This window comes from Papaver somniferum, chromosome 1 (assembly GCF_003573695.1).
Source record: "Papaver somniferum cultivar HN1 chromosome 1, ASM357369v1, whole genome shotgun sequence".
Taxonomy (NCBI): Eukaryota; Viridiplantae; Streptophyta; class Magnoliopsida; order Ranunculales; family Papaveraceae; genus Papaver; species Papaver somniferum.
In genome coordinates, this window is record NC_039358.1 from 110,343,528 (window position 1) to 110,415,616 (window position 72,089).

At 37.7% G+C, this 72,089-nt stretch overlaps 3 protein-coding genes and 1 long non-coding RNA gene across 5 annotated transcripts; all 4 read right to left on the bottom strand.

Moving 5' to 3' along the window:
• Positions 1–22,666: 22,666 nt before the first annotated feature.
• LOC113349031 (probable ubiquitin conjugation factor E4) lies at positions 22,667–23,909 on the bottom strand. Its single transcript, XM_026592950.1, has 5 exons — positions 23,778–23,909; positions 23,457–23,657; positions 23,280–23,364; positions 23,059–23,132; positions 22,667–22,732 (listed from the first exon to the last, which is right to left on the bottom strand). The coding sequence occupies exons 1-5, from the start codon at positions 23,874–23,876 to the stop codon at positions 22,667–22,669; spliced, it is 525 nt and encodes a 174-aa protein (XP_026448735.1). The 5' UTR covers positions 23,877–23,909.
• Positions 23,910–26,433: 2,524 nt separating this feature from the next.
• LOC113331869 lies at positions 26,434–26,996 on the bottom strand. Of its 2 annotated transcripts, none has more exons than XR_003351228.1 (4): positions 26,941–26,996; positions 26,804–26,834; positions 26,640–26,710; positions 26,434–26,527 (listed from the first exon to the last, which is right to left on the bottom strand). It is a non-coding gene; the product is annotated as an uncharacterized LOC113331869 (long non-coding RNA). The 2 variants fall into 2 exon arrangements; XR_003351229.1 differs by having other exon boundaries at positions 26,804–26,850; positions 26,941–26,993.
• Positions 26,997–59,694: 32,698 nt separating this feature from the next.
• LOC113296365 (putative metabolite transport protein YyaJ) lies at positions 59,695–62,470 on the bottom strand. The gene is made up of 4 exons (XM_026544676.1): positions 62,300–62,470; positions 60,805–61,431; positions 60,477–60,652; positions 59,695–60,358 (listed from the first exon to the last, which is right to left on the bottom strand). The coding sequence occupies exons 1-4, from the start codon at positions 62,302–62,304 to the stop codon at positions 59,778–59,780; spliced, it is 1,389 nt and encodes a 462-aa protein (XP_026400461.1). The 5' UTR covers positions 62,305–62,470; the 3' UTR covers positions 59,695–59,777.
• A 698-nt stretch (positions 62,471–63,168) lies between these two features.
• LOC113296372 (DNA-3-methyladenine glycosylase 1-like) lies at positions 63,169–66,918 on the bottom strand. The gene is made up of 5 exons (XM_026544681.1): positions 66,682–66,918; positions 66,133–66,576; positions 64,217–64,358; positions 63,983–64,124; positions 63,169–63,767 (listed from the first exon to the last, which is right to left on the bottom strand). Exons 2-5 carry the CDS (start codon positions 66,563–66,565, stop codon positions 63,432–63,434), a joined length of 1,053 nt encoding a protein of 350 aa, XP_026400466.1. The 5' UTR covers positions 66,566–66,576; positions 66,682–66,918; the 3' UTR covers positions 63,169–63,431.
• Between the last annotated feature and the right edge of the window lie 5,171 nt (positions 66,919–72,089).

Sequence of the window (72,089 nt, forward strand, 5' to 3'; positions counted from 1 at the left end):
CAACTTCATCACACGTGAAGACCTTGAACGATTTCTCTAAAACCGAGGAAAAGGAAGCATGATGGAGGTGCACCAACATCAGCCGCCGTACCCTCAAGATGTACAACGAATTCCTCTCCCAAGAGGATACACCTCTCCCCAGTTCTCTCTCTATGATGGTACTGGTAACGCTCATGAACACATATCTCAATTTTTGGAATCATTAGGAGAACATGAATACAATCGTGTTCTCCGCCTGAAAGAATTCTCGAAGTCACTTACGGGAAGGGCGTACACCTGGTACAAAAACATCGCGCCTAACATCATATCCAATTGGGACGGGATGGTCAGTGCTTTCTATAAAAAAGTACTTCTTCGTGTCCAAGCAGATCACCTTTTCAGACCTGGGGAGAATCTTTCAGCGGAACAACGAACATCCAAACGATTTCGTTAAAAGGTTCAGAACTCAAGCACTAGATTTTCATTATATGAATATCACTGAACGACAGTTGGTGGAGCTGTGCATCAACAGTATGATACCTATATACCACGCCCTACTGGAGAATCTGGGCTTTCAGACGTTCTCCGAACTCCACAACTTCCCCAGCGTTACTAGAGAGAACCAGGGTTGTTCGAAACGAAGACCTACGTGAGAGTCGAGGAAGCAGGCGCCTCACCAACAAACAATACAATACTGGTCCTTCTGTGAGTGTGGTAGGCAAAGGAGGAAAAAGGAAAGCTTCAGCAACCGAACGACAACCCAAGCGTGCGGCTCCGGCACAGACGACCTCTTCTCAAAAAGGAGTAGGCAAGGCTCCTGCACAAGACACCGAAGATGCAGGCTTCCCATTCCCCATGAGTGAAGTGATGGAACTCTTGGAGGAATGGATTCAAGATGACGCTATCAAGCTGCCTCCTATCAGATGCCCTCCAACCGAGAAAGATATGGCGGATCCCAAGTACTGCCGCTACCATAGGTTTGTCCATCATCCGACTGAAGACTGCAACCGACTGAAGCAAATCTTCAAAGAAAAGATAGAGGCAGGAGAACTCCAGCTTGGAAACGAAGGTGTTCATAGAGATCCTCTCCCTGTCAGGAACTGCATGATTTCCGGGGATTCTGTTCGCAAGACTGTACAATCTATGATGGAACATTTGTGCGAGATCTTGTACTTCTCCAAAGCACAGCGTCAGGACATATTTGCAGCCCTCAACCGCGTTGTCTCAGGAAGGCGCTTGTATCTGGAAAAGGAAGCGGTCTGGAAACCTCAATCTTTACTGGAAGATGCAAGCCAGGGAAACTGGGGACTCTTAACCGTTGCTCGTTTGAGGGATGAGTTCGATAACACATTGATCGATACATCCTCTGAATTCAACATCATTACTCTCTACACCTTGAAAACAACAAAGATTTCAAAGCAGGAAGCTACTCACAACCCAACTGTGACTAGGACTCCAGAAGGAGAACTTGGAGACGCATATGGATATATTGATCTTGAAGTTAAATTGGGTGACGTCCTAACGCAAGCAAAGTTCTACATAGTCAAGGAGCATCCTAATTACGACATGATCCTAGGATACTCTTGGATACACGACAACAAGGCAACCCTGGAAGTTTGTCCTCTACCGGCTTCGGTACCCGAAAGGATATCCAACAAGCCGTCTGGACCTGGGGACTGTCTGTTGCCGCACCACCTACAGCTTGCCAACGTGATACAACTTCCTGGAGAGAGCCCGTCAGCGTACGTTAAAAGGTTCCGAGCCCAAGTAAGTCTCATCACACAATCCTTTTTGCAACCAATCACTCCTCACTCTAACAAGCACTGGGGACTGGTTCCGACAAACAAACCAACCCCGGGTAAGAGATGTGAATGGGAGGCCGACCCCTTCAAGCGTTTTATCGAGAACTTAGAGGTTGTCTCGGTCAAAGACGATGAAGGCACACCATTGCGCCTGAAAAGGTTCAGATGTAATCTTAACAAGGGATTATAACATAAAAACCTTTATTTAAGCAAGCAAAACAAAAGATCCTGGACTCAGCCGCCACTAAGTACAAGGAAGATGTTTATGAATTACGGGAATGTATTTAAAGAGAAAGAAAAGCAAAATCCTAGCCGTCAACAAGTCTACTGTGTCAGCACCACTACTAGGTCCTCCTTCAATGCCATCACCATCGTGAGCCGTTACTGCTTCTTCTTTCGGATCTACCTCAGCTTCCGCTTCAGATGTTTCTACAACAGCACTCTCCACCCCAACATCGTTAGCAGGAACAACTTCCATGTCTTCATCAAAGGCCACAACAACGTTAGGGATTGTATTGACTGCTTTCAGACGCTCAGGTTCATCTGTGTCAGAATCAAGGATTACCACACCGTCGTGGATTGGATAATCACATTTATCTTCACCAAGAGGTCGTTTGTGTTCAACCTTCTGCCTCTTTAACCGTGCTGCAAACCTCTATGCCCTTGCGCTCACTGAGGCTTGCAACGATTCATCACGCCTCCATTGCTCCTCCATGTCGATTGCAGCTGAAAGGGCACAGATACGCCCCCTGACAATATGCAGGTGCAGAATGGACATCCCATGTATAGCACGACCAACTTCGCGAAGTGGGAGATCGATTTTAGCCATTAATTCTTCGTGCGCATCAGCTCCGGGATTGTCGATTTCGAAACTTTTTTTTGGAGATGTTACAGAATGGTCATCGTCCACCGCTTCCATGATAAGATGCAAAGAACAAGAAGTTATGAGCACATAAAAAAAATGTGTGTATATCATCATCAATCAAATCAAATCATAAGATCACATAAGTGTGGAGAAATACCTGGATATACAACTATGAATGAGAAGAATCCTTGGAATATATATCTTGCAAGTCAACAGAATCTCAGGAGAATAAAAGTCTTTACTGGCCTCCTATGAAGGCTACTGATTCGGGATAATGATCAACGAAGCTTATCGGATATATCTGGGAAAAGTTGTCGTGCAATGGAGGAGAGTACACCCAGTTCAAGAAGTGGGCCAAGCTCTGTCCAGATGTACATGGAGGAAACCAAAAGTGACTTGCCTGACCAAGTCCTGCCTCCTTCATGACCCTAATCAAGACTTCCAAGACATCACCTGACGATCTATGCGGTAAATACGTATTTACTTTACTTTAGCTTAATAGTTTCAGCATACAAAACCGTCACCATCTCATGCCTACCCCACAATAGTGTAACCATTACGTGCTAGGCAGGGGACTTAATGTTGATGGTGGATTTTCGTTTAAAGCTAAAATTGTAAAAGCCGAAATTATGCGCTAACATCCTGCAAAGGATAAATCCCCTGATAAAATAGAGAATACTTCTCCATTGAAAACTAATAGCATTATCAATTAATGCATGACCAGCCTTGTATTTCCTGTACTGCTTCACTCTTATCATTATGTTTCTCTCAGCAGAGAAACACGAATCTCCAAGCATTAAATAAGGAGGCATGTACGAAATACCCGTACAGGCTATAACTCTCGGAGTGTTATACTAGCACGATCGAGCATCTGGACTGTCTGTATTCGTCTCAGAAACGATCACGACCATCCAACTTCACCAGCATGATTGGATGGCTTAGATCGAATCCATAACCCTCAAGCAGGTATTGGAATGTTCAACACCGGACCAATGCGGACCCCGCATGGTCGGCCTCCCCAAAAGGGTAGCATGGCTTGCCAATTCGTCCAGCCAAAGCAGCGTGGACGAGAAACCCTAAATTAGTGTTTGCAGCACATTACATATGTCGCAAATCAGTCTCAACCGTCCATCTTCGCAGGAATAGATGGAGGGTGTAGATGTATATTCAAAGGGCCCAGAGCATGTCAACACAAACACCGTAAGTATCAACACGATCATTGTGGGCCCACATATCTCCACACCCGATCGGCCAATGCATATCATGCCTGGTCGTCTCGATTCGCACGCCCAAACTAGACGTGGTCACACCTCCCAATTGCAAACTAATATCGACCACTCAACTTTGCCGGACAAATTGAGTGGATCAGATCATGTTTCTATGGGGTATTAAGGTATGGACCTGTACACAGCCCGCCGTCTGTATACCAGACTAATCGGCCAAGACCGACCAAGCTTGGTCGTCTCGAAACGCGCGCCCGAAGTTGGCATGACGCACGGCTTTTGCGGCACCGTATTTCTGTCGCAAATCGATCTCAACCACTCAACTTCACCGGAAAAATTGAGTGGATTAGATCACACTTTCACGAGACAATGAGGTATGGGTGCCTACACCGGCATGCCGTCTACATGCATACACGATCGTCCCGGCCAAAATTGCGTCCCAAGCTTGGTTTCGACCAAGCTGAAGAGTGATGCTTGCGCACCTCTTCATAAACCCTAATTCCGCTAAGGTCGCAGATGAGTGTCAAAGATCATCTCGTCCGTTCAACTTCACCTGCTTGGTTATACAACCCTGGTCAGGAGTTAACTGGTCAATGAGGTGTCGTGGTGATTATCATCCGCCACTCCACCACACCATGTGGTCGGCCAAGTCAGGACTTGCTTGCGCAGCCTCCAAACCATCACATGAAGTAGGCTGGACATGAAGCTATTTTAAGACGCTCAAAAAGCGATGCTTCATACATGCTGAGTATATTCGATGCATTACTTGTATAGAATACACACGATACTTCACAAGCATCGACTTTCTAAATAACTTAGTTATTTAACCTAGCATTACATGCTACCTTCTGTGGGTCCCACGATCCACACACTCGAGACATCAATCATGTCACAAACTGGGGGATACATACGGGGGTATTGGTCTGGTGGTTTACAGCGTGCAGCGCACAACGCGCCATCACAAGAACGTGTCAGGAAGTCATGGACGGTTAGTGTGATGATGAGAGAAGTGGGCAAGACCGATCGTGTAACACTAACACCCGCAACTCCACTACTCCACTTTCTCCACTTCCCACGAGATACGTGAGTAAGGCTCAATGACTTGTATAAATAGGTTCTCCTTCCTATTTCGATAAGACAAGACAACAGAAACCAAGTGTTGATACAATCGTATTCCAATACCAGAACTGATAGCTTTCATTCTGCAATCCAGTTCAGCTTCCTGATACAAGTCATACGTAGCCAACACCTTTACAATCTCAACACCTTCTTTTCTTCCCTACCTAAGATCAACCCCATCTCCTTCACTTTGTGACCGAAGCAAGTCTGGAACGGCCATTTCTTGGTTTAGGCCAGAATTGTACAGATTGATTTCTCGAATCACAAAGCACTCCTGTGCAGTGCATTTGTTTAGGGTTTAGATTCATTCCTCATCCACACACCCCAAATTACCAAATTCGACAGGAATAGTTTTCACCCATAAACAATTCTCTTTAGCCGAGTTGGCCAAGATAGAGAGATATTCTCTGATTTGTGAGAATGACTAGGATGAGTCACGTGAAAAGGCATGGAATGCCTCAGGAGTCGTGTGCAGAGTGTGATATGAGCTGAGGTTGAGCTCCCTCTCTCCATGGCCGGTCACATATGTCATGGGGAGACCATATTATTGCTTGTGGGTCCCTTTGTTGATCATCCAGATCTCAATAGAGCTTATCCAGGTTTTTGGATAGACATGTATAGTTCGGGCTCAATTTACTAGCTGTGAGTGTATTTGAGAGGCTGAGAAATAGGATTGATCCTTAGGTAAGGCGTGTGCCTATCATGGGGAATATTCGGCCCTGTCTAAGATTTTCTGAGAGATGTGAATCTTTCCGGGATTTTGAGAAGTGATGTGAATCTCTCCAAGATTTTTCAGAGAGATGTGAATCTCTCTGAGATTTTACGGAGAGATGTGAATCTCTCTAAGATTTTGAGAAGAGATGTGAATCTCTCCGAGATTTTATTGACGGATCTGAATCTCTTTGTGGTCAGCTGGGACTCGTTCTGAAGATAAAAAAGGGCCTTGTGCGCCGAATGATGTCACTGCGAGACTTTGGCTCACTTGTCTTTGACCAGTGTATCTTGCAGAGATGTGCTAGGAATCAACTGTGTCCATATGATGGGGCCGACAAGACCAGTGTATCTCGAAAGGATGTTCTAGGAGTCTGTCAAAAGGGTCCGGAGGCATAATAACCAGTGTATCTCGCGGGGATGTACTAGGAATTATTCGGAAGCCTCGGTAAGTCGAGTCAGATCCTAGAGTATACATGACCAATGTGTCTCGCGATGATGTACTAGGAATCAGTCCTTGATCTCGAATAGGGTGAGTCGTTCTTACAAGAGACATGCATGTCTCCGCTCTGGGTCATAAGTCCGTCGGGGACGTTTTTACGCATCTGATTAAAGTTTTTTCGTGGGGTTGTAGTAGTGAAGTTCAAACTCTCGGACTTGTGAAGGATAATTTTTTTAAACTTAATAAAAAAGATAAATATATACAATAAAAATATTAACACTGGTGCGAGAAACTGGGACTAAAGACAAGATAGATTTTATAAAATATTACTTGTATTTCTTCAAATGGTTCAGAAATTAATTCTAGCAATTATAGTTCAAAAACAAAACAAATATTAACTCTAGTTTATTGCCAAGATAGATTTTATAAAATATTACTTGTATTTCTTAAGCATCGCATATCAAAAATCCCTAGGACTAAGCATACTCCATCAAATGAAATCACAAGTAATTAATTTAAAATCTTAATTCAATTAAAATTAGTGCAAAAAGTAAATAAAAGAATTAATGAAATTACCACATGGATGAAATTCGACCTCCTCCGTCGTCCCAGTGTTGGGTTTAGCTCATCATGATAAAAACATGCTCAAAATATTTATTTATTGCTCAAAGGGTGTTTACAAGGATGAAAATGGAGATGAAATAATAAAACAGTGAATGTGCGACCCACAGAAAGCGTCCAAAATGAACGACACAGAAGAAGTGCTATTGTTACTGTAGCTATAAGACCCACACCTACGACCCACGATAAACGACTGCTGGTGCAGGTCCGTGTTCTTGGTGTTCTTCATCAGCAGCAACAGCAGAAAAATGGCAGCTCTGCAACTCGTGAGTTCTTCATTCTGTAGCCTCCAAAACTTCCCCAAACTCTCGACACCGCTTCTACATCACCCTAAGAGACTATTTATACCCATATCACGCATTGAATCTCGTCATAACTCCAAATAATCTTCATTGAACACAAATATTTTCCACGGGCAATAATTTCTATATTTTCTTTCTCCACGCGTTTCTGAGATGTTTCGATCATTCCAATATCTTCTAAATATGTATATGAATCCTCAGAATTATTTTTCTTGCCTTTAGTCTCCTTTAATTTCCATAAATCAACCTGAAACCCTATTTTCCTTTTTTAATTGTTGTGAAAAATATCCGGCGATTGGGCCCAACTCAGGCCATTCCAACACTCAAAATATATTCATATACCCATAAGGAGTCTATCCCTTGAATTTCAGCTCTTTAGTCTACTCATAACCCTTTCAAATCATGCCCGTAAAATCTGCCAGTGTATGAAATAATTTTCCCGCCAAAAATATTTTCAAATTCTGGGAAGAAAGTGACCTCCCCCTAATCCATTCCTGGGGTCCCTTTAGCAATTTTGGCGGAAATAATAATTTTTGGGGCTGAAACAATAATTTTTCTGGGGTTCCTCCAGGACATTTCTGGGGTTCTTCCGGTGCATTTCTGGAGTGTCTTTAGTACTTTATCCTAGGGTGTAAAACACCACTTTTTGAGCCAATTTTTGCCGCAAGAGCTTATTTCTCTAAAAATACCTATAAAGACATAAAATAACAAAATAAATAGAAAATTGAGTACTAACAATACATACAATTGAGACATATTAGACACATAAATGTGTCTATCAACACCCCCAAACTTATTATTTTCTAGTCCTCGAGCAAAACTAATATTGAAAATAAAATCCTAACTCACTAGGTGTCCCTAGTGACCGAGTTAATCTCGGGAGGGTTTACCAGAGGTGTACCCACAAAACCAGTACTCCAGACCCTAGCTATCTACAACGAACCTTGGAAGGCACTAAAGAATCTCCTTGGTTGGCATACTTATTGACTACAAGAGGAAGTACTCTGATGCGAAATTCCAATTGATGTACACGAGTTTGCACTCAAGCATACTAAAATTCATATATAAGTGACAGAGCTCTACTCAGATAGTTGCACTATGGATATCATATTCGGAGTCAAACTAATCACATGGAAAGATTAAGAGATGGATATAGAAAAACATAGATGGTTTTGATGTTTACTAAGTGAACGGCGTTTCCCATATCTGTCTGAAGGCCTCCGCCAAAATGAACCTATCCTAATGGATTGAGATACTAGTCTGACTAATATCAACACACTGGCATATACAAGGGTACCAGTGGTCGATAACCTAACTCTAGGTCAACACAACTGGCATATACAAGGGTACCAGTGGTCGACTTTATTGAATTTTCCTTTTGGTCGAATGGTCTGGTCTCAATTATTTTTTTGTTTTTTTTTCAACTTTTTTTTTTGTAACTCAATCACTCTAATTCATCCTAGCACTGGTAACAACTTGACTCGTGGGCCCCACCTATCACTTAGAGAAACATGGTTTAAAAACAAAATAAAATAAAAATAGAAGTGAAAAGGACTCAACGAGATATGGTGAAACTATCATGTTATTTCTAACACCTGAGCTTTGTGCTTTTATGAATAGACTCTTTAGATGTTTCCATCTATTCAGATTGGTTCCTCAACTCCTACAACCAAAATGCTTCCATCCACTTAGATTGGTTAGTGCCATCCTAAATACGCATAAATTTCTAGGCTCTGGAGTTTATTTATTCATACTGCAACTAAAAAGTTTCTCCCATACCCCAAAACTTAAATCTAACATTGTCCTCAATGTTCTAAAGATGAAATTAAAAGCATGAACAAGGAGAAACTGTTACCATTTGAAGCAAAAGAGATAAGGAAAGATATTACCGTGTTGCATGAGATTGGGTTACCTCCAAAGAAGTGCTAAGTTTAAAGTCTTCAGCCAGACATCGGAAGGAATTAGTCACCTCATAGAATCAAAAAGTAACAGCCGAAATAACTGTGGGTCTTCAAAACCAAAAAGATATGACCAAAGGAAACTACAATAACCCAAGAAAGTGAACAAGGATAACATGCCCTTATCTAGTTTCCTGATTAAGATATTTATATCTAATTGTGGTTCAGGTTCTAAGAAAGGGTCTAAATAAAATATTTTCATAGGTTGCGTTTCTTCATAGGTGGGATCCGAATCATTAGGTCCTAGAGTCTGTAAAAACTCAGATATGATCTTAGAAGCGCATAATAATAACCTAAATAACTGAGGATCCTCTAAGTCAATAAGATTTGACTTAAAATATTGACCAAAATGAGAGTAGTGGTCATTCTTAAGCAAATGTGTCGATTCTAATTTCCTAAAGCATTTAGGTTTAGTCTCACAACTTAATATTCGACACATTTGAAATATAAACGTTCCCATATTTGGAAGAAAACTATTTGGTGGGAAAACAAAGTCAATCTGGGTATCATAGCCTGGGAAAACCACATCAACCAGAGGATGGGTTTCTAACGACTGAACTTCTTCCTGGACATCATTAGGTTCGGGAAAACGAGTATGAAGGTAATCTTGCAAAATGGTCGAAGCAGAGATATCAAGTCCTAAGTGTGGGGACTTTCTGAGAGTTAAAGGTAAGGCACTAGGAAAGTGATAATCACCCCCAAACTTAGACTTTTCAGTGCCTTTAGATAGACCTCTAATTATTTCTTGAATTTTCGTATCTTCAGAGTCCTTAAAATATTCAAGAGATTCTTCTAAGTTATTATCAGGTAGTGCATCTTTACTCATCTCTACGGGTCTATTTTCTTCTTCCAAGACTATTGTTTCTAAGTCGCTAGACTCTAGAACAATATTTTCGAAATGAACCCGTTCCTCTAAACCACTATCGGCTTCGTAATCAAAAGGAAAAACTACATCGTCTAAAACGGTGGTATCCCTAATAAAATCCTCGTCCTTTTGAATAGGTGAATAATCATAAAAATTATTTGTATTTGAACTAGAAATAATATAATCACTATACAGCTCAATTGGATTACTAGACTCCTGATCACTATGCCTACATATTTCAGATTCTTCATTACTTCTATCCTTATCATCATAGTACGAAGATGATTGAACCTTATCTAAATAAGTAGTGTCTTTTATTCTAACCTCGTCCTCTAGATTAGGCAAATATTCACTATTTACATCAAGGGTAAAATTGGAAACACTATTTTGGAAATTTAGATCTTTTAGAGAAGTTCTATTCTGGGTCTCTAACAAAAGCTTTTGGGCCGACTCACATGAATTCCTGACGTAATCTAGGAAATCAGGTAAAGAAAGTTCACTCATTGCATTATTTTCGTCCATAACTAAGTTATTCATTTCAGCGAACTTACGTGCTGTCTCAGCTAACTTATGTGTCGACTCAAGTAAAGAGGAATTAGCAGAATTTTTCTCGTATGACTGATGGTTGTGAGGATAGTGATTGGGCTCACCATGGTATGAACCATAACCTTGAAAAGTTTGGCGTTCCCAACCACTATTCCCACCATGGTAATAAAACTGATGATGTCCATATTCAAATTCAGGTCGATATTCATTGTATTGGCTTCTATCATACCAGCTCGACATTCTTAATTGCAAGGGAATTCTACACAATCACAAACAAGGCTGACTCGACCAAATCAAACCTATAAAATCTAGCAAAAAAAAATCATGATGGCTCCACTTAGATTGTTTCTAGACCAGCTTCTATCTTTCTAAAGGGAATTCGTTACAATTTAAGCAAACCCCTCTGGAATCAATCCGAGTCAAAGTAAGTTGAATTGAGGCGAGGGAAGCTCAGTGGAGCTTTGATACCCAAGGCCTCACCGCATTAGAAGTCGGCGCAGTCACGCATTCAACTCACAGAAACCATCATGAACTTTGAAGTGTGCTTAAAGAGCAACCAATATTTTTCGAACGAGTTTCCTATTAAGCTCGTTACCCTATCGGTCTCGTTCTATTCCAAATTTTAAAGCTTGGGTTCGCGTTAGGTTTTGTTTTCCTAAGGCGGGAAAGAAGGGAGTGGTGATGAAATCCGAACCCTTATCTTGTATTGGCCAGGCCTTGCCCTTTACTAGAAATTTAAAAACAGTCCAAATTCGTCCTCAATCAATGAATCACCTTAAGGAATACAGTAACTCGCTTACATGAGATTCGCGAGTGTTTCGATGGACTTACCTCCCATACCAGACAGGGGATGAAACGTTGAAGTCGACTCGGGCCACGACTCCTATGTCATGTACGAACCCGAGGGGCCGAGACGATATAGTAATCGTTGTCCTTCCCTGCAAACAATTTATATTTAATTTTTTTTTTATATATAAAACCCTTCCGTAGGGTTTAAAATAAATAAAAATAATGTCCAAAGTCCAGAATAAAGTCCAAATAAAAAAACAAAAGTCCAAAAATTACAAAAATTATGACAAATAAAGCCTATTTACAAATTCTAAAATAAATAAATAAAAGCTATATACAAAAAAAAATAATAATAATAAAAATTAAATCCTAAAAAAAAATATGTCTTTTTTTTTCTTCTCTTTTAGCTTTTAGCTTTAAGCTTTTTGTTCCCAAGTCCTTAGTATTCCACTTCGAACCTGTAAATCAAAGACACAAAAAGAAACGTAAAAAGGAACAAATAATAGTAAAAACATAAAAATTCTACCTAAACACAAATCCGCGTCGGCGGCGCCAAAATGATTAAAGTTTTTTCGTGGGGTTGTAGCAGTGAAGTTCAAACTCTCGGACTTGTGAAGGATAATTTTTTTAAACTTAATAAAAAAGATAAATATATACAATAAAAATATTAACACTGGTGCGAGAAACTGGGACTAAAGATTCGGCCGTTTTTTTTTTCTTCAAATGGTTCAGAAATTAATTCTAGCAATTATAGTTCAAAAACAAAACAAATATTAACTCTAGTTTATTGCCAAGATAGATTTTATAAAATATTACTTGTATTTCTTAAGCATCGCATATCAAAAATCCCTAGGACTAAGCATACTCCATCAAATGAAATCACAAGTAATTAATTTAAAATCTTAATTCAATTAAAATTAGTGCAAAAATTAAAAAAAAAGAATTAATGGAATTACCACATGGATGAAATTCGACCTCCTCCGTCGTCCCAGTGTTGGGTTTAGCTCATCATGATAAAAACATGCTCAAAATATTTATTTATTGCTCAAAGGGTGTTTACAAGGATGAAAATGGAGATGAAATAATAAAACAGTGAATGTGCGACCCACAGAAAGCGTCCAAAATGAACGACACGGAAGAAGTGCTATTGTTACTGTAGCTATAAGACCCACACCTACGACCCACGATAAACGACTGCTGGTGCAGGTCCGTTCTTCGTGTTCTTGGTGTTCTTCATCAGCAGCAGCAGCAGAAAAATGGCAGCTCTGCAACTCGTGAATTTTTCATTCTGTAGCCTCCTAAACTTCCCCAAACTCTCGACACCGCTTCTACATCACCCTAAGAGACTATTTATACCCATATCACACATTGAATCTCGTCATAACTCCAAATAATCTTCATTGAACACAAATATTTTCCACGGGCAATAATTTCTATATTTTCTTTCTCCACGCGTTTCTGAGATGTTTCGATCATTCCAATATCTTCTAAATATGTATATGAATCCTCAGAATTATTTTTCTTGCCTTTAGTCTCCTTTAATTTCCATAAATCAACCTGAAACCCTATTTTCCTTTTTTAATTGTTGTGAAAAATATCCGGCGATTGGGCCAAACTCAGGCCATTCCAACACTCAAAATATATTCATATACCCATAAGGAGTCTATCCCTTGAATTTCAGCTCTTTAGTCTACTCATAACCCTTTCAAATCATGCCCGTAAAATCTGCCAGTGTATGAAATAATTTTCCCGCCAAAAATATTTTCAAATTCTGGGAAGAAAGTGACCTCCCCCTAATTCATTCCTGGGGTCCCTTTAGCAATTGGGGCGGAAATAGTAATTTTTGGGGCTGAAACAATAATTTTTCTGGGGTTCCTCCGGGACATTTCTGGGGTTCTTCCGGTGCATTTCTGGAATGTCTTTAGTACTTTATCCTAGGGTGTAAAACACCACTTTTTGAGCCAATTTTTGCCGCAAGAGCTTATTTCTCTAAAAATACCTATAAAGACATAAAATAACAAAATAAATAGAAAATCGAGTACTAACAATACATACAATTGAGACATATTAGACACATAAATGTGTCTATCAGCATCTACAAAGCCTACATTACCACAAGTATCTTGAAATGACACTTTTGCCACTTATCCAAATTTCACCATCTACATTAATTCCCCTACTCAGAGTAGAACCTTGTTTGTTCTATGATGAGTATATAGATGGTGACGAATTGGTCAGTTGCGAAATTACAATCTACTCGTTCTTTTAGACTTGCGGAGTCCGATGTTTAGCCTTCGGTTGTTATGATTCTGATCTTGGAATCAACTCTGGCCTTGGGAACCTCCTGGGATTCTGTGTTGGGAGGCGTTAAGAGCATGATAGTGGAGTCTTGATAAGACAAACTTCACGTCTTTATAAAATGGAATTGTTAATTAGGGTTTACTTGGACAAAACCCTAATTTTCTCTCTTTGTGCATCCTTGAGCTTTCGAGTTTGTACAGGCGGGTATATGGGAAAGAGAGAGTTTCTGAACGACTTCCTGAATGGCCTTGATGTTGGTGAAGAGCCTTGATAAAATACATGTACTTACTTTTGAAGCTACGGAGTCCCTATCCCATGTAAATATTGAATTCAGGCTTGTATTGTACCTAAACCCTAATTTCTCTTTTGTTCTCGTCTGACTCCTTCAGACACTCTGGAGAGGCTTGGACTGTGTGCATATATCTTGTGGAGTCATCACCTTTTGTGATGAGAGCATGTTTAATTTCTTGTACCAATCAAACACCTTTTTTTCATAGAAAATACCCATTTTTGAAACTTAAGGGTATTTTCATCAAAAAACATTATGAGCTTGATTTTATTTGGCATGAGAGAGACCATTTGATTTCCTAGGAACGGTCACGGCTTGAGAGAGGGAGAGAGGCACGCGTCTGGTCTTGCTTTTGGAAATTATGAACTCGAACTTCTCTGTCTAAGCTAAATTCCGTTTATTTTCTCTGAAATTCTGCTTTTTAGGATTCCGTTTCAATCCCATTCTTCTCCAAACACTTAGAGAGCTCAATATTCACGTGTATGAAGCCTTTTGGAATGAGTAGATGAGAGTTTTGTCAGTCTCTGGATGTATTAGAGCATTCTTCTTTGAACAAACTCAAAATTGAGATAAGGGTATTTTGGTCAAAATCCCTTATGAGCTCGTTTTTGTTAAAGATTGATGAGATAAAAAATGGTTGAGAGAGGTGTATAGAACCGTCCAATAGAATGGTAAGAGGCCCGGCTCCCTCTCTTTTAGGAGAAATCACTCTTTTCGTCAAACTCTTGAATTATGGCTATTATCGTGAAACCCCTAGTTCTCTTCGACTTTGGCCCCTCCAAAAGAAATTCTGAGAGTATAAGTGACGTCCCACACATGCGTAGGAGAGAACTCTCAAGCATGGGAAGGGCTTGGCCACGGCTTGGTGGAATTTTAGAAGAAACAAAAACCGCAGTTTCCTTATTTGATCCAAATTCCTCTAATTTCCTCTTTTAGCTCTAATTCTTTTTTTCCTTTTGCTTCAAGGCTTCCTTTTTTGCGCTAGGCTTGAAAGGATAAATATTTTTCAACTCTTTTAGGCGTGAAATAGGTATGGAGATCGGTCCATCCTTCTTCCACACGTTCTGTTTGTATTAGGAATCTTCGTTTGGGTGTTTGGCAGAAAATTTCAGTTTTGAGAGACTTGCGTAGAATGGATGTAAACTCTTCATACGGACTCCGATTTGAGTTTCCGACACCAAATTTGAATGAAAATATGATAGTATTTCTAATGCAAAAATAATACTCATTCCTATTTTGTTTGGCCAATCAAATCCGTGTATACTTTTGACTTCAGAAATCCTGTACAAAATTTCAGGAGTTTTTCAGATTGCACTTACTTTGGCGTCGGGGCCACATCTCCTAGATCGTTTATCCGTTTGAGGCGCCCTTTTGATATGTTTTTTGGAGTACATAGTAGAACATATTTTCTTCAGTAAGTAACCCAAAGTTCCTCACAGATTGTCATCAGTTTTTAAGTCTTCACGGTGAAATGTGAGGATGTATGTTTTCGAAAGGAGTCCTTGTTGCGTTTAAACTCTTCATGCATTGAGACTCTTAGGAAAAGACCCCTTGGAGTGTTATGACCTAATTAATCTTCCTTATCTTTTCATAGGTCGTGACTTGAATCTCTTTGGGCCAAAACTCGTCCATGACATGCTTGTACGTTTTTTACCCTTAGTTACGAAAAAAATTAATGAGTCTTCTCTTGATTCTCCATGAAAATATAAACCCATGCAAACCCGCAAATATTCTTGAGGACGTGGATTATCTTTAATGAAATAAGGGTAAGGATCTAATCCTGAAGACATGCTTCTTTTTCGTGAGACTTGGCACATTCTTGTCGCGCAAAACCCTAGTTGTGCTTTACTCTTGTATTTTTGATATACTTTGTCTAACTCCTTCCTTGTTTGTAAGCTCAATTTATGAATACTATTCAAGAAAAACATGTTGATGATAGAGTGAAGACCTTATAATTTTCGGTGAATCAAGTGTATAATGGTGTGGTTGGAAAACACACAAAAACTCTTGCAAGTATACAAGGCCAAGTTTTAGTATAGAAAGTAAGCAAGGGATCATTCCACAGGGACTTGGGGTGTATTGAAGTTTCCTAGATAGTCTGAGCTAGTGACAGGCAGTGAAGTTAAGAGACAAAGAAACAAAGAAAATTCAGTGGCAGTGAGATAGTGACAGTTACAATGGAAATGAGCCAAAGGCAGTGAAGTAAAGAATGAAAGAAACTAAGAACAACTTAACCAAAACAGAACATGGAAAAGAAATTGTGGATGGGAAGTGTAAGGAGATGGATGAGAATTCCCTTCACCTAGCTAGTTCATCTAGGTTAAGTTTTTGTCATATGTCTAGTTAACTAACCTTACAGCCTTAGCTAACCCCTAGTATTGGCTGTCTGTTTAAGGCACAACCAATCACAGACTAACTAGGCAGTGGCTTACTAACTAATGTAGCTGATTAACTCCTTAGAGCCACCACTGACCCCTAGCATTAGTGGTCTTCTTACAGCACCACTAATCACAAATCAGTTGGGCTTTTAGGAATCTAACTAGCCTAAGCTATTTTGAGTTCAACAAAAACCATCCTAATAGCTAACCATCATGGTTCAAAGGTCTTCTCTGAGGTTTAAACAGGGAAAATACATGATCATGTGAAGAGACATTACAAACATGCTAATTAACACAAACATAACATGACAGATGGATACAAAACATCACAGGAACAAACATCACACACAGAACACAACAGGATATACACTAAACATGAACACAACATTAACAGCACAAAAATGATCATTAACAGAACTTGGTTCTGGACACACTGGCTAATCCAAGCATAACTTTTACAACAACACCACAGTCTATTTATACCCAAATCCCTAAATTATACAATTAGGGTTTATAGAAAAATACCCAAATTCAAATAGTGAAATTACTCACCTAATCTTCAAATTGACGTCGACCCATCCTTCTTTGCCTTCTCTCAGTCCTTCTCCTGCTCCAATTCAGTCTTATAGCCTCACCTATTTTACTAATTTCCCACCTAGGGTTTCAAGGGAAAATTAGAGGGGAAATGGGTAAAATAGGTGGCTAGAGATGTATGTAGGGTATGGGGGTGATGTGGGTAGATACGGTTTGGTGGAGAGAGTTGTTGGCGGCGTTTGGTGGAGATGACAGGGGAGAAGGTGGTGGTGATGGTGGTTGCAGAGTATGGTGGTTGCAGAGGGTGAGGGAGAAAGAAGTCGATGGAAAGAAGGAGGGGAGTGTTTGGCGAGGGGTATAGGGTTAGGTTGCTCGGGTGTGAGGCGGGCTCATCAGATTTCGATGTTAGGCGAGTGATAGGCGTTTGATCGATACATCTGAAATGCATCCAACGATAAGATGGAACATAGCCTTCAGCGACCGTCGGATGAAGAGATACAACGAAACTAACGGCGTGAGATGGAGTTAGGTGTTGTAGTGTTGGTCAGGAAATTCAGACTTTGATGCACGAAGAGGAGGCGACCGTTGGATGATGATATGGATCCAATCTGACGGCTACATGAGAAGTGGGTTATGGATTTGGGTTTTGGTTTGGGAGATAAGTTGGGCTTGGGATAATTCTGAGCCCATTTCTTCTTTAAGAACAATTTCTTCCTCTTCAAGCCCACTTCTAGCCTTTTGGTCTTGTGCACAACATTCTTCGCGGCTTCCTTGTGTAATTCCTCCCGGCTTTTCACCACTCTTCAGCTCTTTTCCGCTCCGCAAGTTATCCAGACTTTATTTATTACCTAAAAATGCAAAATTAAGTAAGAAAAATATTTATTCTTGAAAACAATGAAAATACAGAATATGGGATAAAATGTAGAATTAATGCACAAAATATGAGTTAAATGCCAAGAAAAATATATAGAAATATGCACTTTTTAGGACTCATCATATAACAGTCCCCAATTATCAGCAACTCCGGTGTTGGATAATCCGAAAGAGGTGAGGCAGAGCGTATTGCCAGTTATCCTACTGTTGGTGTTGACCTTGTTAGCCATATTGCACTTCTGACTTCGGATGAGATACTCGTGGAAGATTTGGTAACATGGGGAGAATAACTCTGAGCGGTCTTGCTTCTGCTGACCTTGTAAATTTTATGACCACCCGTGATGATCTTTTGCTTTCAATGTAATCGAGAGAGTCGCTGGATTCTGTCGGAGCTGACAGGAACAAGCTAAAATCCAGTCATCGTTTCTCAGAGAAGGCCCTTATGTAAGAGAGACTGGTAGCTAAGGATATGTAGAGGAAAGGATATGGAGGCCTTAGGAAAGAAGAGAGAGTTTTCTTCCCGAGAGGTAGAGGCCACTGCTGCCAGATGATTTTCTTAAGTGTTGGTAATTTCCTTCTTCGGTTCTTGCTTGTACTCATCTAGTCAAGTAAAGGCTCCCTCATGAGCTTGAACTTGATGCAAACCTTCGCTTGCTTCATTGCTTATACGACTAGGTGAAAACCATATGTTAAATTCGTAAGAGGAGGTCCTCCCTTGCGCGGCTTTCACTCCGGATGCTGTAGAAACTCCGTTTGACGTCCGATTTTAGTGATTGACTCCAACTATCGAACACAAGAGACTCAACTTTCATACAATAATAAAAAATCTAAACTTAGAGCTTCCTTTGTCAGTAGTAAGCACATGTGAAATCAAACTCGAAAATCTAGGGATTTTTCAGCAACAATGCATTTCAGTGTTTTGATCATATATCTTGAAACATCATTCCCTTTTAACACGTGGTAAGAGAGACACAACCGGATATTTTTATCAAGGGCGAGTTGTCGAATTTTCTACAAATTTTCCCCAGTTCTTCGAGTCATGTGACGAAAGTATGAGCCGCGTCTGAGTAGAGTGGAAACTATAGACTCCTCTTCAAACCGATTGTGAACCCTAGTTTGTCTCCTGCATGCGTTTATTATTGAGGGATAATTTTAATGCTTCCTCCACTTGATATAGTCCTGGTGCACACGTATAAAACCATAAAACATCTTATCTTCATTCAGGATCCGGAACATGGTTGCAATTGCTAAGTAAAGAGAATATGCTGACGGAGGAGAATTCGACGAGACCAGAGAGAGATGCGAGATTTCACGAGATAAGTCCTCTTCACGATTTTGAAGGCCGATCTCTAGTCTCCTAGTCACAATCAATAACATGTTGTGATGTGGATTTGAGGAGTTGAATGGTTTTGATGTGTCCCAATCTTTAGAGACTCTTGCATTGATTGTTTCTAAATCTTTATCTGAAAACTGGATGTCTGGGTCACCTCTTGTTGGTCATGTATGTGTGTTGTGCACGGTTCTTCATTAGTCCCCAGTTTAATATAGGAGTAAGGATTCTCATTGACTCGGGACGCTTGGAAAATGAAATAAGACCCTTGTAGCGTATGAGATTGAGTCTTCAAGTTGGACAAGCGACAATTTATGGGTTGAAGACGTCTGTGGAGAGTCATGTTGAGATACTGGCCGCATATATCTTTGTAGACAAGATGAAAGTGTTGTTCTGCCTCTATTAAGTGTATTGACAGGGATTCATGTGAACTTATTCATCCAAGTCATCTATCGATATCTATCTTTCTTTTGGGAGATGGTAAACCAAAATTAAGAGAAGCAGGCGCTCTTAGAACTAGTAGAATAGTGAACGCATTATAGGGCTAGTGATGCCAAGGACGTGATTTTAGGATAATAGACAGTTGGTTTGCATTAAGGTTGTTGATGATGGTGTTCTTCGAAAATCCCCGTGGTTCACCCCAACTTGAGGAAGTGGTATTTTTTATTTGGGCAGTCGTAAGTGGTCTTCGGTCGTCACATCCGACTCTGACACATGGGATCTTTTATTGAGCTGGTGTTTAGGAGAGAAGAGGCTTTGACTGCAGGAACTGTCAGCAACCATCTGGATGAGTATCCTGAATAGTTGACCTCACGAGTACCACTACAGATTTCTTTTCCCTTGATATATTCGGCTGCAAATATATTCTCCTTCTCTGTATTGGGTGAACTGAGGTTCTATCAGAAAATGAAATATGATAGTTTTTGGTAAAGCTGAACTGGAGGCTCATCGAGGCTTGGCCATAACTCCAAGGTCTAGTTCCTCTTCTTTCTGACAGAACGGGTATTGAGGTAGCATATCAACTAGCATCTTTGCGTCTTAGGATAAGGCTGAGTTTCAGTTGAGCTTCGTCTTGGATCTAGTTTCGCTTCATACTTTGTCGCGTTCTTGTCATGATCCTCTGAAGTAGGAAGGGCGAAAAGATTTATCTTTGTTGGCGGTTTATGACCTTATGTGGCTCTGCAACGCTTTTGACTAGGTCATGAATTTTTTTGGAGCCTTTCCAAGTTTCCGCTAAGTTTATCGTATAGATGATGAAAATAAAAATCCGACGGAAAAGAACTAGGTCAATCGGATACAAAATGAAAGAGATATAAGTAAAAATAGTAAAGTGAAGTAAACTTCCCGAGTGTCCTGTGACCAGGTTGAGGGCCCTTGACCTAAACGAATTTTGGAGCAAATATTCGTCGGAATCTCCAAGTTTAGAGCGTCATCTGGTCCTTGAGAGTGATAAGGTCGACTGGATGGTTGCTCTTTGCTCTGTCGCGTTCATAACGAGCTGCATCTTCTTCGGTGAGGTCGATTGCAGGCAGACTGGATCCCGTCCGTGCTATTCTTATCAGGTTTATTACTCCTTTAGGAAACGTGTACTCGATCTGACTTGTTGGATCTATCCCTACTGGTAACTCTAAAGGCGTTTTCAGATAAGTCTTGATGTCGATATGAGATTTTGCAAGATTCTGTTGAGTCCCCCATGAGCTCTCCATTGTCCTTACCCAACGTCTTCAAGGATTAACATTAGATTTTCATGAAAATAGGTTATTGGGGCGTTTTTTTATACAAGAAGAGATTCAGGCGATATAGAAAGTCATTAGCCTATTCACTAAAGTCGAAAATTAGTCTGAGAGGGAAAAAAATACTAGTATGGATAACTCTCTCGACTAAATTTGGATTTACTGAGACTGAATTAATGGAACGTTTTCATGTTTGGATTGGTGGAATCGGCTTCCTTCATAACAGTGACCATGATTGAGATCTGTAGCTTTCTGAACAACCTACCACTGTGGTCGCCAAAATGTAGTTACCTAAAATCGGTGAGAGGCTAAAGTGGGATTCTATGGTTTCTGAAACTGAGTTCCGGGAGGTTGAGCACGAACAGTCTTCGCCTAAACCACGCACAGTGGACGTTCAAAGGCTGCGTCAGTCACAGGCAAGAGGTTATGGCTGGTCATAGGGAGGGAAGCAGATAAAGAGAGAGATCAGAGAATTATAGGATTTGAAGAAGAATTGCTCTGAGAGTTTATGAGAAAGTTGTCTGTTAGCTTGGAAAAATAGAGGACCTATTTATATTTGAATTCTCTAATCTCAGGTCGGTAAAGATAGGGATTGTTTGTCGTGTCGTGCGCAGCACTTCTCCCATATCTTCAAGAATAGATAAATATAAACTAGGTTGAGTTTATCTCATTATTCCACCGCCTTTACTCTCTTCTGCAGATAGAAATAGGTCGGGTATTTCTCACACGTGTTGTAGACCGCCAGACCAAAACCTTAATTGATATCCCCCCATTTATGTAAAGCTGAGTCAGTGCCGATACGTCCTCAGGTCTTCGTTAATAACCACAGAAAGTATCAACATTTCTATGTTCCTCATCTAACCTAACAAACACTATACCAAATCCAAGTTTTTTTCACATGGCATATCTGTTACTAAAAACATTTGTAACACATATAAGCCGTTGGAGAAACGCTGTGATAACTAATTGTTGTAAACTTTTGCAACAGTTTTTTGTGTGACAGTAATTAATTAAACTCACACTTACTAACAGTTACATAATGAAACATCAAGGATTGACCTAATTTTAAGGTGGCGACATGTGTCCAATTTGTCACAATAATTCCAACAGTTTTAGGTGTGAGTGAATTTTGTAACGATTTTGTCGAGGACACGTGTCTGTTTTTGTGACGGTTACAGTAACACCTATAAGTGTTACCTATTCTTGTAAAGAATCTTTGAATGACACGTGTCATCCTCTTACATCAACACTGAGATGACGACACGTATTCTTTTTAACTCACACTTTTTGTTACAATTATTTCTGTGACAGTTCTTTGAATTACAATTAAAAAAAATTGATAGTCCAGGTCCATTATCACGGGCCTGGACTTCCAGATTACAGGCCTGAAACACAATTTATCCAGAAACACAGGCCTGCAATACAATGAAACCTGAAATACAGGCCTTACGCCTTCTCAATCCGCAAACTATCCATATTTTAACACTCATGTCATACACTAGTTAAAATTAGTAAAGGCATTGAACTTGTAAGTTCTATTGATATGTCTTTACTCTGCAAAATAATCACCAATAACACAAGAAATTTATTTATTTTACAAAAATTCCATGAAACTGACCCAATAGATTTTTGGGAGTTGTTTGACTTGTTGCCTCTACTTGGTCTTTCCTGTCATGGGTTAAGTCACTTGATGCTCACCACCACCTTTCTTACCAACAGCACCTGCAAACAAGTTTACATTTTCATCACTAGAATAATGCTCAATCTGAATAATGCTCAACAAAAAAAGAATAATGCTCAATCTGAAAGAAAAAAGTTCAAAATTATTCATACAGTCTAGAATTTTACCTGCCACACTTCACCATTCATATCTTCAACCGCTAACTAACTCGCTCAATTGAGAAGAAAGGTTCTGCCACCACTTCCTTGTTGAGAATCTTCCTTAGACAATCTAAATGACCAAACTCACTTTGAAGCTTTAAACCACTAACAGGATACATACATTTTCAGTAGACATAACACAAACTCCTATGAGGTAGTACAACTGCATCACTAGGATCAATTTTGAGGTCCTGTAAAACAAACCACTTAAACAATCAACACATCATTTGGGAAAGAGACTGTTTGAATGGAAAGAAACCAAAAAATATTCAAAACATCAGTTTCTCCATTAGAGAATTATGGCATTCGTCAGCGACAAGCAGATGCCAATCAATCCATATATAGTTATTGCTGGACATTTTCATGCCAAACACATATAATCAGGAAAAATAGGCAATATATCAGTAAATTATAATGCATACATGAGAGAAAAAGGAGAGCAAAATCACTAAAAGCCAGCTTTATAGGAAAGCTTAAAACAATGCATCAAGAAGTGAAACACGATGTAGTTACTAACCCGCTTAAGCAGTATCTTTGGATGGAACTCGTACTTCTTAGGGCCCTTTAGAGTAGGAGATTTCCGTTGAGGGCCTGCAAGTTTTAGCAAAAAGTAATTAAGCATACTTGCCACTCTTTCAACCTAGAATGCAGAGAGACGAGGAATGAGGCTTGACATTTGACAGCTTATATATCCTAATTGCCAAAGAGGAAATATGCTTTACTGAAAAGACACCTTACTATCTCTGGAAGAAGAAAAGGCATTGTAATCTGTTCTGAAGTAAGTGCTAGCATGCCTACATCTTCCATCGCCAATTAGGATGATCTACAAAAATTAAATTATCTCAGACTGAGAATTGACAGTACTGGTGGATGTTGAAAATGAAATTTTCACATGGAAAAATAAATTAAACTCACATTCTCTTGAGAATGGAACTGTCGGGTTGTTTTTTGCCTCTCTTGAGCTGATCTTCTTTCCCATTCCACGGTATTAGCCATCTCTTTTTCTATCTCTTTCAGTTCCAGAATTCTGTTTAGACTTTCGGCTAGAAGAAATATACTTTCGCTGACCAGGAAGTTCAGAAAGTTCAAATACACTCCCTTCTCTTTTTTGGCAATCTGAAATAACAATAACAAGAAAAAGTGAGAAAGCAAAAATATGTGCAACAGCAGAAGGTAAAACTCCTCAATCCAATATATATAGCATAAAAAGAGAATTCATATATGATTTTAAACAACCTGCCACAAGTACTCCAAAAGTTCAGCAATATTATGACGTATGTTGAACTTGTCATAAAACTGCACAAGAATGGTACAACAATCAGAACAAGAAAACATTTAATCTCTAGATACCAGATGGGTAACATAATAATTAAGAAATTCTTCCAACGAGGTGGATAGCATAACATAATAGATTTGGGAGATAAGGACGAGAATCTAATGAAGATGAATCTTTGTTTTTCATTTGAAGTTAACGGAGACTACTTTCGATAAGTTGTACTGAGAATCCCTTCCACGCTCTCAAAATAAGATATATATAACACTTACCCTGAGTATGTGATCCAGTAAACTCAATGTCAACGTAAATCTTCAAAAGATTCCTGACAAGATACTCCACGGCAAATTAATGACCCTCAAAAAGGAAAGTTGTTGAAGATGAACCACTACACACCAAACCAACATCCAATAAACTTATATGACGGACACAAGATTGTGTATTGTAGCCAAAGCAAAACTGTTCAAGTGATACCTTCTTTCTGTTATGCTATCCACCCCCCTTCTCCTCTTTTTTGGCAATCTGAAATAATAATAACAAGAAAAAGTGAGAAAGCAAAAATATGTGCAACAACAGAAGGTAAAACTCCTCAATCCAATATATATAGCATAAAAAGAGAATACATATATGATTTTAAACAACCTGCCACAAGTACCCCAGAAGTTCAGTAATATTATGACGTATGTTGAACTTGTCATAAAACTGCACAAGAATGGTACAACAATCAGAACAAGAAACATTTAATCTCTAGATACCATATGGGTAACATAATAATTAAGAAATTCTTCCAACGAGGTGGATAACATAACATAATAGATTTGGGAGATAAGGACGAGAAGCTAATGAAGATGAATCTTTGTTTTTCATTTGAAGTTAACAGAGATTACTCTCGGTAAGTTGTACCGAGAATCCCTTCCACGCTCTCACATTTCCATCTCCTCCATTTCCACCATTGACCATTATCTCTTCTGCTCCTTCTCCATAGATCATCACCAGTTCTTTTATAAGTCAATAATAAATAAATAAACAAAGTTACTGAAATATGCATCACCGTGGAGATATTACGGCGAATACAATTTTTGTGGATTTTAAGACAGCAAACTATGAGTGCCTCATCTCTCCACAAGACTCCTCTGATACCTGCACATTTGTGTTCGTTGGCCGCACCATCAGTAATGATTGTAACATGTTGGCTTTAAGTTAGTAATCTATGCTTTTTACTAAGAGGATTAACACAATAGAACATATATAGGTTAGAGATTCATGTTGGGGATCCAAATTAGTTTTTCACGATCGAAAAATGCATAATAATTTGGTTGATCATTCATTTATAACAGGAGGGTTGTGGGATAGTTTGGAAATTTAATGATTAATTAAATTGATTAATAACCACTGAACCTTATTCAACAGATGAATATAATTAACGTAATCTTCATAGATATTCGATTCATCTAGGGTTGAGATATTTTATCCTAAATTTTCAATAACAGAGTCTTCCGGGATTTATATCTCGGTAGTTTTCGTTGTCTTTTTTTAGTAACAAAGAGAGATTAATGAAGAAGAAGACAAATATAATAGTCATAATCAATTTGACTTTTATAGATAGTACATAGGAAAAACTAGGATTGAAAAATAAATTGACTTTCAAAATTGTGAAAGGGATGGGAAATAGGAAAAGTGGGGATAGGAAATAGGGAAAATCATGAAGAATTACATGAGCAAAAGAGAATTGCAGAACATAAGCAATAATAATGGTTAACTGCAGACACATGTTAATGCTCTACTCCTCTTACATACTCTCTTACAGACACACAACAGCAGATCCATTGCACTAAGCCACAGCATGCCACTGCAAGAGTGCGCTATTAGCATATCATTGCACTAAACCACTCTAGGCATTTTGGTCACCTTGTAAGCACACAAATACGAAGTGAAATAAAACAAACTTACTTAGTAACATCTATGGTGCAACATCATGTCCTGTTTCATTCACACCTGATTCAAATTACAGAAGCACGAGACGTTAGTTAACATATGCATATTTACAATCCAGCTGGACAATAATGATTGGTGTTATCTTTCAAAGGAGACCCGGTAATCATAAACCAAATAAGTGCTCCATCTGTTCTTTCTTTCTTCAACTTACCGTCCAGATATTCCCCAAAGTTATGTTCTAACAGTGCAAACTACTCCTTCAGAGTTCATCTACAGTCAATTTCTTGGACAATGCCAGAAAAGCAAGGGTAGTGGACAAACCAAATTATGAGACATGATCAATAATAAAGCAAATTTTGAGAATATTAAAGTACTCACTCTTAATGTAACTTTATATAGATATGATGAGCGCATACAGGATTTCATGAGCCTAATATTAGAATATCAGTAGGTACTGTTATATCATTGTAGTTCTGAAATCCAAGGATGACCTGCCAAAAAAAATATAATTAGCAATGCAACTTCTTTCTTAAAACAAATAACCTAATCAAGTTAAAACCAACAACTCCCAAGACTAAACCACAGCCTGCAAGATTATCATGCAACACCAACATCACAGCCCTACCATTACTGAAGTAAATAAAGAATGCAATAAGAATTTTACCATTTTTTCTGTACTTTCAGGCTTTTTCTCTACTTAATGTGCAATTATGTTGGTCTTCTGTTCAAGATTGTCTTTTGTTTCCACACCTCAATTTCCTTAAAGTACGAGGCCAAACTGCAGAAGAGAAAACTAACACACAATTAAACCAATCAACAAAAAAAAACCAAATTTTCAATTGAAAACTAAAACCCAGAAAAATAAAACCCACTTATTAAACTAACCTCACCTCAGATCTTTCAACTAAAACAGATTACTCTTTTTTCTCATCAGCACCACCACACCATCATCACCAGAACCCTGAATGGAATTCAATCACAGTTATCTTAACATGATCTGGTAGCATAGATTTTGAGAAAATAAAACGCTAATTAGTCAAATGTACCATATCACCTCAAAACCCAAGAGTCATTAGCAGCATTTACTGCCGATTCCAAGAGCTGGATCACCCAAAAAAAAAACAAAAAACAAACATTTCAGAGACCAAATACAAATAAATTAGACAGACTTATGCAATCAAAGAAATAAACCTCTAATTGTTCCTGCTTCTCAGCTTTCGACTAATCTACTCAATATCTGAAAAATCACAAACCAAAATCATTATAAATCCCACAAATTTCAGATCTGAATGATGAAATACTGTTAAGACAAACACAAATATCATAACCTAACTCAAAACTGAGATCATAAAACTTAAATTAAAACCAAACCCATGATTTAAACTCCATGAAATCAAATGAAGAAACATAAAAATTGCGAATCCTTGATTTGTTTTCTCAACAAATATGAGAAGATCCATCAAACCTCAGAAGAGATCCTCAGAAGAGATATATAGAGAAGAAATTTATTTTGATGGGAGAATCGAACGGAAAATCGAGATACTCTCTGATGACAAAACCAATTACCAGATCCACTCATAAACGCACCGAAGTCACTAAATAAAACCTCATCAATAAAGTGATCAGGGACGAAGAAACGAGAGGAAAGGGAGGTGAGAGGGTGAGATGCAGAGGAGAGGATAATGAAAAAAAGATAAGGTTGATTGATATTCTCTTTCTTCTAGAGATATGTGGAATATAATAAAACCTACCGCGAGTAACTAATCAAGGAGATGTAGGCACGTGATTTCTTATTTGTGCATTTCGCACAAGTACCTTAACTCAGTTATTGTGTGGTATAGCCACACGATAATTCCCTATAACACCGATGTAATTGGTCCAAGAATATCTGATGGTTAGCTTCTGGCCATGTGTCAAAAGCAAAATTTATGAACAGTTCTCTGGTTTCAATAATAAGTGGAGCACCATGTGAGATCGTTTAAAGCTTTGGGAAGTATAAGAAATGAGTAGTAAGAATGAAAAATATATTTGGAAATCATTAAGACAAACACGAGTTCCGAAATATACAAAAATATATTTAGAAATCATTAGACCTGAGTTTCTCGTTCGGATGAACTGAAGACGAAATATATCAGATTGGAAAATCACAGGTTCTAAGATTGCTAGAGTTAGACCTGAGTTTCTCGTTCGGATGAACTGGAGATGAAATATATCATATTCGAACATCACAGGTTCAAATATTGCTAGAGTTAGACCTGAGTTTCCCGTTCGGATGAATTGAAGATGAATACATCAGATTCAAACATCACAGGTTCAAAAATTGTTAGAGTTAGACCTTAGTTTCTCATTCGGATGAACTGAAGACGAAATATATCAGATTGGAAAATCACAGATTCAAAGATTGCTACAGTTAGACTTGAGTTTATCGTTCGGATGAACTGAAGACGAAATATATCGGATTACTAGTGTTAGACCTGAGTTTCTCGTTCAGATGAACTGAAGACGAAATATATCAGATTGGAAAATCATAGGTTCAAAGATTGCTAGAGTTAGACCTAAGTTTCTCGTTCGGATGAACTGAAGACGAAATATATCAGATTACTAGAGTTAGACCTGAGTTTCTCGTTCAAATGAACTGAAAACGAAATATATCAGATTGGAAAATCACAGGTTCAAAGATTGCTAGAGTTAGACTTGAGTTTCTCGTTCGGATGAACTGAAGACGAAATATATCATATTACTAGAGTTAGACCTGAGTTTCTCGTTCGGATGAACTAGAGACGTAATACATCAGAATGGAACATCACAGGTTCAAAGATTACTAGAGTCAGACCAGAGTTTCTCGTTCGGATGAACTGGAGACGAAATATATCAGATTCGAACATCACAGGTTCAAAGATTGCTAGAGTCAGACATGAGCTTCTCGTTCGGATGAACTGGAGACGAAATATATCAGATTCGAACATCACAGGTTCAAATATTGCTAGAGTTAGACTTGATTTTCTCGTTCGGATGAACTGGAGACGAAATATATCAGATTCGAACATCACATGTTCAAAGATTGCTAGAGTTAGAATTGAGTTTCCCGTTCGGATGAATTGAAGACGAATATATCAGATTCAAACATCACAAGTTCAAAGATTGCTAGAGTTAGACCTTAGTTTCTCGTTCGGATGAACTGAAGACGAAATATATCAGATTGGAAAATCACAGGTTCAAAGATTGCTAGAGTTAGACCTGAGTTTCTCGTTCGGATGAACCGAAGACGAAATATATCGGATTACTAGAGTTAGACCTGAGTTTCTCGTTTAGATGAACTGAAGACGAAATATATCAGATTGGAAAATCACATGTTCAAATATTGCTAGAGTTAGACCTGAGTTTCTCGTTCGGATGAACTGAAGACGAAAAATATCAGATTACTAGAGTTAGATCTGAGTTTCTCGTTGGGATGAACTGGAGACGGAATATATCAGAATTGAACATCACAGGTTCAAAGATTAATAGAGTTAGACCTATGTTTCTCGTTCGGATAAACTGGAGACGAAATATATCAGAATTGAACATCACCGGTTCAAAGATTACTAGACTTAGACCTAAGTTTCTCGTTCGGATGAACTGGAAACGAAATATATCAGAATTGAACATCACAAGTTCAAAGATTGCTAGAGTTAGACCTGAGTTTCTCGTTCGGATGAACTGAAGACGAAATATATCAGATTACTAGAGTTAGACCTGAGTTTCTCGTTCGGATGAACTAGAGACGAAATATATCAGAATTGAACATCACAGGTTCAAAGATTACTAGAGTTACACCTAAGTTTCTCGTTCCGATGAACTGAAGACGAAATATATCAGATTGGAAGATCACAGGTTCAAAGATTGCTAGAGTTAGATCTGAGTTTCTCGTTCGGATGAACTGAAGAAAAAATATATCAGATTACTAGAGTTAGACCTGAGTTTCTCGTTCTGATGAACTGAAGACGAAATATATCAGATTCGAACATCACAAGTTCAAAGATTACTAGAGTTAGACTTGAGTTTCCCGTTCGGATGAACTGAAGACGAAATATATCAGATTACTAGAGTTAGACCTGAGTTTCTCGTTCGGATGAACTGAAGACGAAATGACCATATTACCCTTATCGGAAATAAGTAAAGTAAATAGTACGAACAATGAAAATGACCATATTACCCTTACTAGAAATTAGTGTAATAAATATCATTGAGATAGTGACAATAACCATACTACCCTTATTGGAAATAAGTGCAATAAATATCGCACAGACGGTGAAAATGACTATACTACCCTTACTGGAAATTAGTGAAATAAATATTATGGAGACTGTGAAAATGACCAGACTACCCTTATAAAAAAATAAGTAAAGTAAATATTATAGACTGTGAAAATGACTATTTTACCCTTACTAGAAATAAGTACAATAAATATTATGGAGACTGTCAAAATGACCAGACTATCCTTATCGGAAATAAGTAAAGTGAATATTACAGACAGAGAAAATGACCATACCACCCTTACTGGAAATAAGTGCAACAAATATTATGGAGACTGTGAAAATGACCAGACCACCGTTATCGGATATGAGTAAAGTAAATATTACAGTCTGCTAAAATGACCATTTTACCCTTAGGGGAAATAAGTGCAATAAATGTTATGGAGACTGTCAAAATGACCAAATTACTCTTATTGAAAATAAGTGCAATAAATATCACACAGACGGTGAAAATGACCATACTACCCTTATTAGAAATTAGTCAAATAAATATTTTGGAGACTGTGAAAATGACCAGACTACCCTTATCAAAAATAAGTAAAATAAATATTACAGACTGTGCAAATGACTATTTTACCCTTACTGAAAATAAGTGCAATAAATATTATGGAGACTATCAAAATGACCAGACTATCCTTATCGGAAATAAGTAAAGTGAATATCATATACAGTGAAAATGACCCTACTACCCTTACTGGAAATAACTGCAATAAATATTATGGAGACTGTGAAAATGACCAGACCACCTTTTTCGGATATGAATAAAGTAAATATTACAGTCTGTGAAAATGACCGTTTTACCCTTAGGGGAAATAAGTGCAATTAATGTTATGGAGAATGTGAAAATGACCAGACTACACTTATCGGACATAAGTAAAGTAAATATCACTGACAGTGAAAATGACCAAATTACCCTTACTAGAAATTAGTGCAATAAATATCATGGTGACAAAGAAAATGACCAGACTACCCTTATGGGAAATAAGTTAACTAAATATTATAGACTGTGCAAATGACCATTTTACCCTTACTGGAAAATGACCATTATATCCTTACGGCTGTAAGGGTAAAATGGTCATTTTCACAGTATCCGTAATATTTACTGCACTAATTTCCAATAAGGGTAATATGGTCATTTTCATAATATGTAATATTTACTTTACTTATTCATGATAAGGATAGTCTAGTCATTTTCACAGTCTCCATAATATTTATTACACTAATTTCCATTAAGGGTAATATGGTCATTTTCACAGTTTGTAATATTTACTTTACGTATTTCCGACAAGGGTTGTCTAGTCATTTTCACAGTCTTCATAACATTTATTGCACTTATTTCCACTAAGGTAAAATGGTCATTTTTACAGACTATAATATTTACTTTACTTATTTTTGATAAGGGCAGTTCAGTCATTTTTATAGTCTCCATAATATTTGTTGCGATAATTTCTAGTAAGGGTAATATGGTCATTTTTACAGTCTGAAATATTAACTTTACTTATTTTTAATAAGGGTAGTCTGGTCATTTTCACAGTATTGCACTAATTCCCATTAAGGGTAATATGGTCATTTTCATAGTTTGTAATAGTTACTTTACTTATTTCCGATAAGGATAGTCTGGTCATTTCCCCGTCTCCATAATATTTATTTGACTAATTTCCAATAAGGGTAGTATGGTCATTTTCACCGTCTGTGTGATATTTATTGCAGTTATTTCCAATAAGGATAGTTCGGTCATTTTGACAGTCTCCATAACATTTATTGCACTTATTTCCCCTAAGGGTAAAATGGTCATTTTAGCATACTGTAATATTTACATTACTCATTCTGATAACGGTGGTCTGGTCATTTTCATAGTTTGTAATATTTACTTTACTTATTTCCGATAAGGGTAGTTTGGTCATTTTCACAGTCTCCATAACATTTATTACCTTATTTCCAGCAAGGGTAAAATTGTCATTTTCACATGCTATAATATTTACTTGACTTATTTTTGATAAGGGCAGTTTGGTCATTTTATAGTCTCCATGATGTTTATTGCATTAATTTCTAGTAAGGGTAATATGGTCATTTTCACAGTCTGAAATATTAACTTTACTTATTTTTAATAAGGGTAGTCTGGTCATTTTCACACCCCCAATTAGGGCTGTCAACGGGTCCGGGTCCTCCCGGGTATCAATGGATCCGGATCCGGACCCGGACCCTATTTATAAAAGTCGGGTCCGGTTACTGGCGGTTCCGGGTCCGGTTCCTAAATTAGTGGACCCAGAACCGGACGCGTTTAAAACCCCGGGTACCCATCGGTTCCGGGTACCCGTTGGGTATTAAGAAAACACACATAAAAGTTCAAAATTTTGATGTCTTTCTCTTTTTTTTGCTTGAATCAAACTTATTTCTATAAAAATTTGGTATTATTTCTTTATTAATGTACTAAATAAAGATTAAATGTAAGAAAAAATGAAAAATGAGAAAAAAAAAATCAAAACCAAACTAGCAAAATACTTGTAATTTTGCTAAAAAGAGGATAAAAGAATGAATAACCGGGTACCCGTTACCCGCGGGTACCCATCGGGTATTACCCGTTCGGACCCGTTTAGAAAGGAAATATTTAACCTCTTAATGTAGGATATATAATCCTACTTCTGTGGATATGCTACAAGAATCGCAAGTGAATCCTTATAAGAATCGCAAGGTAAACCACGAAATCATCTAAGAACGTCCCGTGAAAATATTTTTCTGTGTAATCTTCATTAATGTGCTTTGCTGTCTTGGCATTTTTTATAGAATGACATTGTTGAAGGTTGTCCAAATCTTTTGCTGATATGTTGGGGAACTTGGTCCAGTGTAAGGGGACATATATATATGTCAATCCATTTTACTCATTTTTATTGGAAAGAATTTTGTATACAAAGATTCTTCAAAATGAAGTATAATCTTGGATATATACTGCCGTTCTTGCATATTGAGGGTAAGATTCTGTAAACTGCTCGTAACTGGATTGACAAAATGTTTGACCAGAATCTAGTCGTGCTCTTACACTAGATTCTGGATGGTTTCAAAGAGGGAGGAAGAGTTTTTTTGTTTTACCCAGTTGGCTTCCGCGTACCAGTACTGGTAAGATTTTATTCCTAGACACGAACATTAATGGAGACGTAAATAACTCTCCTTTGAAGGATATAAACGTACAGAATACACAAGAAGAAGCTTTCAAGAATATCACGGACATAAAATTTGTCTTTGGCTAGGGTTGAAATGATTGACAAAGCACCAAAGATTTTTTCGGAACACACGGATGATATCTGTATTAAATGTTAAAATTGGTTGGCCCGGAGAAGATTATATTCGTTTAATGATTCTTTCATATTCATATAGGATTTCATCCTTTCAGGCTTCACCTGAACCACTTAGGATACTTAATTATAAGGTTTGGATGTCGGCACAATAGTTGTGAGGAGAAAGACTCCTGCTAATTGATAGGGGAAATGTTAGACAGACAAAATTCTCAGTCCAAGATTTGGTAAGCCTTTACATCACATTTCTTTTCCAGTTTTTATTTGGAGAACTTTAAACATGGATAATATAATGAAAACATATACTCTCATCGACTGACTTCCTTCCTTATATCAAATGTTTGCATAAGGAATGTTAAAACTAGCAACGACTTTTGTAATGTTAACAAAAACTTGGTCAGTATAGCATTTGATCATCTCTTATAAGTTATAACATTCCTTTACAGGTTTGGCTTAATGCTATTCTATGAAAGGACAATAGTCCCACATCGCTATAATCCGCTTAATTAACTTAAAATATAATATGGAAGGGCCGCTCCACTCATTGTCAATTGGTTTTGAGTTGGATGCCCGTAGACTTTAACATGGTATCGGAGCTAAGCCCCAGACCTGCGTACGCCAGGTGTAGGCCAAGTTACTGGCCGAAGTGTTTAACCGATTTAGTCACTTGTACACCCGGGGTGTAGGCCAGTGCCGATACTGGCCGAGGTGTTACCCCCTGATTTAGTCACTCACCTATGTACACCTGTTACCGATGGACTGCTAACTCGTACGTAGGTCCACGTGTGAGGCCCAGTGTTAGAGCATAGCTCGGTCGACCTCGCATGCGTTGTTATATCAAGCATGTTTGTCAATGTTTGTGATCAAAACTATGAGTCTTCATTTCTAGTCTACATAGCTAAGTCTCGGAGTAGGATAGAAAAGTGTAGTTGAGCTCAAGGACTTCATGGAGATTCATCATACAACGACAAAGATCTACTCAAGGAACCGTGGAACTTCATCAACAAAAAGGTATGTGGAGACTTGAACTTATCTATCACTCAAAAGTCTTTCTATTCTATCACCTACTTCTTATGAGACAAAAAGTCGTATGCTATATAGACTGGATCATACACATTTGACATTTCGAGCTGAGTATTCATTACTTATCTTTTTATCGAAATCGTGTGTTGGTAAAGCGTTTCACTTTGATCAAGTTTATCTTCACCTAGTGACGAAAGTCATGAAAAGTTTCAATTACTTTGAGAATTGTTCTGACGTGAAACGGTCTGTGAATAACGGCTATAAAATGTCCTCTGAGAATGTATCAATGATTGGAATGAGAGTTTAGATTACATAACCATGTATTCCTTAATCCGAAGTTTTCGAACTTTGTTGATTGAGAGAAACCGGAGGAATTGGCTTTGCCAAGTCCGCGAACCCAGTCCGCGAACTGATGGAAGTTCTCTTACCGAGAATTTCTGCTGGTATTTTCCAAAAACTCGTTTGCGTGATTAGTTCGTGAACCTAGTCCGCGAACTGGCGGAAGTCTCTTTTCCGAGATTTTCTGCTGAGTTTGGAAAACTCTGCCGGTTGCCTTAAGTCCGCGAACTTGTTTGTGAGCTTAAGTGGTTATGATCTAAAGATGTGCTTTGAACATGAAACTTAAATTACTAAGGAATGTTTTATGCAAACCGTGGCTATAAAGTTCATGAGCCGATTCATCGAATCGAATCATCTTTGTTTCAATTGTGTCTTGTGTAGTTACATAAGATCTCATAGAAATTAAACAACTCGCTAACTAGTTCATTTGAGTCAATTAAACTAGTTATGGTGAAGAAGAACTAGGTTAATATGAAATGCTCATATGGTTAACCTTTTGGGTTACTATGTTGAACCAACATACACGTACACGTTTGGCCATGGTTTCCACAAACCCAGTAAACGTCTACCCAAGTGTGTTTGACAAGTTAAGTTTTCGATCTAACGGTTGAGAAATATTAGCTTGAATCTAAATCAGGTTTTCATCTAACGGTGAATATGGATTGCTTTGTAACCAAGACAAAACCCTGATTTTAAGGCTATATATATGAGACATCTAGCATTGGGCAAAACTAATCCCCACACGTCTGTGTGATACTAGTGCCCTCGCTAGAGTCGATTCTCCTTTAACCTTTGGTTTTCTTCTCTAAAACCAGGTTAACGACTTAAACACTTCATTGGGATTGTGAAGCCAGACCGGTACTACTTTTATCGTAGTTGTGTGATCTGATCTTGCATCTTCTATCGTACGAGTACAATCTTTGATTGGCTTGAGATCGTGAGAGTTCTCCGATAGGAAAGATAAAGAAGTCACAAACATCTTCGTCTCACTGTTTTTGATTCCTCGACAAACCGCTTGTGTAGTCAAGAAGGATTGTTGAGAGGTGATTGATTAATCTAGGCTGTTCTTCGGGAATATAAGACCGGATTATCAATTGGTTCCTGTTCACCTTGATTTTATATCTTAAGACAGAACAAAACCTAGGGTTTTCTGTGGGAGACAGATTTATCCTTTGATAGACTTTTCTAGGTTGCAGCAACTCTTAGTTGTGGGTGAGATCAGCTAAGGAAATCAAGTGCGCAGTATCCTGCTGGGATCAGAGGCATAGGAGTACAACTGTACCTTGAATTAGTGGGAGACTGATTGGGGTTCAATTATAGTCCACTCCGAAGTTAGTTTTTAATAGGCTAGTGTCTGTAGCGGCTTAATACAGTGTGTATTCAATCTGTACTAGGTCCCAGGGTTTTTCTGCATTTGCGGTTTCCTCGTTAACAAAATTCTGGTGCCTGTGTTATTTTTATTTCCGCATTATATTTGTTATATAATTGAAATAATACAGTTTGTGCGTTTGTGATCATCAATTGGAAATCCGACCTTCGGTTGTTGATTGATATTGATTGATCCTTGGACATTGGTCTTTGGTACCATCCAAGTTATTCCTTGTGTTTGATTAAAGACTCGCTATTGTTTTAGCTTGAGTAAATCAAAACAAGTGAGAGATATTGACTCCTTGAGATACTTTAATCTAGATTGAGTCTGGCTGTCTAGTTGATTCTCTAGTAAAGTATTTCGGAGTTAGTCCATACAGATTGCTAAGCGAAATATTGGGTGGTGTTGTTAGACCCCCGCTTTTTCAATTGGTTTCAAAGCAGGCAAACACGTTTAAGACCTAACAAGTCCGTGTTTGTAGCGATCTGACTCTATGGACAGAGGTGTTATCTCTACTAACGTACCACCAGTCTGCGATGGCTCCAATTACTTATGGTGGAAAATTGTTATGCGAGCTTTTATTCAATCGCGTAATTTTCAATCATGGGTATATGTGGTTAATGGCTATGATGCTCCCGTTGTGGCAGTTGGTGATGTAAACGTTCCCAAACCTATTGGTGAATACACCGCTGTTGAGATAACTGCTGCAAAGCAAAATTCCGACGGTTTGAATGCTATCATACATGCCATTACCCCAAATCTTCAGCATCATGTGACAAACTGCACTAGATCTAAAGATGCTTGGGATATCTTAGAAACAGTATTTGAAGGCAACTCTAGTGAAAAGGATGCTAGGCTTCAAAACCTTAATTCCGATCGGGAGAACCTTCGTATGGCAGATGAAGAACCATTTGATGAGTTTAATCACAAAGTGTCTGAAATTGTTAATGCATCTTTTGCATTGGGTAAGACTATTCCTGAAAAGGAGATTGTGGTGAAAATTCTCAGATCGCTGCCATATAGATACGAGTCTAAGAAGCATGCCATCGTTGAGGGGAATAACCTCGATAATCTTTCCAGAAACACCTTGGTTGGAAAGCTTAAGATCTTTCACCATGAGCATACATCCAAAGTCGGTAAGGATGTTGCTTTTAAAGCACAAAAGAACACTAAATTACTTGTCAAAGGTAAGAGTGTTCATGTCTCTGAGGATGATCAGTATGAGGATGATTTTTCGGATGAAGATCTTGACAAATCAGTCTCCTTGATCACAAGACAGTTTAGGGATCTTGGTGGGCCCGGAAATGTGTGAAATGAAGAGCAATGAAACGGGCCTACAGTAATACCGCAAGTGCACGGTCGTCAGTTGTAGCTCGTGCAAGTACGGGTCGATCCACAGAGACTGGGTGTGTTTGTAGTTCTCTAGCTATTTTGGGCTCTAATTTGTTGTTGGTTAACTATGAAGCCTTTTGGGCTTTGGGCTTAGGGTACCTTTGGATCATAGGCTTGTTTGATAATGAAGTGAACTGAGCTTGGGCTCAGTTGGTCTTGAAGTGCACTGGGCTTTTAATGTCAATGGGCTTTGAGTACCCTTGACAGTGAACTGGGCCTTTGGTGGACTGAATTAGGCTTTTGCCTTAAACCTGAATTGGACTGGGCCTTTAATTGAGTTCAGGCTTTGATTGAATCAGGCTTTTACTTTAAAAGTGACCTGGGCCTTTGTAATGACTGAGAACTGGGCTTGGTAACCTAATGATGAGCTGGGCTTGTGCTGTGAGCCAAGCTCAGTTGCAGCAGCAGCAGTGGCTGTAGCACAGGGCAAGAGAAGCAAGCTGGAGCAGCAACAGGAGAAGTTGAAGTAGCAGGAGAAAATAGCAAACAAAATGAAGGACAAGTGAAAGTAAAACAGTGGCAGTGAAGGAATGAGGAAAAGTGACAGTGCAATGAAACTAAACAAGAACAATGGAACCAAGGCCTAAGCCAAGGGCAGGGGTGTGAAGAAGACAGTGAAGTAAAAAAAAGGAAGGAAAAAAACAAAGCCAAGGCAATGGCTTTAGGCATTCATCTAGAGTGGGAAGAGAACCAGCTTGCTCACAGTCACTAGTGAGCACTAGTTTCTCCCCACTGCTCAATCAACTCAATGCTCTAAGGCTCTAACCTAGCATTGACACACAACAGTAAACTAATCCTAACATTTGAGAAGCTAACAGTTGACAAAACAAGAGAGCCTAGGCATACAACTAGAGTGGGAAGAGAACCAGTTTGCTCACAGTCACTAGTGAGCACTAGTTTCTCCCCACTGCTCAATCAATCCAATGCTTCAAAGGCTTTAGCCTAACATTCACACAAAACAGTAAACATCACAGAGATAACATAGTAACATACACAAATCAGGAGCATTTACAGTGAAATTAAACAGTGAAACATTCTAATTAAACTATCCTAACATAGATTAAACAATGAAACATTAACAAAATTTACAAAATAAAATTAACAGTAACACAGACAATTAACAGCAAACACTAAGAATAAAATTGAAAATTGAAATTAACTGAATTTGAAATTAAAACTAACCTAAACATGGAATTAAACAATAAAGTATGGAATTGAAATTTGGACAGTGGCAGCAAATGAAGAACCCTAAATATTAAATTGAAAATTAAAACTAAAATTAAACAGTGATTAACCCAAATTTGGGGGTATCTCGGCTAACCAAGAACACCCTTTAACATCCTACATCACTTCCTATTTATAGTTTACAACCAAAACCCTAAATTACAAACCCTAATTTGAAAATCCCTAAATTTTTGAATTGAAAATTACCCACTGATTTTGATCTGAATTTGTCTCTGACCCAGGTTTTCTTCTTGTCTTCTGCTTCCTCTCCTGCGCTTCTTGTCGTCTCTGAAATACTAGCTCGAGATGTTTTACAAATCCCACACCCTAGGGTTCAGAGAAAGAGGTGCGAGTTTTGTAAAATGTCTAGGCTAGTAGAGGGATGGGTTTTGGGGGAAGGACGGAGCTGATGGAGGTGGTGGCAGTGATAGAAATGGTTGTGGCAGAGGAGACAGAGGAGGAGGCGGTGTTGCAGACGAGAAGGGAGTTTTGCAGAGAATTTGGGAAGAAGAGAGGAAGAACCCGATGGAGAAGAAGGGTCTGTTTGGTTGGGTAATAGGGTTCGGTGACTAGGGTGTGAAGCAGGTTCAGTGGAGTTTGATGAACAATGAGTGGAAGGCGTTGGATGATCCCATATAGATTGAATCAAACGGCTACGATGGAGAGGTATGTGGCGACCGTTGGATTATGAGATACAACAAAATTAACGACACCAGATGGAGTTAGGTGTTGTAGTGTTAAGCGGAAGTATCGAGGTTTGATGAGCAGGCAAAGAAGCGACCGTAGGATCTAAATGTGATCTAATCTGAAGGCTTGGAATTTAGGTACTATGGTGTTTTGCAGGGACTTCAGATTTTGATGAACGATGAAGAAGCGACCATTGGATGATGAGATGGATCCGATCTAACGGCTGAGAATGGAGGCGGGTTTGGATATAGAAAATGGGTTTGGGTAAGGGTTTTGGGCCTTGGGTATGCCAAGCCCATATCTTCTTTAAGGACAATTCTTCTTCTTCAAGCCCACTTCTATCCTTTTGGTCTTGTGCACAACATTCTTCGCGGCTTCCTTGTGTAATTCCTCCCGGCTTTTCACTACTTTTCTGCTCTTTTCCGCTCTGTTATTCATCCAAACTTTATTTATTACCTAAAAATGCAAAATTAAGTAAGAAAAATATTTATTCTTGAAAACAATGAAAATACAGAATATGGGATAAAATGTAGAATTAATGCACAAAAGATGAGTTAAATGCCAAGAGAAATATATAGAAATATGCACATTTTAGCACTCATCAGATCTTCTGTTGAAGAGAAGTAAACGGTTTTCAAGAGACAAACCTAAGTCATCAGACAAACCTCACGGTCGCGTACCTCCTAAAAACAGGGATGCTGACGAGGCTGATGACGAGGACATGCCTCAGTGCTTTAAGTGTAAGGGTTTTGGCCATTTTGCTAACGAATGCCCAAATCGGAGAAAATACACTGGGAACAAAGGTCTAGATGTAACACTTGATGAAATGTCTGAAACCTATGATTCCAATGAAGATAGGAAATCAAGTGTAGGGGTTCTTTGTGAAAACATCGATTTTGATACTTGTAGCAATACATATATCAACCTCAATGGGTTCAGAGAAGAGAGAAACCCAATCAAGCTGGAAGATTCACTGAATCCGATAACTAGAAACCCTATCAGTGATGTTTCAGGATCAACAGTATGTCTAGCTTCTTGCACATCTCAGATGCCTGAATATTATCCAAGATTGACGTGCTAGTTTTGTTCGATGAAGGGACACGAACTATCAAGGTGTTACAAATACAAGCACCAAATAAGGCACGCCAGCAAACTTCAATGAAGAGCAGATCGATTAGCAAGGAAGCTGAAACTTGCTCAGGAGACCGCCGAGGTATGTAGGATCTTATCTTCGTCTAAGAAGTTGGTTTCCAAGGATAGAATAAGATCATTTGAAAATAAAATATGGTCAAATCGTTTTGATAGACAGAGATCATAGGATACCTCCCATGAGGAAAAATATGGACAAATCGTTGTTCATCGGAACACAACTTGATTGTGTTGTTGGGAAAATCTTGTCTCATGTGCCTGTTCGAAAAGAGACAAGATTGAGTGCTGATCCAGGCTTCAGAAAAGTTTTTCCTTCTTTTCTTAGATTTTTTATTTTTTGTCTATCAAATAAAAGAAATGGTTATTATCGAAAATTCTACTCTTTATAGGGTTTTAGAGTTGGGCGTATACGAACCTGTCAATAAGTTTCGAACCCTAAGTTCCTTTTTCCTTTTGACATCCTTTATAAGACTGCTTGTTGAGTTAAGTGATTCCATCACACAAATCCAGTTGTTCATAACTTTTCTCAAAGCACTATGTCGTCAGATGGAAAGGATGTCAACATGATTGTTAAGTCTTCAATCAAGAAAAAAGAGAAATCTCTTGTTTCTAAGTCCCTGAAAAGAAAAGGAAGGAATACAAGAAAACCCAGGGATGTTCCTTCTAACTCTCAGAAGTTTTCCGATGTTCTTGATGAGTTAAAGGAAATAAGAAGGGAGATTTATGAAATAAAGACGTTCGTGTCTAAATCTTTGGAAATTCAGAGGACCCTAATTCGACCTCTTCAGCCAAGACAGTTCGTAGGTATTGACACTTATCTCTGTGAACGTTATATCCCGATGGTTGTCGATAACAAGGAGTTTGGGAATGATAAAGAATTTTTCAAAGGAATTGTTGCCTAGTATGTCTTCTTTTTGGATTAGTTGGAAGAATAACTAGTGCTTTGAATAGCGAAGATTGTGACTACACATAGCTATTTTTGTTTTCATCTTCTTATGTTATTTTTTTTAGGTTTATTGGTTTTTAAATTCTAAAAATATTTGGAGGATGATATTATTGCACTATTAATCTGTTTTGAAGTATTGCAATATTTTTTTGGGATATGTATTGCCCGCGTCCGTGAACTTGGAAGTCCTATATTTTGTCAAAAGTAAAATCGTTCATAAATTGATATTCGTATTGATGAAAGGACGAATCGACTTTTGACAATTACAAAAGTTATGCCTATGAAGTCATTTATTTGATGGAAAATAGGATGAAATCTTTTGTTTGACAAGGATAAAGTCTATTATGTCGTTATGCAAATAGTGACGGAAAATAGAATAGATCCTTGTATGTTATCCACGGTATTGATCTTCATTGATCCATTTTGTTATGTTTTACCGTGAAGGCTCCATTGTGTATCTTATGTTGAGCACCTTACAACTATGTCGATTAATTTTGGCCTTGTTGGTTGTTCCATGAGATGCTATATATTGAGCATTCTTGAACTAAATTAATCATCTTGATTGGCTATTTAGTCATTTGCTTCGAAAGTCTTCTTTTGTCGAGCAAAATCATTTGACAATTAAATTGATTGCTTCGGTGATTAGTTTGGTTGTGTATTCCAATTAGATTAATTATAGGTTCTCTTGTAATTAATCTAGTTGAGTTTTTCATATATTCCACAAGTTCTTGTGTTGAGTATATGAACGGATATACTAATCATGTTCTATTGGTTGATGTAGTCGTATATTCCGTAAGGTTTTCCTTATGTTGAGTATTTGAACGATTAAGGTAGTCATCTCCGTGTGGTTATCTTAGTCGTAGCTCCGTGAGTTTTCTTATGTTGAGCACAATCAATTAAATTGATCACTTTTGTGGTTTGATTTAGTTGTGTATTCTAATTAAATTAATCATGGGTTTACTTGTGATTAATTTGATTAGATTTTGGATATAGAAAATCATTTCCATGGTTTTTGGTGTCCAATTAAAAAATCCTTCTTTTCTTTCGAAATTAAGGTCGCTCTTGTTGTTCTTTCGGAAATGACATCAAATAGGGGAGAGTTCTTTTGAGCTTGTGTTTAATGGTAATATCTTGCAGGGTGTGCGGCTGTGAAACTTTATAAGGGTTATCTTGTATCTTAAAACTCCTTGATGAATGCATTTAGCTTCGGCTTTATGATTGCATCTAAATTAAGTTGGTATGTTTTCTTTTAGTCTATGAAATATCTCTTGTGGAAATTTCATTATGATCATGTTCTTTTAAATTAAGTTGGTATGTTTTCTTTTAGTCTATGAAATATCTCTTGTGGAAATTTCATTATGATCCTGTTCTTTTACCTTTGCCAATTTTATTGACAAAAAGGGGGAGAAATAATGTAGTTCACACTACAAATACAGATGGTTTTCGGATCATTGTGTAAGGGGGAGTGGTTTCCATGATCGAGATGGAGTATTGACTAAGGGGGAGTGATACATATCACCATGATATTGTTGTTAAAGTCGTGATGCAATTGGACTTTTATGTTACATAATGATACTATGACACTGAATAATAATGATCGAGAATCTCGATTTCTCTCATTGTTATAACTACGGATCTTCAACAACGGTGGTGCTAAACTTACAACCTTTGGGATCATTGGAGTACTTGGAAGGACGAAGATTTCAAGGAACTTTGAAGATTAGACTATGAAATAGGAGCCACTAAAGTTTATCTTTTTTGTATTCCATATGTATTAATAGTTTTGTCACTAAAATTGACAAAGGGGGAGATTGTTAGAGCATAGCTCGGTCGACCTCGCATGCGTTGCTATATCAAGCATGTTTGTCAATGTTAGTGATCAAAACTATGAGTCTTGATTTCTAGTCTACATAGCTAAGTCTCGGACTAGGATAGAAAAGTGTAGTTGAGCTCAAGGACTTCATGGCGATTCATCATACAACGACGAAGATCTACTCAAGGAACCGTGAAACTTCATTAATAAAAAGGTATGTGGAGACTTGAACTTATCTATCACTCAAAAGTGTATCTATTCTATCTCCTACTTCTTATGAGACAAAAAGTCGTATGCTATATAGACTGGATCATACACATTTGACATTTCGAGCTGAGTATTCACTACTTATCTTTTTCTCGAAATCGTGTGTTGGTAAAGCGTTTCGCTTTGATCAAGTTTATCTTCACCTAGTGATGAAAGTCATGAAAAGTTTCAATTACTTTGAGAATTGCTCTGACGTGAAACGGTCTGTGAATAACGGCTATATAACGTCCTCTGAGAATGTCTCAATGATTGGAATGAGAGTTTAGATTACATAACCAGGTATTCCTTAATCCGAAGTTTTCGAACTTTGTTGATTGAGAGAAACCAGAGGAATTGGCTTCACCAAGTCCGCGAACTCGGTCTGCGAACTGACGGAAGTTCTCTTACCGAGAATTTCTGCTGGGATTTTCCAAAAACTCGTTTGCGTGTTTAGTCCGCGAACCTAGTCCGCGAACTGGCGGAAGTCTCTTTGCCGAGATTTTCTGCTGAGCTTGGAAAACTCTGTCGGTTTCCTTAAGTCCGCGAACTTGTTGGTGAGCTTAAGTGGTTATGATCTAAAGATGTGCTCTGAACATGAAACTTAAATTACCAAGGAATGTTTTATGCAAACCGTGGCTATAAAGTTCATGAGCCGATTCATCGAATCGAATCATATTTGTTTCAATTGTGTCTTGTGTAGTTACATAAGATCTCATAGCAATTGAACAACTCTCTAACTAGTTCATTTGAGTCAATTGAACTAGTTATGGTGAAGAAGAACTAGGTTAATATGAAATACTCATATGGTTAACCTTTTGGGTTACTATGTAGAACCAACATACACGTACACGTTTGGGCATGGTTTTCACAAACCCAGTAAACGTCTACCCAAGGGTGTGTGACAAGCTAAGTTTTAGATCTAACAGTTGAGAAATATTATCTTGAATCTAAATCAGGTTTTCATCTAACGGTGAATATGAATTGCTTTGTAACTAAGGAAAAACCCTGATTTGAAGGCTATATATAGGAGACATCTAGCATTGGGAAAAACTAATCCCCACACGTTTGTGTAATACTAGTGCGCTCGCTAGAGTCGATTCTCCTTTAACCTTTGGTTTTATTCTCTAAAACCAGGTTAACGACTTAAAGACTTCATTGGGATTGTGAAGCCATACCGATACTACTTTTATCGTAGTTGTGTGATCTGATCTTGCATCTTCTATCGTACGAGTACAATCTTTGATTGGCTTGAGATCGTGAGAGTTATCCGATAGGCAAGATAAATAAGTCACAAAATCTTCGTCTCACTGTTTGTGATTCCTCGACAAACCGCTTGTGTAGTCAAGAAGGATTGTTGAGAGGTGATTGATTAATCTAGGTTGTTCTTCGGGAATATAAGATCGGATTATCAATTGGTTCCTGTTCACCTTGATTTTATATCTTAAGACGGAACAAAACCTAGGGTTTTTCTGTGGGAGACAGATTTATCCTTTGATAGACTTTTCTGTGTGAGACAGATTTGTTTATTATCAAGTCTGCGATTTTGGGTTGCAGCAACTCTTAGTTGTGGGTGAGATCAGCAAGGGAATTAAGTGTGCAGTATCCTGCTAGGATCGGAGGCGTGTGATGAGTGCTAAAAAGTGCATATTTCTATATATTTTTCTTGGCATTTAACTCATCTTTTGTGCATTAATTCTACATTTTATCCCATATTCTGTATTTTCATTGTTTTCAAGAATAAATATTTTTATTAATTAATTTTTCATTTTTAGGTTGTAAATAAAGTTTGGATGAATTGCGGAGCGAAAAGAGCAGAAAAGTAGTGAAAAGTCGGGAGGAATTACGCAAGGAAGCCGCGAAGAATGTTGTGCGCAAGACCAGAAGGCTAGAAATGGGCTTGAAGAGGAAGAATTGTTCTTAAAGAAGATATGGGCTTGGCATACCCAAGGCCCAAAACCCTCACCCAAATCCATTTCCTATATCCATACCCGTTTCCATTTCTAGCCGTCAGATTGGATCATCTCAGCATCCTATGGTCGCAGCATCGCCAGTACATCAAAGTTTGAAGATCCTGTCAAACACTACAGCACCTAACTCCATCTTGAGCCGTCAGTTTCGTTGTATCAAGCATCCGACGGTCGATACCAGCCTCTTCACTTGTAGCCGTTAGATCGATCTATCATTTCCGCATCCCACGGCTCAGCTTTGTGAATCTTCGAGACTTGATGCATCCGCTCAACACCCAAACACCTAATACCTATACCCATCAACCAAACAGTACCCTAACCCCTAATCTCATCGACCTTCTATTTCTTCTTCCCCCTTCTTCTCTTCTGCAACTCCATGTCTAGCGCCACCAACTCCACTTTCCCGTCGCTGCCACCACCACCAACCCTTCACGATCTCTCAAATCACTAACCCATCACTACCCCCATCATTATTACCACTTTCACCAACTCTATGTCCTTCTAATTTCTCATTCACGCCTCACCCATGTCAGGAACCCTAGAGGTGAAATTGATAAATTAGGTCTGAATAGAGTTGCAATTAGGGCATGGGAAGAGCAGGAGAAGACGAATAAGAAGCATGGGTCGACGAATTTGATTGCTATCAGTGTTTAGGTAAAGTTTAATTTCAACTTTTTTGAAATTCTGTGAAATTAGGTATTTGGGGGAAACTCATGTAAACTATAAATAGGGGATGTGTGGGAGGATTAGAACTCATGCCTGGGCTAGCCAGAGCTTCACCCAAGAGGACTGGACTAGCCAGTGCCTCAACTGTGCTGTTTTGATTTGTTCTATCAATGCTCTGTTTATGTTCAATGTTTCAATTCCAGTTATTTAATGTGTTAAACATGTTCTAGTTTAATTTGCCAGGGTTTAGATGAAACCCTAGCTTAACATTTGTTATTCATGCTCTTGTCAGTAGCCATGATGTGTTTAAATGCTCATAGTGAAACTCCATCTTAGGGCTTCAACACTAGCCTTTCACATTGGAAGTCAGGCATCCATTGTAGTTAGAATCATCTAGTGTTGCTGAACTGCAACTCATGCTTAATTTTATATATTGTTTTTTTGATTAATTGTGCTTTAAACAGACAGTTAATACTTAGGGAAGATACCTTAGTTGTGATAGGAGATTTCATATCAAAATGACCCTTGCTATATAGAGGATTGACATCCCTCTTGTTGGTGGTTATAGAAAAACAAAGTTACTGTCAGTGATGAATAGTCAGTGTGAGTTAGAGGTGGATTCAAAGACCTTGGTATTTTGTTTACATTTGTTTCCAAATTCTTGCTTCACTGTTTGCTTCTAAATTCTATACTTCACTGCCTTTGGCTCATTGCCATTGTAACTGTCATTTGCCACTGTCACTCTTTGCTTCATTAGTTCACTGCTCAGAGAATTAGCTTAGGAAACTTCAACTCACACCCTAGTCCCTGTGGATTCGACCCGTATTTGCATAAGCTACAACCGACACCGTGCACTTGCGGTATAACCATGTAGGCTTCCCTTATACTCTTATTTCATACATCTTTCATAGCCTACCAAGTTTTTGGCGCCGCTGCCGGGGACTTGGCGCTGTGTAGTTGAACAAAAAAAATATATATATATTTTGCTCTTGCTTTTTTGTTTTCAACCTGCTGTAACTTAGTGTAACTTAGTTGTAACTTAGTTGTAACTTAGTGTAACTTAGTTGTAATTAGCATCATCACCTCCTGCATCATCTGCATTTTAGCTGTAACTTAGTTCTGCATTCATATTGCATCATTGCATCATTGCATTATTGCACATCTCCATTTTGTTTCAGCTCCACCTGCATCTCATGCTGTAGCTGTAAAAGTAGCTCATAGTCATTGTCATCTTGAATGCCTGAATCTGCATGTTGTGAATGTGATGTGGTGTTGTCAGCTTGTCAGCCTGAAATTTGGTGCTGAAATTTGCCTGAGTTGTGTTGAATGTGCTGCTGTCATCTTGAAATTAGTTCCAAACTGTGAGAACTAACTCTTCTCTTCTGAGCCACCAGGTGCAATCCTGTGGTGCTGCTGAGGAAGAAGCTTGTGCTGCTGCTACTGCTGCCAAGACTGCTGCTGTGCTGCTACCTCCTGCTGCCAGCCTCTGTTGCTGCCAAGACTGCTGCTGAAGCTGCTGTTGCTGTGATCCAAAGCCCAACTGGGATTTTGCAACCAAACTGAACAGCTGGGCCGTGCTTCAAAGGTAAGTCTAAACCCGTTAAGAGAACCCAAACTGTGGGCTTCCATTTTTCTTGTGGGCATGTAATATTAAACCCAATGTTTGGGCTTATATTTTCTGTTGGGTTTGTAATTAATTACCTGTGGGCTTGACCCAACAACATTTGTAAAACGTTTTCAAAAGCCCAAGTGGGCCTTGTCCTTCAACAAACTGAGAGCCCAACAACCAAAAACCCAGTTGGGCCTCACACTTCAATCACTGAAAGCCCAGAACCCAGCTGAACTCAGCTGGGCTTCGTTAGTTTCTTGGCTTGCGGAAGTCATTAGTGGGCCGTGTACCCAAACTCTAGGCCGAAAGTTGGGCTCTGTTTCACAACAATTTTTCCAAAACCCAACAGTGGGCTTGGCCTTTTATCCCATAAAACCAAAGTTTTCAAAACCCAATAAACCAAAGTGTTTTCTTTCCCATTAAGTCCAAATTTTCTAAAACCCATTAAAAACCAAATTTTGGGGTTTGTAACATAGTTACTCAGCTTTTTAGCCCAATCATGTCTAGATCTTGGTCTGCAGTTGGGGAATACAACAAATCCCTTAGAGAACTTGCGTATGGACATACTTCACGTTATGAACCTCCCGTAGACCATGATGTCAATAGTTATAGGAATTATTATGGACATTTTCAAAGTCCCGAGCCTCAATACATGAACCCTAATGACTATTAACACATGCATCATTCATCACAACGTGAAAACGAACATTTTGCTAGTGCCTCAATCATACAATCATCTCTTGTGGATCAATTAGAAGCTCGAATCACAGCTTTAGAAATGCAATCACATGAGGAATCTGTCACATCTAATTTTCTTAGGCAACCTGAAATCTATGCATGTCCCGCATGTGGTAGTTTAGACCATCCTATTGAGAATTGTCATATTTTTCATAATTTTAGGCAATCTAGAGAAAATCCAAGGTATGAAATGCCCATAAATTGTGAGGCTGGTAGTCATTGGGACCATAATCAAACCTTTGAGGGTTGCGATCAATCTTTTATAAACCCTAATGACCATGCACACATGTACCAATCACCACAATTTGAACATGAAGAATTTTGTACTCCCATGAATTTAGACTCCACCACAGAAGCTTTCAGACTCAGTGAGCAAAACTTCGATAGATCTACATCACGAATTCAGGCATATTTAGATCAGATTTTGCTTCACCTACAAAAGGAGGAAATTCATGAGGAAATGTATGTTGTCCCTAATGAAGTGTCTAGTCCCATTCATGTAAATGATGTTGAATATGAACCTAATTTAGAGGAACATGAATCGACTAATGACACCACCACTGTTAATGAGGACCAATATGCATGCTACCATGATGATGATTATATGATATGATATGTTAGAAGAACATGAAAATATTGTGGAACCTGTTGGTTCAATAACATATGGCTTCTCTCCCTCGACCTTCATGAATGTTGTTTTTTCTAATACTCATTGTAATTCATATGATTTTGATATTGACATGGGATTCGTACAATTATTCTGTGAAGATGAGCATGACATAGGAATAGTTGAATCTTCTGTAGACACTAATGTTATTATGCATGAAAATATATTTGATGTGTCTGATTCTCTACCTAGGTCACATTGTGATATTTCTCCTGATTTGCCGATGCATGAGAATAAATCTGTTGATGATGTTGATTCTGATTGTGGGCTTGCTAATTTATTTGATGAATGTGAGCATGTTGTGACACTTGTAGAAAACTTAGGAGATATTGATTTGATTAATAATGATGTGCCTATCGTCCTGCCTGAGTCACAATCTAATGGCCTTCCATCCAACCTAGATTTGGTTTGTACCGATATTGTCAAACCAACTTTTCTGAAAATTCCCAACCTAGGTTTGGAACTGTGTGCCTCTCAAGTCCTTTTGGACTATTTTGCATCTAAATACAATACTTTTAAGGAGCCACAGTTGGAATTAGCATGTGTACCCGTCCCTAGCAAAGTTCATTTCGAGCTAGACCTTGTGCATGATGAACCCCCAAAACTGCGAGATTTTGTACCCAAAATTATATCTGTTGAAAAATCCAGGTTTGGGGGTAGCTCATTTTGTTTCACAGCTTCACTTGCATGCCTATCATATTATTATTGTGTGAAGCTGTTGAAACCTCTACACTTTGTCTTTTGGGTTGATCCTCAACTCTTTAGATTCTTAGTGTATGGTGAATTTTTTTTGTATATAATCCAGTAGATAAAATTTCTTAAAATATTATGTTTCTTTTGTACATATTTTACTAATCCAATATGATCTCGGCTGACATATGTTGGATTCTTGGCTTGAATAACGGAGTTCTAATATTGCTTTCGCCGAAATCGGGTATTCTCTTTCCTTTTTCTCTACTCAGCATAATCCTCTTCGTATGTTATAATTCTTTTCATGTTTTGAAACATTGAGGACAATGTTTAGTTTAGGTTTGGGGGTGAAAAATAGATACTTTGATAACATGCTATAATCGAAAAATAGAACTCCTTCCTTTTTGAAAAAAAAATAAAATAAAATAAAAAAATTGAAAAATAAAAAAATCATAAAAATGGAGCTCATTTACCTTGAAATGTTGACTCTTGTGCATGTATGTAAACATAAGGATTCTTAGTCTAGATATTTAGGCATCCTGATTCTAGCACAATTCACATAGTGATAAGAAACTTGCACACGCACGATCTACCAATACATGTATAGCCTCGATCTTCAAGGTGTTTGATAGGAAGTTAGATTGCCAATCACTTTAGAATACTGAATGAGACTTGACTAGCTTGTTCTTTGGTTGGTTGGGATAGAAGTTGGAGGATACGTTAAGAAAAGCAACCATAGAATTTGACCGGATGCATTCGATAAGGGCCACCTCTTGCTAAGGGTCATGTAATTATGTTTTTCTTTTTGTTCATGTATCAAAAGTGTCACTATGTTGTAAAGATCAAAGTTATTTCTTAAAAAAAAAAATCAGAAAAATTCAGAAAAATCAAAAAAAAATATCAGAAAAAATAATAAATAAATAAATAAATATCAAGTATTTATTTATTCCATGTTTTGTCATGTTAAAGACAATAGTTATCTCTTGTTCCAAAAATAAAAGAGAGTAATCAATGTAAATAAGAGTCATGTAAAGAGTCATCTTTTTGTTGTAAATAGTCTTGTAATAAGCAAGGAGGGTGCAGTCATCGATGTATAACGCGGGTAAACTGAAATATCACCAACTCATTGGGTGAACATTCACAATTCTCGTAAAGCCGGACAGCTAGCTTGGCTTAGAATTCGGTTCTTAGCCTAAAAACTATCTCTTGGTGATTAGTAGTCATAACTTCAGGTCATTCTAGAAACATGTGTAGATACACTTTACACTCTTATCACATGTATTTATTTGTTATCAGTGCTAGGATTGTGCCTTTGATAGCTAGATTGACATCTCCATTTTGTTGTGAGCTTCTACTGTCTTGCACATGTCACATTTCATGGAATCTGAGCTTATATTTTGTCGTAGAACTTTGTAGGTACGTTCTAAGCAAACCTTCACGAGACTTTAACTCGTCCACTAGGGACACTTAGTGGTTTAAAAGGCTTAGTGCATATGCTAAATGCATTCGAGAGACCAGCGACAGTGGTATAGGTAGGATTTCCTTAGTTTTGTTTTACTTGAGGACAAGTAAAATTCAGGTTTGGGGGTATTTGATGAGTGCTAAAAAGTGCATATTTCTATATATTTTTCTTGGCATTTAACTCATCTTTTGTGCATTAATTCTACATTTTATCCCATATTCTGTATTTTCATTGTTTTCAACAATAAATATTTTATTAATTAATTTTGCATTTTTAGGTTGTAAATAAAGTTTGGATGAATTGCGGAGCGAAAAGAGCAGAAAAGTAGTGAAAAGTCGGGAGGAATTACGCAAGGAAGCCGCGAAGAATGTTGTGCGCAAGACCAGAAGGCTAGAAATGGGCTTGAAGAGGAAGAATTGTTCTTAAAGAAGATATGGGCTTGGCATACCCAAGGCCCAAAACCCTCACCCAAATCCATTTCCTATATCCATACCCGTTTCCATTTCTAGCCGTCAGATTGGATCATCTCAGCATCCTATGGTCGCAGCATCGCCAGTACATCAAAGTTTGAAGATCCTGTCTAACATTACAGCACCTAACTCCATCTTGAGCCGTCAGTTTCGTTGTATCAAGCATCCGACGGTCGATACCAGCCTCTTCACTTGTAGCCGTTAGATCGATCTATCATTTCCGCATCCCACGGATCAGCTTTGTGAATCTTCTTAAATTTCATTAAGAAAAAAGAAAAAGAAAACGTACAAAGAAAAGATAAAAAGAATCAAACTCCTATGGAGTCATTACAAGGTCAAGAACAGACCATTCATCAGACAAGCGAAACAAGGACACAACAGCGAGAAACATCAACGATGCCAACCTGGATCCATTCATTTCTTCTTTGTCGACTTTCTCTGACCTCTACCAAGCTTGTTGTTATCAGGCTCCCCCTTCCAGCCTAATTTTTGAAGCTCCTCTTCCTTCCAAGATTTATGAAAATTTTCACTTACCTCACAAAAGAATTTAGCCTCTTTTCCAGTAGTATCTCCAATCAAAAGCCGAGATTTCTTCAATCCGTTTCGCTTTAGTTTTAACAATCTTGATAGGAATCTCTGCAAGAGATTTTTCCTTTACAATTTCCATATCATCAGCCGAAGAAAAGTTATCCTCATTATCAATTGCGGCAGGCGGATGACTTTCCTCTTCAACCCCATCTAACTGATCAAAGTTCCCCTCTAACAAGCTAAATGAGTTCAAACAGTCCACTGACTTTTGCTTGCTCTTGCCATCTTCATTTTTTTTCGCTTGCGTTCTTATTCCTTCTTTTAAAAGCTATCCAATTCTCCTCTGTTGGTTGATCCTCATTTTCCTTTTCCAAGAGAGTCGCATTTTCCAGGATTTCACCTTCTTCTCTCAGTATTCCAACTGTAATTGTTCCTTTTTCAATTTGGTTTACCTCTCGGACCTTCTGTATAAAACAATTGTTTACGCCTGTGAAAGCAACTACCTAAATCTACTATAAACTCCTAACAAACAGAAAGAAAGAAAACGCTCACGACACATTCTCTTTATTAGAAATCAACTAATGCACTAGCCCGCGCAATTTGCGCGGGCATGAAAGACATTGTTATATAATATATTTTGGTAGTTGAGTTCGTTGTAGATTTCAAGTTACTCGCAAATTTTGGACCACATGAAAAAATGTTGCCAGTAGACAAATCTAAATCCAATTAACAAACTTTAGGCCATAGCAGTGTATATTGGGCCAGGGTGTTGTTTTAGGTCACAAAATCGCACATTGTACTATGGGTCAAAATGGAATATTTTGAGTCGAAGTACGTATTTTGGGTTACGATGCAGTTTTAGAGATTTCAGATTACCACACAGATTTAATGTTGCACTAGAAGATTTATATTAATGTGCAAATTTTGGGTCACGAGGCTTGGTTATTAAGTGGATTTGAAATCATGAGTATAGTAGGGTAAAACCTGATTCTGCTGAAAATAATAAAATGTGGTAAGTTGATGAGAAACAAGTTTAAATCCTAAACAAATGTACTGCACAGGAGTACTTTAGATTCGAGATATCAATATGTACAATTCTAGCCTAAACCAAGAAATGGTCGTTCCAGTCTTGCTCCGGTCACAAAGGAAGGAGAAGGATTGATCTTAGGTAGGAAAGTAGAGAAGGTGTTGAGAACAGAATGATGAACTGTGTAAGGTGTGGTTGTTTATGACTATATATATCAGAAGGTAGATCTTTTTTGTAAGATGTAAGTTGTATGTTCACTGTGTTTTCTGGATACTTGTGGTGATTGTTGATTGAATAAATTAAGAATCTATTTATATCAAGTCATAGTCGAGCACCCTGATCTCATAGGAAGTGGAGGTTGTGGGATGGAGAAGAAGTGGAGATCATGCATGTGAAGATGATGAAAACCATGTCCCTATTGACAAGGGAGGACTGGACGGTTATGCACCCAATACTCCTCTGCTTATCAACTGTTTGCTTTTCCTGACACTTTCCAATAGTGGGTGTGTTGAAAACCACATGTTGTAGACCGTCATACCAATACCCTGATGAACATCCCTCATTTCTGACATTGTTGATATCTAAGTGAAAAATATATAAGAAGTCGACTTGCATGACTAGCTTGACTTGCGCGACTTGGTTGAACTGTATGTCTAGGTCAACCTGTATGACTAGGCTAACGTGGTTATCCAACACCTCTCTTCTTGACATCATGACATGTTCATGACAAGTGGAGAAGAGGATGCATGGTCATCCAACAACTAAGTGTGTGTTGTTGATCGTGTATGTAAGACCTGCACGTTTCGACCATGGATAGTGGCAAGTCAAGTCTCATATGCCTTGCCAGGAGAAGTACTCAAGAAACCAGCAAGTGGTGTTCTTGATTAAATAACTTATGTCATTAAGTTATTTAAATGAATTCGATACATGTGAAGTATCATTTTTGGTTAAAAAACTCTTATTAAACAAGTTTTCTATAAGTACTCGATACATATGAAGTATCGTTTACAATGGACGGCCTGGATGAGTCTCAAGTTTTTTAGTTAATTAACCTAAAAAGCTTGGAACATGCTACTTACATGGACAATCACATGTGCAATTCACACACTTTTTAGGGTGGCTGGACTGGCCCTCTTTGACCTGTCACTGAGAGTTGTACAGGTAAGATATGGACAATTTGATTGGTCAATTGGTAAGTGGGGTGACATGTAGCAATAGTGGTACCTGATTGGTCGAGCATAATATGAACTAGATTAGTTAAATTAATAGGCCAAGTCGAGTGGCTGAAACCATTCTGCGACTGACTTGAATGACATTATTCAACTTAATAAGGTTTTTAAGCATCTCGATCAGCCGATTTTGCCCGATTATTGGGAGCGGAGCAGGTAAGCTATGAGAGACCTGATTGGTTGGAAAGATAAAAGGGAGAAAGGCAGTCACCATGGAGCCTGATTGGTCGAGCATAGAAAGATCTAAGCTAGTTGGACAAGCCGATCAAGTTGAGTGGTCATTATTGCTCCTCAACTGACCTGGGAATTCAGATATAATTTCAAATAGAATTTAGGTAGCTCGAGTAGCCTCCTTTGGCCGACCACTAATAGCGAAGCAGGAAGGGTATGAGCGATCTGATTGGTCGGAAAGTAGATGGGCAACAAGTAATCACCGTGACACCTAATTGGTAAAGCACGACAGAAGCTAGGCTAGCTAGATTGACCATACAAGTTGGGTGGTCATGATTGCTCCGCGACTGACCTGGGCGGTCAGGATCTAATTTTAAATAAAATTAGGCAGCTTGGCCAGCCTACTTCGGCCGGCTACTAGGAGCGTAGCAGGTAGCCTAAAAACGATCTGATTGGTCGGGAAAGTAGATGGGAGACAGGTAGTTACCATGACACCTGATTGGTCGATTGTGAGAGGCGCAAAGCCTGTCAAATTAGGCGACCAAGTGGAGCGGTCAACCTCCTTCCATGACTAACTAGGTCAGTCACGATTTTAGCGCCAACTGAATTTTCATCAATTTCGACCTTGATTAGATTTTTTTGCACACCGACCACAAGATTGATTAACTCCTATCTTGGCTAGACCTAATCTCGACCGGTAGGAATTGAGATAACGTGTTTGCACCAATTTCAGGGAAAAAATAATTAAATTTCGTGTGTTGACACAAAATTTGGTCAAATAATCGAATGTTGTTTATTGACACAACACTGAAAAATTAAACAAGTTTTATGTGCTAATAAATTTTCTACTCCTTGTAAGTAACCTTGTAGCTACGTGGTCCTACTGGCACAACTGTGATTGTTAGAGCATAGCTCGGTTGAAGCCACCAAGCGTTGGTATGTCAAGTTTGGTTGTCATATTTTAGTATCAAAACTCATCTAGTGTCGCTTGGTTAAATACTAGAGTCAACTTCGTTTAGGTTAGACTAGAAAGTCTAGGAATGTTGAGACGTACAAGTATTACTCCGAAGACCTGAAGGATGAGAAGAAGTAACGACTGCAACTAGAACATCATCCTTCCACTTGAGGTTAGTAATATTGACTTGACTTGTTTCCATTCCTAACATATCTTTTAAGTCGTATTATATTGAAACCATAATACGCGAAGTTGTATATATATAATACTCTAGTGATTAGACTTGGTCATATCATTATGATCAAAGTGTCAAGGAATCTATTATTGCGAAGTATAAACGCTTATCTTTTGGAACTTCGTAACTACGACATCAACATAATCTTTGTATGTATTTACTTGATTATGTGTAAGCTACAGGTGTTGATTTCATCCTAGGAAACAATGTTTCATAACATTTTAAAGGAAGTACATATACGAACTTGTTTCGTAATCGAAAATAAATCATGATTGGTCTTGTTCTTTATTGAATATCTTTTGGGTGACCAATACAAGATGACAAGGTAGAACCTATCTTAACTTATGTTGAGAATTGTGGTTTAAACCGGTCATATCCTACAGGATGTATCAAGTTGTAATCGGTCACAAGCTACTTTATGGAGCAAGGTGTACACAGTCACAAGCTACATTGAGAAGTTAGTTTTAATTGGGACACAAGATACCTTTGGAAGCTAGGTGTAACCAATCACAAGCTAACTCGGGAAGTAAGGACCGATCACAAGCTATCTCGGGAAGTAAGAAGTAACCGATCACAAGCTACCTTCCGGAAGCATGGTGTAACAATCACAACCTACTTTGGGAAGCATGACATAAACGGTCACAACCTAGTTTCGGAAGCATGGTATAACCGGTCACAACTTACATTGTGAGTTTGGTACAACCGATCCCAAGGACCAAAAATGAGTTTCCAATATTCACATCTCTTTATATTTTGTGTGAACTTGGAATTAAGGGTTGCTGAGAGAAACTTCTAGATGTCGACATTATTTTAACATGTACGTAATTGTTATCATTAATTGTTCAAAGATATTCCTTGATGCTCAAGGAGATCCAATACCGAAATACTGAAAACATTTAATTACAATTTTCATCATGTATGTTTTAATTACCAGCAATTAAAGCATATCAAATATTATTAGTTAATGTGCTACACTAATAATAGAAGTTTTCTATAAGAGTTTTCAAAAATATGGTTTGGCATTTAAATGGAAACCGAAATTGGGTACTTTAATGTTAATATCTTGAGAATATTTTCGGTTTTGGAATTTCCTTGTTGTCCAAACAACCTTTCTATATAAATACTTGAGTTTGTATTTCTTGCAAACGATCCTAAGAGCCAGGCAAACTTCATTCTTATTGTTTCCGGTGGAGCCGTCTATCCGGAGAGGAAAGTACCCTAATTAGGCGAAATCTCTTACGGCCTCTCGTTTAAAGACTTTTGTGGGATCAAGAAGTTCCACGAGTACTGTTGGTGGGAGAGATAATTGCATTATTATTTTGGTTTTCAATAATTGATTTGATTGATTAACGATTGTTGAAACTTTGATTGCACCTAGTTTGTTTATTTTTGAGAACCTTCTCTTCTGATATAAGGTTCACTCAAACTAGATCAAAGTATCCACGGGATCTTTAGAACCATTTTCGGATATAAAGACATCTTGTGATAATCCATTGTTAACAGACTCCGTTCTGTGTGTGATTGATCGCAAGAGGATTCAAGTTGTGATGTGTAGGTTATTGAAGACAATAGAAGATTTGAAGACGAATAAGATTTTTTTATTAGTTTCGTATCTTGTGGATTTAGTGCACAAACCTTGATCGGCTGGGATCCAACTAGAATCGTTTTTATCTTTGATAAACTTGATCATCTAGTTGTTTAAGATCGACATCACTTTATAGTTACTCTTTGAGTTCTATATAGATTATATTAGTTATTTTGGTAATCAAAGTTTAGGTTGATCTAACCAGAAAAAGGATTTTATTAGTTTAAACGGAAGAGCCTTTGTCAACAAATCACATATCTTTTAGCAAAGATTGATTAGAGTGGTTACCAAACAGATTCTTCCTTTGTTGTTTGGAATACGATCCAAAGGACTTGCTATTCACGTGCGTGACTCTAGAAGTCGAAGGTGCAGGGATACTGAGGAAACTAAGTAGAGAGGGGTAGTCTACTTGGTCTGAACTATACGAAGTTGGTATTAGATTTTGTATAGCGGCTTAATTCTGAGAGTATTCAAAACTAGACTAGGTCCATAGGTTATTCTGCATTTGTGGTTTCCTCATTAACAAAATCTTGTCGTGTCATTTACTTTATTTTCGTATTATAATTGTAATTATAATTAAGTAAATTACACACGTATGTTAATCCTAGTCACTTGATATTGATCCTATAGAATTTCGGTTTAACACCGTACCTATTATCAAGTGATCACTTTGTTGTCGTATTGTCTCGATTTTATATCCATAGATGATCACACAAAGTGAATACCATAGTTGTCGTATTGTCTCGACTTTGTCCATAGACGATCACACTTGGTATCAGACTTATAGGTTGATATTTAAAAGATTGTGGTGTATTTGGGTACCCTCGTCTTTTCAGTGATGCTCTTGACCAGGTATAACTTAATGAGATACTTCAACGAATCCATGTTACTCAGCAGAGAATGAACATGGATGTCAGGTCAGTATTGAGAGTTCAGCTGAGGAACATAACACTAAATAAATACTCATCAGGCTCTACACTAGTGAGCAACTCATCTAGGAGCTTGAGCTTCAATGTACAGAACAGCCGGGAGTATTGCAACATGCACCAATATTATTCTAATAATTTTACGTACATGTAGGTACTCAGTCTAATAAATACAAATTGTGTATGCATATATATATATTCTGAATTTAGCCGGGTGAAGCTCACAAACATAGCTATACACATACAGGAAGAGAGGCATAAACACTCATTAGGTTTTAATATGTCGATTAAATTCTTTGCAACAAAGACACATCAAATTTCAGTATTTCTGATACTGGTTAGAAATATAAAGTTTTGCGGTTTTCACCCTAGTTTAAAAACCACCATCAACGATGAGGTATACTTTGAATCACAATAGCAGATATAAAGTCATGGTGGAAATCTCGGCCCAGGAAATTGATGGAAAAGATTTTGTGTAACAAAGGCACAACTCATATTTTGGATCGGAGCCATTTTTGTGTCAAGATACAAACTTTGGCTCACAAGGTGCATCAGGTCACAATGTAGATTTCGAGTCACGGAAGAGAAAAAACAAGTGGATCCACAAAGCAAATTTTTACGAACAAAATATATTTTGGTTAGAAATCCTAAGCAAATTTAGATCATGTGGTAAATTTCGGGTACAAAACATACTGTTGGACTTTTTGGATCTCAAGACAGATTTTGGGTTTCAGACAGTTTTAGAGTTATTGCAAGTATTTCAGCTCATGAGTTAAGTTCGACTCACAATGCAATGTGGCAGAACATATTCACGGCCATGGTATAGTAGATTTTAGGTCTTAGTGGCTGATTTGATTTCTGAAATATTCCGTTTCATTCCATTGTGTACTGTGATGTAATCCGGTTTGGAGAACTCCTTATAGTCATGTAATGTTACATCGTAATTTATGGGACTTAGGTAGCAATCGGTCGGCTAAACTATTGGTGTGCCGGAGTAACGGGCTAGTATTATATCTAGTTTACAGCTAATAGAACCAAAAAACAATTCCACATAGGCTAGAAAGTCCTGAAGCATTGATTTCCATCATTCCATGGAGTGTTCAAATTTACAGACAACTGTATATAGTTGCCACAGGATTCACCGAACCGGACCAATCAACATCGTGTCTTCTAAGAATTATGTTAGCAGTTCAACAAACCTGATAATTTACGGCTGCAAACCTCGCTTAGGCAGGCAACCTTAAGAATGCATTCAAGCTCCAAATTAATTCCTGAGACCAAGTTCTACACACTAAAATAATTTACAGAATTCAGATGGTACATATTTTCATTACAAAGCAGCATTTCTAGCATTCACACGGTCTCGCTTGTAAGTCCAATACAGTGGGGTGTAGAACAAACCACACAGAGCAAATGGAACACACATCATGGAGACAAGCCCTCTCGACAAAGCAAATGCCTCTTTTGGAGACCCGGATGGCAGAATTACAGATTTCGGATCATAGCCAAAGATCTTCTCTGAGAGGATCCCAACAATGGGGGCAGCGAATGAAGAGAAGGAGCCCTCCAAGGCACGGTCAAATGCGTAAATCATGGTCCTGTGCTTTATAGGGACCACCTCAGCAAATATGGGGTTGTTTGCTCCAGTAGCACACCAGCTAAGCGTGAGTCCCATGAAAAAAAGAGTAACAGCAAATATAGACCAACTACTTACTGACTGCGGAATAACCATAAGGAGGAACCATGAAAAAGGTACGCCCATGAGAGCGCTAAACTGTGCAACCATGATACGCCCCGTATTTGGGTGTAATTGTGACAGCCCATCTCCTATGAACCCACCTAGGAGGGATCCCATTGAAGTACCAATGGTGAAAAGACTGATGAGAGTAGCTGAGTTTTTGTGATCAAAGCCTGTAAATTGTGTGTCAGATACGAGAACGAAAGCAGATCAAAATTTGATATTCGCAGAAATAGTTTGAAATAGATGTGTAGATTTAATGATATTTTTCCTTGATAAATGTTTTCTCACCAATTAATTCAAACCACATAGTGAAAAACACAATGGCTGTCCAGGGTAGTGAACCAACAACTCCTTGCATTATAATAAACTGAAATGTTTGCACTTTTGTCACAGTTTTCATGGCTCTCCATGACTCTGACCAAACTGATGGGACACTAGCATAGCCCGCTGCTAACAAATTGGCCCTGCACAAAAAAAACAACTTCCGTAAAATTCAGTGAACGGTATGGATGTCTTTCATAAGAGTGAAAATGATGGTAAATTTATCTTTTACTTGAGGTTTCAGGACAAGCATCTAAAATATATTGGGGTCGAAGATGCAGATTACAACTCTTACCTTTCAGAGCCTTCAGCCATTTCAAGAGTAAGGTCCTTGTATAATTCTCTTGGGTCAATGCCAAACATAAAGACGAAAAATCCAATAAGGGAACTAAATATTGCCATCATAACAAATGCACATCGCCACCCTGGTATTCCCCAAAACTCTTGACCGGCCATAATTGTTGCCACGACTCCACCACCTGTTCCACCCACAGCACCAACAAGGGCTAATATGCCAAAACCCGTACCTCGAACACTATCCTCATAGCTATCAGCTATGAATGACTGAAGTGCAGGTATCACTATAGCTAAACCAAAACCATTCACAGCTCTCCAAAGTGCAACTTGCCAGAACCGATAACTTGCGCCTACTGCAGCCGTTGACAGAGCCCAACACACAGTCCCCAAAGCGAGAATAGTTGGTCTATCATGGTGAAGAACTAATACTCCAGCCAGTGGTGATGAAAGTGCCTGCACAAACTTTTGTATGAATGTAAGATATCCAAGGTCCGCGGGCCCAACATTGAAAGCTTCACTGACTTCTTTGTAAACAGATGGTAGAAGATTCTCATCGGCCTTTTCCATAATAGCAGCCAAGTTAATGAGAATGAGAGAGAGAGAAACCCCAAAGATAGTCCTTGTTCTGTGAAATGACAAAATATGATAGCACAATATTTGAATCCCATTTCAATGCATCTTTATACACTAATTAGTAACTATAAATTTTAAACACCAGCAATTAAGAACTATACACTTTTAGGTTCATCATTGGAGACCTGATTCCCTAAACCTTTTAAAGAAACTGGATGTGTAAACTTACAAAGTATCCATGAAAAAAATGAAGGGGGATTTTGAGAACACGGTTTATTCAGTTCACAACATTAAATCATATTCCTAGCGGCCGGAATCAGTATGTGAAGGACTATATCTTATTTTGTTGTTGATGCATTATATTCAGATGCTTCGTACAAGTACTTGACAGAAATAAATTAAGAAAATGGTCTAGACTAGAGATGGGAATATTCACCTTATACATATTGGTTAACTGCAACATGCACTAACATTTGGAAGCTAATTAGGAATATTCAACTCAGTTCACAACCATCCAGAAGTCATGGGATTAAGTGATGTCTTGGTACCATTATATCAATGTCATCATCATATTCAACTAAATATAACAAGAATGAGACCTAAGAATCAGGCCTAACTGGGATGTTCATATCAGGGAAGTTCGGAAACCCTGATATGCACTGGTGTGAAAAGCCTAAAAGACCTCCCTGGGTGCAGCAGGCGCCTTGAACAAGACTTTTCGCATTTGCAGTCCATACAATTTGAAAATTTACAATTTATATACATTACTATCACAAGTACAGTTGTAAAACAAAACAAGAAGGGTCAGTAAGAAAACCCAAAATTTCTCATTCTAACAAAAACACAGTTCTTAAAAAACCTAATCATTAATTGAGAAATAAAACTGAAATTAGAAAAGAAACACTAAATCTTTAACTTACTTCATTGTGTCCGGATTTCTGGTAATCTTTATATTATGAGAAGATTATCAATGAATTCTATTTCTCTTCCATTAATCTCTTAGATATGGAATCAGATGAGTCGTCTCTATCAGTCATGGTGTATAAAATACATTGCTTCTTTGTTTGCCCAAGATATATTGAATCAGCAACAAGGATATATATTAAAATTTATGTTGACAAATTCACGAATTATTAAGGGTTAGCTGATCTTTCCAAGTCCCAAAGCCTCTTAGAAAGAAAAGAGATATTTTTTTATTGTTGTTTTCGTTTTTCTGTTCCCGCCATGTGTCATGACTCTTAAAAACATAAGGTGAAACGCGTCAAAGTCACGCCTAAGTCCTCAACAACTCCTTGACATTTTAAGCAGTTAAAGCAGTTAAACCCGGTAAAGGAAACGGTAACTCGGGTTTTCACAGATTTACTCGTAGTTTGTTAGCAGGCGTTAAGAACTTAAAGAGTGGTAAGACCAAGACGCACTTGTCTTGTCCTAGGGTATTGTCTTTGTCGTGTTAAGGACTCAAGGAATGGGTCCACTAAGTGTAACAAGTGGTCCCAAATAGAGCTGGGTTTGGATCTGTTGGAGAGTCTTGGACTGTATAAAACCATCTTTTTTGGAGTTTTTGCCAGAACCAGTTTTAAGGCAGGCATGATGTAGGCAACAGGCGTACCGCAAAAGATGTAGAAAAAAGACAGCAGAAATCAGCTTTTGTTTGTTATGGCTTATGATCACACAACTTGTCAAAAGATCATGTTCGCCCAAGTATGGGACGACCTGCTATGGGTATTGTGATCGGTGTGGCATTAGCAATTGAGCAGTGTACAAAATTTTGAGCTCATGGAAGAAGATATTCAAGAAAGGACTGAAATGTGTTTATTTAGATACAAGAACACTGGCGAAATCCACAAGGAATCACGAGCTCGAATGAAATAAACACTACGGGTCAAAGATACACAGGAGATATGAAAAGCATGAAACCATACAGACCAAGCGAACACTATACTGGTTTTCTGATCTACTTCATACATCTTTTACATTTTGTGTTCATCATCACAGGGGCCTGTATGGTTTTCCATGGACAAAAGATGGCGGAAAATAACAAAAATCTACATATTAGACAGGAGATAAGCACATTTTATCCAAGGTTTTAGCAAGTACTTCTGTTTCCTCAACTACGTCTGCTGAAGCCTTTTGGATGTTTGAATTGCATTCTTGGTATCTAAAGCAGGATATGAGATGATCATTAACAATACCTGCTACTTGCATGAAGGAATACACAACTGTGGGACCAACACAGCGGAAGCCTCTCCTCATTAAGTCCTTGCTAATGACATCAGCCTTTGGGGTCTTGACAGGTACTTGACGAACGTAGCGGAACCCGTTTTTGAGTGTTTGATGATTCACAAAACTCCAGCAATAATTGTCAAAGGAACCACATTCCTCTTGTACCTGCAAAAAACAGAGTGAAATTAGTCCAGAAAAATCATTTTATTTATGAAATACGAATCTCATGACATTTATTTTAAAAGATAAAGGACTTCCATTCAACTCCATTAAGAACGGGTTGAATCTACACCGCTAATTCATCATACACGATTTGCATGATTTGACTTCAATTAGCGTAAGGCTGTGGCATTGGATTTACTAAACCATATATCAATTACCTTGAGTATCTGCTTGGCGTTGTCCACGACTGCTCGAAGCTTTGGCTCTGATAGCACATTTTTGCCAGCTGTTTTCATAGCCAGTATCTTCTTTTCGGAGAATTTGGCGACAGACGCTATGTCAAAGTTATCGAAAAGCTTCCTGCCACAATGATCAGAAAACCAACATATTAAAAAACCTGGAGATGAAGCTTTGATACATCTAAATGACGAGGGCAGTGGAGCCTCTTATGCCTGAAAGCGTCTCTCTTGCTGAGAATTGTCGGCCAATTGTGTTCAGCCAGTGCTATCGCAAACACAAGCAGCTCAAATAGCTTCCTATCATCATGAGCTGGAACTCCCCATTCTTCATCGTGGAAGGAAGCATAGAGTGGATCTATGAGGAAGATATCAAATCAAATCAATAAACCTTCTCAAGAGAGAAATATGTAAAGACAGACGTAGAGACATTTTAAGAGAATTTACGATCAATAGAAAGTTAAAGTAATATCGCTATTTTCACTTAAAGGGGTGAAGAGAACCCACACTTCATATATGAGAGTAAGACGCTATTGAGATGGGACCAAAAGCAGACTTCTTTACTTAAAGGCATGCAAACTTTTAATATTAATATAGCACAGGTTTCCTGTTGCCCTAAGACATAACCTACTTAACTAGAGATTAGGAAAACTGAAACTACCCAGAAATACTTCACAATGATAACTGAAATGGAATATAAATGGAATATAAGGAAGAGCTTAGTATTTAGTAGGATCCATAGTTTTAGACCATCACAGCAAGGACAAGCTAAAATCTAATGCTTCATGTCTGGTCTGTCTCTAGGTTGAGTTGGCTAACCCTGAGCTCAGCACTTTTGTGTCTGCAAAACACTAAATACTCAAACTCACTCTCAATACAAACTTTAGGATTTGCTGAAAGCTCCAAATTGTCTTTTCGGATAATAAGAAGCTGCCCACTTGAGTCACTGATGGCTTTGGTGGTTATCTGCTATTTCATTAATGACATAAATAGGCTATTCTTCTCAAGATTAGGTGCTCTTTGGAATTTTGAATACAAATCTCCAGTCTAATAAAATAACACGAAAGAAACTCCATCATCTGAAAGTTTTTGGCTCGTATTAAAACTCCGCATCTCATGCAATCATCAGCAAGTCAGCAGCTTGCCAACTAGACAGCTCATAGATTATTGTATCAATGCTGTTGCTCTTTGATGACTAGAAGTTTGCTAGTGCTGACTATTTGGCTTTTGTTAGGAAAAAAACACAATGCATAAGAAAACATTGGACACCACATTGGCAGCTCATACAAGATATCGTATTAGTGCTGTCGTTATGTTAATCAATACCAGATTGCTGGTTCTGACACTCCGAGTCGTTTAAAGCAGTCTTTAAGTACAAATAACGTAAGGTAACGCACATTACAGATGTACTGCTACTCATATATTAAATTAACTGGAATGCAGGGAGCATTACCTAAATTCTAAAACAAGAATATCCTAAGTAATCATGAATAAGCAAGGTCTAAGTATACTATAAGTCCTACATTGCAGCCAAGTAGTCTAACCTGATTCTGGCCTTGACATTTTATAGGTAACTAATTACGGTCGACATATCTCACAAGTTATTCTAGACCAGATGAAGTTGGAGAAAAATATGGTTCCTCGGACAATGCCAAGGTCCAAAATGGGAAATGATTAGAACTGAAATGTGAAATCTTCGGGAATGAAGTTATTCTATAAAATCATTTTCACAGGTTGATGCTTTAAATGATTTTCCTCCTCTTTCACCGGAACAAGAAGTGGGTTTCTGAATTTTCTTCTCACTGTCCAAGAAGGTGACTTTTAATTGTACTGAGATTATTTTAATCCGGAGAGTACATTTGAATCTCTTTTAAATTTGTTAAATTTTTTGATTCGTTCTAGAAAAAACTTGTATTACTTACCAAACAATCCCTTAAATAAGAATCAAAAGAGGAAATTCACAGAACAAGACAGACATTTCTAGACCATTTTCTGCAAAAACTGACATATGCTATCCAAGAATAATGGACACAAGATATTAATAAATACTCATAAATGAATACTAAAAATCAACCAGATTGAGCTTCAATAATTCAAAAATAAAACCAGAAACACGGAAATGTACGACTTACCAGAGTTTGCTGTAATCCAATCACACCTCTTCATCAAATTTACTGGTGAAGGAGACGGAGAAGGAGACCTAGATACTGACCGTGGTCGTCGAATAACTTCAACTTTCTCAGGAACAATTTTAACAGGTTTCAACATGACTTTTTGTTGCTGATCCATTGTTCTAGTCTTCCTCAATGTCTTTTTCGTAGAAGAAACACTAGAAGAAGAATCTGAAGAACACGAACTATCTACAGAAGCATTAGCTCTAACAACTGAATCTGGTAATTTTGGAACCAATAACCTTCTTGTTTGTATAGGTTTCTTCATAATTTCACTCTTTCTTTTAACCTCTAAAATTTCTGAAACCCTAACTCGATTTCCAGCCGGTCCAAGAACAGGTCTAGTTTCTGAATCTTGTTCAGTTGGTGATTTAAACTCTGCAGCTACAGACATTCTTGTAAACCCTAAAATTTCACAAAAATCAAACTTAATTTCTCCCAAATTCAGCTCAAAAAAATCAAAAAATAAAATAAAATCAGCTAAATTATTATTACTGAAAATACTTCTACCTTTATGAACAAATCGGTGTATTCTATCCGTAATCAGATTGGGGAGATTTTAATGTGTTTTAAAACTCTGGATTTTTCTCTCTTTTTTTTTACAGGGAAAAAAAGAAACCCTAAAAAATTTGTGAAAAACAGTGTACTACTTTGAATCTGGAAAGTTTTGTGAGGGTTTTACGAAAATGGGAAATGAGCAAAAGAGAAGAGAGAGAAATAGAGCAAAAGTAAGGGACTGACTTTAAACGGGTGGGAGATGGTCTGTAAAATGACTGGTTTTTCGGATATGTTTGGTTTTATTTACAGAATAACCTCAACTGTATATTATACTTTCATTTCAACTACACTCCATCGCCAACTTGCGTGTCATATTCTTCTTCCATTGACATACAAAATACGGAATTCCATTTAATTTAACTGTAAAATGTCGTCTGATGAGTATTAACAGTTTCATACTGTATTTGATTTTGATTTTGATTTATCATCTTGCAATCCAATCCGGAACTTATACGGAATGGTATTGCACATGGTAAACAACTAAAGATGAATGCACTAGGAAAACGTTTGGGAAATCCGGGTAAATGTAGCACAGTGGTGAAATCGTTGAGCGATGATACCCGTGTTCTGAGTTCGAAACTCGACAACAACATACTCTTACCAATAAAAAAAATGTTTGGAAGTGTTTGTGGGCTACCTTGTTTGCTGTCAAGCTGGAACTATGTTTTGATGGTGGTGATATTTGTACATGATACATGATAGACAAGGTCATTAGCTTGATAGATATCAACTAGTCTAGCTGCTACTACATATCACTCTCAAGTCTCAACCTTAAGAGAAACTCTTATTCGTTCGTATACTTCTTCCTTTTCTTTTGCTTTTCTATTTCTTGCGAAAGAATTTTTTCATTCCTACACTCAAAATATTTAAGGGTTTTGCTTAATAATCATACAAAAGATAGGAACTAGGGTATTATGGGGCGTATACAATATAATATTGCAGGTCATGGGAGGGGATGGAGTAGAAAAAGAATATGAAAGCGGCCGGTGCTTAGGAGATATGTCGTATTCAATGGCTGGTGGAATATGGAGTTTGCTGAAATCGAGTGAGTAGTAGCACAACTAACTCAATTGCCGTTACGATAAAGAATCCACTTCCTTTCTCTTTTAGCCAATTCAATTCAATTTCATGTAACCATATATTAAAGCAGAAAACACTATGCTTAACTCTCAGCTCAAGCAATATGACCAAGTTTTTTCCAGATTTCATGTATCATTCGACTGATTTACCGCTTTAATGCGCATTTTGGTATCATTTCTCTAGAGAAAGACATGAAAGAGTACTTTTGGAAAGGTAAGTATAGTGGTGGTGGGTATATACAACGGCTATATATATATATATATACACTCCAACGGCAATCACTTTGTTTTCTTTCCCTTTTTGCCTCTTCTTTTACTTTCCTTTCTGTTTCAAGTTTATTTTGTAATCTTCTAAGATTTCATTACTCATTTATGTTTTGTTTTTTAAGGTTTTGTTTTATAGCTGCACATTGACTAATTAATTCACATCAACAAGATTAGCAATGATATTTATTTAGTCAATAGGTTACCTAACTAAATCAATCATGGTGTCATGACTCATGATCTTTCAATCTATATCATCTTCATTGGATTCTGATATCTCATCAGTATGTGGGCTCATAAGGGCCACCACCCTTTGTATAAAAAGATCATATGGATGGACTAATCCGGCAAGTTAATGTACTTGACTTGTTATGAGAAAAACAATCGTTAATTTGGTTTTTTTAGGTTTGTTGGTTTGTTATATGGACTTCATTATCAATGGAGACGTTGAGGTCACTGTAAGGTTTCCAATTATCAATGTTGATCAGATTGTCACTTGGTCAGTCGTATTCCTAGGTGATGATATGGGTCCCATACTTTACCAACCTAACCGCGTATAGCCACTCTTGAAGTTATTAGGCTATACATTGTACCGGGATAAAGGATATCTTGACGAGAGCAAATGACTGGTTTGTTCCTCTTGAATCTTGATAACATCAAATGAACAACAGTCTTGTCGCCCTATTATTTTGAATCCTGTTTTGAGATACACAAAATGATTATCATACCCAGGATGGGGTGATAAGAGATCGCTTATGGGTAATAGTATATCACTTAGATATCTTTGAATACTTTAAATCACAAAATTACTTTTTTATTAATTAGAAATCTAACTTAGAAATTTAAAATCATAAACTTAGTTATCATAATATCACTTTTATTTTCCTCATCTTCTCTTCTAAAAGGAACTTATCTGTGAAATTCCGATTTCAAATTTTCATCATCTTCGATTTGTAAAATTTTGATCGCCGATTAAACACAATAGTAAAATGAATTGCACGAAGAATCGTAATCATTCTAATCGTTCTTCTAACCCGCGAACTGAAGAAGAAGAAGAAGAAGATTAAGAAGATTAAGAAGAAGAAGAAGAAGAAGAAGAAGAAGAAGAAGAAGAAGAAGAAGAAGAAATCAAATCGAGTAAGGTTATGTACAAAGTATTTCCTACAAACCCATGTCTTATTTTCTAGAGTTTGATTGACATATTAGGTTTAAATCAAAAAAATCCCGGGGTGTTATGGCATTACAGAGTGATGGTTGGATGAAAATTGAAACGAGTTATCTCATTGTTCTCCATTCTGAAAGTGTTGATGACAAGTTCGGCTGATCAAATTTTTTTCTTCAAAAATCAATCGAACCTAAATTCGTCAGTTACAGAGTGAAGTTCGGCTGATAACTTGTTAGCCGAACCTATGTATTTTGAAAATATACCTAGGTTGGACTGACAAGTTATCAGCCGAACCTCTTAGTATTCTTCATATACGAAGAACATCCTAGGTTCGGCTGATAACTTGTCAGCCGAACCTACGTATATTTAAAAAAAACATAGGTTCGGATGACAAGTTATCAGCCGAACCGTTCTTGTGGTCATTATATCTAGGTTGTAAAAATTCAATTTTTTGACAAATTCAACTCATAAAAAGGACATTAGACCTTGTTTAGAAGTCTACCTCTGTATTGACAAACTTTAATTATCTATTAGTTCAGCCGATCTCAAAAGCCTAATTTCTTATTCTTCTTCTTTAACAAATCCTAACCTAACTATCTCTAAAAAAAATCACTTTGAAACTAACACTATGTAATCATTGATATTAACCATCAATCATTAATATTAGATTCTAATTATTATCATTAACACTAACGAAGTAAGGGCATCATTGTCATGATAAAAATATGTTAGATAAGGGGTTATTGATTTTACCACATAGTGACTCTATTTTGTCATTACCTTGTATACTTCAAAAAATTTGAGTATGCCTCAAAACAGGATTCGTTATTTTACTAAACTGTGGTCTAATCTAATGTGGTTGTAGGTATCATCCCATTAGCATGATTGGGCTAAACTATGGTACAAGCAAATACGATTATCGATGGAAGCCCATTAGCTTGAATGGGTTAATGACCCATAATTTTATGTGTCATTATCACTAATATATTTTTCTTTGTTTTTATTTCTTTTGAATGAAAACTAATATTAACATTTTACTCGCTTCGCCTCTTTTTTTTATAGGGACGGCGATGTGGAGTATGGGGCTTCATGGATCTGGTAGATCCAAATTATTTGTATTTGCGATGGTAGTAGAGAACTGAGTCGAACAACGATATTTTCAGATAAACATTACTATAACATAATGGTGTTTTGAGATAGTCCCACTGGTACACAGTTGTGAATATGTGGTGGAAGTGGTGAAAGCTTAGGTAATATAATGCAAGGGAAGGCAAACCAAACAATGTCTTGGAGCTACGTGGAAAAACCATAGAAGAAAAGAAATAAAATACAAGGGTGTCAACATTCTATCAAATCTTTTTGTTTAACCTATATAAGATACATCTTTGAAATAATCTCCGTTCGAGATGGAAAACAAACCACCAAGGTGTATACTAGCATTTTTACTTTAATTATAAAGAAAAAATTACAACACGTAAAGTAAAATAAACAACACAACACACGAAATTTTGTTAACAAAGAAAACTGCTTGGAAAAAGAAAACAGAACCTAGCACCATTTTGAATACTATATTTATCAGATGACCCATAATTTTCTTAGTTTTTATCACTAGTATATTTTTCTTTGTTTTTATTTTCTTTTGAAAGAGAACTAATATTAACATTTTACTCGCTTTGCCTCTTCTTTTTGTAGGGACGGGTATGTGGAGTGTAGGCCTTTGTGGATCTGGTAGATCCAGATTATTTGTATTTGTGATGGTAGTAGAAAACAGAGTCGAACAAGGATATTTTCAAAAAAAACATTACTATGATAGAATGGTGTTTCGAGACAGTCCAACTAGTAAACAGTTGTGAATCTATGGTTTTGTGGTGGAAGTGACGAAAACTTAAGTAATATAATGCAAGGGAAGGGAAACCAAACAGTGTCTTGGAGCTATGTTGCAAAAGCATAGAAGAGGAGAAATAACATCATTTCGAGGTATATGAAAAGATGAGGGCATCAACATTCCATCAAAAAAAATTGTTTAACCTATATAACATACATCTTTGATATAATCTTCGTTCGAGATGGAACACAAACCAGCAAGGTGTATACTGACATTTTTACTTTAATTATAAAGAAAAAAATATAACACGTAAAGTAATAAACAACACAACACACGGAATTTTGTTAACGAGGAAAATTGTTTGGCAAAAAAATCTCGGAACCTAGCACCGTTTTGAATACTCTCTTAACATTCTTGTTTATTATACAACTTCGGTCTGGTGCAGTTGAGAAAGAATAACCTAACTCGCAATTACTTTGTTTTCCCAGTATCCACAATCATTCTTGACCCGGTGCACCTGGATCCTTTAACAGAATTTTGTTACCGCCAAGAGTTACTCCACAGTCCATCATGAAAACAATTTTTATTTAGCCTCCAACCCGACGATTAGGTTTCATTAGGAATGTCAACCACATGGTCAAGGAAGTGTTGTACGATTCTAACTTGATTTCAACCACGAAATCTAAAAGTTATGAATTTTCCAAGTCAAGGTTCTTCTGTTTAATCTCCAAAAAAAACTCGAGTCACCAAATATTATATTTATAAGATCTAAACTTCTTTATCAAACAAGGTTTAAGTTCACAAGGTGAACAACATGATTCAACACGAGTTAAATTCAATCATTTGAGCACCGATTATCTCAGTCAATCAAGTGTAACAGATGTTCACGTTACCAGTCCTTCAAATCTTCAATCTTCATAGTAATAATTAACCCTTGCAAAATGATAATTTGATTCCATTATTGATAGCTTCATAAATCGGAGTCTGTAAATATTGACTTAGTCAACAACATTATCCACAGATTATG

Bases quoted from the DNA above. Each gene is read 5' to 3' on its own strand.
- LOC113296365 (XM_026544676.1), bottom strand. The intron at 60,653-60,804 runs GTAAGAGTTGTA...TTTTTTGTGCAG, and splicing joins ATGGCTGAAGGCTCTGAAAG to GGCCAATTTGTTAGCAGCGG. The intron at 60,359-60,476 runs GTGAGAAAACAT...CACAATTTACAG, and splicing joins TATGTGGTTTGAATTAATTG to GCTTTGATCACAAAAACTCA.
- LOC113349031 (XM_026592950.1), bottom strand. From the start codon at position 23,876: ATGTTTTCTTGTTCTGATTGTTGTACCATTCTTGTGCAGTTTTATGAC. The intron at 23,658-23,777 runs GTTGTTTAAAAT...TTGTTATTTCAG, and splicing joins TTTTGGAGTACTTGTGGCAG to ATTGCCAAAAAAGAGAAGGG. The intron at 23,365-23,456 runs GTGAGTTTAATT...TAATTTTTGTAG, and splicing joins AGTTCCATTCTCAAGAGAAT to ATCATCCTAATTGGCGATGG.
- LOC113296372 (XM_026544681.1), bottom strand. From the start codon at position 66,565: ATGTCTGTAGCTGCAGAGTTTAAATCACCAACTGAACAAGATTCAGAA. The intron at 64,359-66,132 runs GTAAGTCGTACA...TCTTCCTCATAG, and splicing joins TTGGATTACAGCAAACTCTG to ATCCACTCTATGCTTCCTTC. The intron at 64,125-64,216 runs GCATAAGAGGCT...TCATTGTGGCAG, and splicing joins AGCAAGAGAGACGCTTTCAG to GAAGCTTTTCGATAACTTTG.